The sequence below is a fragment of the Pelodiscus sinensis genome, chromosome 13 (assembly GCF_052426305.1).
Source record: "Pelodiscus sinensis isolate ZL-2025 chromosome 13, ASM5242630v1, whole genome shotgun sequence".
Lineage (NCBI taxonomy): Eukaryota > Metazoa > Chordata > Testudines > Trionychidae > Pelodiscus > Pelodiscus sinensis.
Window position 1 is genome coordinate 25,910,847 of NC_143064.1, and position 72,089 is coordinate 25,982,935.

The 72,089-nt window shown below is 42.3% G+C and overlaps 2 protein-coding genes and 1 long non-coding RNA gene across 7 annotated transcripts; 1 reads left to right on the top strand and 2 right to left on the bottom strand.

The window, feature by feature from the left end:
- Positions 1-2,115: 2,115 nt before the first annotated feature.
- ASB12 (ankyrin repeat and SOCS box containing 12) lies at positions 2,116-10,970 on the bottom strand. Of its 5 annotated transcripts, none has more exons than XM_006136153.5 (3): positions 10,685-10,970; positions 7,444-8,288; positions 2,116-2,337 (listed from the first exon to the last, which is right to left on the bottom strand). In XM_006136153.5, exons 2-3 carry the CDS (start codon positions 8,231-8,233, stop codon positions 2,204-2,206), a joined length of 924 nt encoding a protein of 307 aa, XP_006136215.1. In that variant the 5' UTR covers positions 8,234-8,288; positions 10,685-10,970; the 3' UTR covers positions 2,116-2,203. The 5 variants fall into 5 exon arrangements, with proteins under 5 accessions (XP_006136215.1, XP_006136217.1, XP_014435628.1 ...); XM_006136155.4 differs by having other exon boundaries at positions 10,610-10,970; XM_014580142.4 differs by having other exon boundaries at positions 10,709-10,969.
- LOC142831221 (uncharacterized) lies at positions 10,844-31,794 on the top strand. Its single transcript, XR_012906890.1, has 3 exons — positions 10,844-10,982; positions 15,018-15,064; positions 31,699-31,794. It is a non-coding gene; the product is annotated as an uncharacterized LOC142831221 (long non-coding RNA).
- MTMR8 (myotubularin related protein 8) lies at positions 18,961-56,945 on the bottom strand. The gene is made up of 14 exons (XM_006136152.5): positions 56,804-56,945; positions 46,656-46,778; positions 44,890-45,052; positions 42,019-42,176; positions 40,331-40,459; positions 38,497-38,631; positions 36,242-36,374; positions 34,349-34,458; positions 33,115-33,240; positions 31,020-31,069; positions 28,144-28,344; positions 27,587-27,715; positions 26,534-26,660; positions 18,961-24,771 (listed from the first exon to the last, which is right to left on the bottom strand). Exons 1-14 carry the CDS (start codon positions 56,825-56,827, stop codon positions 24,478-24,480), a joined length of 1,902 nt encoding a protein of 633 aa, XP_006136214.3. The 5' UTR covers positions 56,828-56,945; the 3' UTR covers positions 18,961-24,477.
- Positions 56,946-72,089: the final 15,144 nt, after the last annotated feature.

A 72,089-nucleotide genomic window follows, 5' to 3' on the forward strand; every position in this document is an offset into this window, starting at 1 on the left:
ATGGTGATTGATTTTTTCTTTGAGTGGCTGGCTGTAGCTTTTTAAACAAGAGACTAATTAATGGCAAACAAATACAAAGGTAGTGAATAGGAATACTGAATACATTTGTTCATGCACCAGTACCGTTGCTCACAGGCAAATCTGGGCAGTTGTATGAGCAGCAACCAGCATGTAAGCAAAACCCATTAGTGAACAAGAGAGACCTGAATAAGATGAAACCAAAGAGCTAGCTGGAGCTGGAGTGAATGTTCACAAATTCTTGTTTTGCTAACTTGAGACTCTCTAAGTTTAAGCCTGGACATTTTGTGTTATCAGCCAGAGTCATGTTCCAAGTGATATTGTGCCAAATTTCGGTTTACATATAGCACCAAGAGGGCTTCCTGTCTCTTCCAGTAACAATGAAATAGTATTTTACCAAACAGACCTGAATAGTTTAATCACAATAATAACATGAATTCTTGAAAACTGAAAATTCATATGCATACAACAGATCAGATGAATATTCTCTCCACTTAATCCTACCCAGAACTATATTTAAGGAGAAGATGAAATTATGTGTTTGAGTTAGATGTAGGAGGTGAGGAAGGCAGAGGAGACTGCATATGAAACAGAGTCTTTTGCCTCTAGCCCACCATTTAAAATCTAGCCCAGGACTGGAAGGTATTAGCAATTGATGGCTGTTCTGTGGGCTATTATTATTGTCCATACATTACTAAGCATATGCTCAGTGCTATTCAAGATACAGAAGACAACACAACTACAGCCCTATCTAGTATGATAATTGTTGTCCACGCCAGGTAATAACCAGCCTCATTTATCAGTCCCAGCAGAGGCCAAAGATTGAATACGTCATTTTCTGACCCCCTATGGGAATTGCTAAGGCCTTATCTTCACTCTGCAGACGATCGATGCTGCCATGATCGATCTTTTGGAATTCGATTTAGCAAGTCTAGTTAAGACTTCCCCACCAGTGGCCAGTACTCGTGCTCTTGTGTGGAGTAAGGGAAGCCAATGGGAGTATTTGCTCCCATCGGCCTCCCGCTGTGGGGAGTGCGCCAAACTTGGCTTAAAGGAAGCTGACTCCAGCTACGTATTCTACATAGCATACCTGAAGCCAAGCTTCTGGGTCTAGTGTAGACCTGGCCTAAAGCTACTTTTACACTACTGCAGAAAGCTGACTTAAGCTACACAACTCCAGCTAGCTACGTGAATAACGTAGCTGCAGTCGACGTACCTTAAGTCAAGTTACTATGAGGTCTGTGCCATGGAGGTTGGGGGTAGTCGACAGGAGAAACTCTCCAATCAACTTCCCTTACTCTTCTTGTCTGGGGTAGAGTAACATGGTCAACTGGAGAGCGATCTGTGGTCAATTTGGGAGACCCACAAAATCGTCTGCCATTGGTTTGATCTCAGTGCACTTATCCAGGCTGTAGCGTACATGTAGTCTGAGAATGAGGAACATTAGTGAGGAAGGGTATAAGAGTTTGCTTTGCATTGCTGTTTTCCATCCGCCTTGCCACAGTACTTTTTATAGAGAACTTAGAGGGCTCCAATCTCCAGATGTGACAAACAGTTCTAAAGTCACCCCTCCACACAATTTTGATGTAAATCACAAGTTTAGGTACAGCTCTTAATCCCAGCTCAGAAAGGCTGGTGTGCACTTTTATAGCTTTCCAGGAAAGAGATTAAAAAAAAAAACAAGACAAATGTTTTTAGACTTAAGCCACAACACAGGGTAAAACCCATCACTCTTTACCCTATTGTACCTCCTGTTCTTTCCCCCATAAAAGTAGGATGGAAAACCAGCTTTCCCTTTCAGCTTCTGACAACCATACAGACTTTTTTTGGATTTGAGTTAACTAATAAGATGAAAGAGGATTTGGTTATGAGAGTATAAAACCAAAATCATATAAAAAACTTAAACTAGATGTTTTTCTAAGAACATTCTCCAATCCTTTCAGTGCACTGCTAGGGGTAAATTCTTTTCCATCTTCGTGTACCTTTATTACCTTTTACCAGTTTTCTTTGGTTTGTTTTAATAAAAGCAAAGCTGCCTTTTGGAGACGTAATTTAAGCAAACACACACACAGTAATAACTGAATCATGGCTACCACATACTGCATAGTTGCTACTTCACAATGGCTTTTTATCCAGGTGGTCAACACGTTACATTTGTCTTCAAAATTGCTGCTCTGATCTTCCCTTAAGAATGATGCTTGAGGTAGTTCACTAGCACAGGTGGGATCTCCAGTTGATCTATGGCTTGTGCACTGTGGGTCATTTTCAGAAGTCTCCTGACAGCCAGCCTAGATTGAGACATCAAGGATTTTGGATGAGCTACATAAGAAGGGGGAAGGAGGAAAAAAGAAAAGATTGTAAATTTTCAGGACATTCAAAACTTTTCTACCTTAAGCAAAGCGAGCACCTAGAATGAGTCTCCCTCACAATACACTCCTCGTGAACTGTAATATACATGCTGCTTGGGGCTTTTCACCAGTGTCTGGCAACTGCAACATATTGAATGAATGAATAGCATTGTAGTGCCACCTGGCAGCCATATCAATGGGCACATCACTGAGGATATTACTGTTTCACAGTGTCACTCCTGAAAGAAGATGGGCTTGCACGGTTCATGTTACACAATGCAAACTGCCTGGCTCCGCGTTGTGAATTTTAATAACTAGAGCAGCGTTTCCCAAACTACGGGCCGCGGTCTGGTACCAGGCCACAGGAAAAAACTACTAGGCCTTAGCGTGGTTGCCAGGGTGTTCTGCGCTCCCGGAGTGCCCGTGTGGCGCCAGGTCCCCCAAGTCCTTGGCCGGCCTGGGCAGAATCTGCAGCCGGATGTTCCGGCTCCCAGCAGAGTCCTAGCTAGAGGAGGGTGGCGGAGGGAGGATGAGGGGAGAGCTGGCCACTGGAAACAGCACTGGATGGGGGAATCAGGGCAGGCCGGGGAGATTAGGGGGCTGGTGGAAGCAGGGCTGTCGGGGGGCACAAGGTTGGGGGTAGGGAGCTGGCTGGGGAAGATGGGGGGGGGGGAGAAGCGGGCCCCGGAAGCAGGGCTGGATGCGGGCAGCGGGGCTGGCCAAGGGAGATTGGGAGGAGAAGTGGGGGGAGAAATGGCTGTCCAGGAGGCGGGTGGGGGAAGTAGGGCTGGCCAGGGGTGCAGCGGGAGGAGCGGGGAGGTGGAGTGAATCGGCCGGCGGGGAGCGAGACTGACCTGGCCATATACAGGTCTCGGGGCGCTGCCCCCCTTCCCCTCCCCTGACAAAGCACAAGTTAGTCCAGCCCGGGGATTCTATTGTCCCTCCCCCCCCCACACACACCCCTTCGAGTAGTTGCGAACTGTCTGGCTGGCAGACACACTCATGCAGCCTGAGCACATTTACCAGCCAGGCAGTTCGAAACTACAAACTGATACATCTAGTAATAATAAAACTTACCTAATGAGAAAATACCAGACATGTTATATGTTTGGTATTTTCTCAGTTTGGTTTTTGTGTGTTTATATTTTTAGGCTGCAAAAAACAGTTCTGAAAAAAAAAGGGTTCCAACTAAAGTAAAAATTTGGGAAACCCTGGTCTAACCAGCTTTCTGTCTGTCTTACAGTCCATTTATCCAATCCAGATTCCTTAACTTGCTGGCAAGAATATTGTGGGTGACCATATCAAAAGCTTTGCTAAAATTGGCACTGGGGGTTTCAGGAGGACCAGAAACAACTTATTTGAATATTCATCATTCGATTAATGAATATTCAAATATGTAAATGACCATTACTGATCCTCCAAAAGTTCGTGAATGGATTTACTGGTCCCCGTGTCAAAAAGTTTGGGAAGCCCTGAACTAGAGCAATCTGCAAGCATCCGTGACAATGGCATTTTCCTCTACATGGGTAATATTCAATGCTGCTGGGATACAGCCTTTGGCTTCATTCTTTAATCTGTCCCCTTCATGCCTTCCCGGCCACACGGTCACATGCTCATTGGGGCCTCTGCCTGGCACTAAGGCACGGAACCTCCATGTCACTATGTAGACAGCAGGCAGCTTGTTCTGGAAACCATCTTCTTGTTGCAGCTTTTCTCCTTTCAGTTTATTCCTCGGTGGCAGGGGCATGGGACAAACTCCTTGCTGTGGCAGGGCTACTCAACATGTTAAATGATGAGCTTTGCAATGCAGGGTTTCACCTGTACTGACAATTTTAGGGCAGCCTCCCTCTAGTACAAGTGCAGTTGTAACCCACACTCTTAGTGTGGTTACTGAGCAATGCAAGCGGCACCTAGACCACAGCAACAGTTAAGAACAAGAGACCTCTACAGGAGGGGCTGCGAGCCAGCTGGCTTTTAGCTCAGAGGTTCCAGGTTCAAATGCGCCCAGTGGCGGTTACAAGCTCCTGGAGTTGAATCCAGTAGTTTGGGGTCAGACTTCATGAGCGAGCAAGCAAGCAGGGCAGGTGCTTTTGTAAGGCCTGTGTGGGCTGGAGGAAGCTAAGCCAGGAGCAGAGAACTGGCTGCTGTTCCTCACTCTGGAGCACTTTGCAGCAAGGTTTCTTTACCTCTGTTCACTTGAGAGCTAACTGACTAGTTAATCAGTGAGCTGGCTGCCTAGCAGTGACCATAGCAGAGGAAGAGTCTGCCTGGATTCCAACTGAGGATTCCCTACAAGCAAGTGGAGAGAGACTTTAGACTCAGCATACGGTGCAGATTTGATATCAGAGGCACAAACTGAGACGTTGGTGAACCAAATCTAAGTTCTTGGGACCTCTCAGTCTTTTCTTACTGTGTTTGTGTGGACTGAACTGTTCAAATTTCACTTTTAGTTTTCTCTTTACTTATGTTTATTGTAATTATAGATATTATTTGTGGGTTATAAAACAGCTGTGTTCTGTTGTAAGAATTAGATTATTTGTTTCTTCATAAAATTGTATAAAGTTATTTAATTAAATTCATTATTTTAGTTTCTTTTGGAACTTGAATGTAGGGAGGCTGACACGGGGCAATCCTTGCTTAAATTCCTTGCAGACTAAACTCAGGGTCTCCAGTACTGCTGCGGAAGTGGGGGTTTCTTTAGACACTGGAGAAGGGCAGTGAAGTCTAGCCCACCCACGGTTACACAGCTCTGCCGGACAAAAACAGCATTGGGAGAACCCAGCCACCAGGATTAGCACTGGTGTCACTTAACTTTACTGAGGGAATGGTAGGTTGGTAAAAATACCAGAGCCTGTCTACATGAGTACTCCCATGCTTGCTACCAATAGTGGAGCTGCACCAGTGGTAAATTCTGTTCAAAAGCACTTTGAGGAAAACATCTCACTTCCTCTTTTTTTGTGTCTGTCCATCTTCTGCCCCAACCCCGCTCTTTTGTCCCTCTCCTTCCACCTTCTCTTTCAGATTCTGGAAGACCAAAATACTAATTGTCCCTATTCATATTTCTACTCCTCTTGCTGCATTCACCATCTCTCTCCCCCACAAGATACTGACTCAGAAGTGGGCAATAACTGGGCTGTGGGCCAGATGCAGTTCATCAGGGTGAGTCCTTGGGGGTTCCTCTATTTACCTGTGATGCTCCCATTGATTGCGGATCACTGTTCATGGCCAATGGGATTTGCAGGAAGTGGCTTTTCAGTCTGCACTGCTTCCCACAGCTCCCATTGGCTAGGAACAGTGATTTGCAGCCACCAACAGCTGCTCTCGCTAGTACCGGTAGAGGTGCAGGTAAATAAAGAGGTGGCAACCTACCAGGGCCTAACCCGTTTTATTGCCCACCTCTGTATTAACTGATCCAATATCTGTACCAAACTGCTGAGATCACTGTACCTGTTCCCCACTTTGGCACCTGCCAATAACTGGAGGGGGAGGCGGGAGAAAGGAGACTCCTGATCATACTGACTTTCATCCTATTTTCTTCCCTCAAGATTCACCCTTACTCCTTGCTGCAACAATACTTTCTGTAGTCAGCTCAGTTAGGCTGTGGCAGTGGATATTTTAAGACCAAGCTAAATCCATGGAGGGGAAAGTAACCTTCCTCCTAGGTTCGATCCACCCTCTGAAGATTTGGTGGTGGGAGAAGAAAGGAATGGAGTTAAATAGCCTTCAATGGAGAGGAATCTTGTGGGAAAGTACTACAATCTCACTGGCTCTTATGTTAAAACTTGTGATGGTGAGGTGGAGTCCCACGTGATCCCAGCTATGTCCCCAATGACTTCCTCTCTAAAGTGTTCCAGCACATCTTAGAAGCTCTTGTGAAAAACAAGCAACATTGTTGTGTGTTATATCCAGAGGGGAAAGCAAGCTGGTACGACTTGGTAGGCCATACCAACAAGGAAGTGGCTAGATCTGATATGCTGTACCAGCTATTTATAGCGGGCAGTGCGTATCAAAAAGACACTGTATCACCCTCAACTGTACAGCAGCAGCTCCAGAGGAGAACAGGCCTGGGGAGGTGAGGCTGGGAGTGGAACAGCAGCCGGAAGAGCTGCCGGAGTTCTGCTACTTTCCTCACTGCCTCAGCAGGAAAGGAGCAGAGCCTCTAACACTCCTCACCTCACCTCCCACCCTATCCTCCAGCAGGGCTGCTGATGTTCCAGCTGGAGGAGAGGCACATCTGTAGAAGGGCAGGGCTGTGGTTTCTGCTCCATTCCCCACTTTCAGGGGCAGAGCGGGGAAAAGCAGAACTACTGGCAGCATTCCCACTGTTGTACTGCCTCTAGCCCTCTTTCCTCCCCCGTAATGTGGGATGGGGCAAGGAAGAGCATGGGGGCTTCAGACTGGGGTGCCTCCCACACTACGGTCACATAGCTAAGGTCACGTGCCTCCCCCCCACCCAGCTGGTGTGCCCTTCCTATACCAGGAAGAAAATAATTTTACTCTCACCCAGCAGGGCCAATGGTCTCACTAGGCCCCTGGGCAAGGTGGGATAGAGGCAGAGCCTCAGGCAGAAGGGATGGAGCTGGGAGTAGGCAGCCCTCAGCACCACCCAGAGAGCTCTGTGCCTCCCCCAGGCAACTCTCAGCGCTGCCTGACTGTGCTGTGTGGCCCTCCGGCATTGATTTAAAGGGCCTGGGGCACCAGGCCCTTTCGTATCACTGGGCCCCAGGGCAGTAGCTCTCTTTATGCCCCCATCAGTGGGCCTGCATTCACCCCTGATTTCACCTGACCGACTAATCAGCAGATAATAGATTTGGCATCAGTTCATTTTTTAACCACTTCTGAGGCAAAAAGTAGCAATTAATAGCAGCCAGCCACACCACCCAAAAGGCTAGGGCAGAACATAGAAAAAATTCTGTGCCCAACTAAAATGCCAAGGGGATGCAGACTAGCAAAAAGTCCTTATTCAAACTGATTTCAAGTTGCTTTTTTGGAAATCAGCCTACTATCCAAGTGCTGCACTATCAAAGCCATAAGGCTGGTGCGAGTTTCCAACTCTATGACAGAGAATACAAGTTACCTCTTTCTCTGATCAGCAGCGCCAATGCCTCACTATTTGGCGAGATCTTATCTCCTGCGATGTTTGGTAAGTACACATTGGCTCCAAAATCAATGAGTAGTTTTATGAATTCACTCCCACAACCATGTCGTAGGCAGATTTCAAGCACAGTCTTGGGCTGCTTGATTCGTGAGATCATTTTCTTATCAGTGCAGTTGTAATTGGGATCCGCTCCATAAAGCAGCAGCATTTTAAAAGACTCCAAGTGTCCGTAGACAGCTGAGAGATACAAAGGGCCTGAACAGGCTGCAGAATTGGCAGCCCACTCTGGGACTCTTGCTTTAACATTGACTTCTGCCCCATAGTCTAAGAGTTCTTGCAGAATGCTGACATCTCCATCTCTAGCGGCCGTGAGCAGCGGAGAACAGTTATTGTAGATGCTGCCAGAAGGACTAGCCCCTGCCTCCAATAGTGCTTTAACACAATCCAGATGGCCATTACTAACAGCGGTGAATAGTGGAGTTTGCGCCTTCACGTCTAGGCTGTCCACTTCTGCTCCATGGGCCAAGAGAACTTCCAAACTTCTCAGATGGCCCTTAGAAGCTGCTAGGCGCAATGGGGTCCCGGGTACACCCCAACCACTTCTGCTGTTAATAACTGATTTGTATCTGTCTTGGCACAAGAGTTCATCAAGAGTTTGAAAATCATCCTGGGACACTGCTTGCTTCAGCTCTTGTCTTTCTCCATTATCATCTTCATCTTCTCTTGGCTGGAGCATGGAGAAGATTTTGGTTATGTCCACTAGATTCATTTTTGGGTTGTCTCTTATGAACAATGCTCATCATGAGCTGTGTAAAGCATGAGATCTATGGAACAAGAAACAGGATTAGCAACTAATTCTAAAAAGAGACTCATTCTCCAATCTGGGGAAGCTCAAACTGAAATGGAGGAGCATAAGGACAAAATAATTGATTACCTGAGTCATTCCTTCCTCAGACAAAACACATTTATTCCAACACTGTTAGGAAAACCACACTCTTGAAGTTTTACGACAAAAATGATCTGAACCAATGCTCCAGAATGAGCCTGAGCCAAAAAGCCTCAATCTACCTGCATCCATCTAGGTGATTCAAAAAGCAACAATTACTGTGGCACCTACTACCAATTCCTATCCTGGTTTTGCATGGATTTTTTAAGGGTGAAGGAAGAGCATATAGGATTAGGCATGGAACTAGTCTTAGTCACAAGACTTGGCTTCCGTACCATCTTGTTGTAAGACTCTGGGGAGGACACTTAAGGCTAGAGTTTTGGATGAGTTCAGAATCCAACAAGTAAATGAGGCAGCTAGATTTGCAGAAGTGCTGGGAACTCGCCTGCCCCCATTTTTCTTAATGAGAGTTGGATGCTGAACACTTTTGAAAATCTGGCCTTTAAACTCACCGTGCCTCAGCAAATGCCATCTGTAAAATGGGAATAATGCTGCTTAGCCAACAGCTACTTTTGCAAAGTAATTAGAGGCCAAAATAATATTCTCAAGAAGGTAAAGGAGCTGGCAGTTTTACTGGCATTTACAAGTACAATGAACAACCAGCCTGGATGTATTTTTCTCTCTTGCAATTTTTGTGGTACCGCTATAAAAACTCCACCGGTCACTTTTGTAACAACTTTTTCTGCATATAAAAGCCACGGACAACATTAGAGGGTAACAAGCAGAGCAACTGCCCAAAGCCCTAATATCATAAACAGGGGGCATCAGGAAGCTAAGTTGCTCAGGCTTCTGGTTCGGCCCCAGATGGTGGGATTCAGGGCACCAGCCTTAAGCCCCATGCAACGGGGCTCCAGCAAGTCTAATACTCATCCCTGCTTGGCAGACCCCAAAACTTACTGGGGGGCCCTGAACCTCTGATTGAGAACTACGGTCTTACAGAGCAGGTTTTCCCTATCGCTGAGCAAGGCAGCAGAACCAAGCTGCATTTACATGTGTCTTACAAGGAGGGGAAATATCTGATGATTGCTTTTCTTACATAGAAGCTGTAATGGAATATGGAGGTTTGCCATATAGGATCAGTCCATTGATCCGATTAGTTTGGTATCTAGCCTCTGCCCTGGCCAATTCTTAATATTTCTGAGGAATGTGAAATCCCCCACAATGCACCTGATCAGCTGTGAAATGCTCTTGCTTAGGGAAGGGCAGAAGAAATTCTTCACACATTCCAATCCCAAAGCATCTAGAGTTTCCTCTAACAGAAACTGTGTCTGCCTGTTTCTTCTCCTAAATGACTGCTGCACATACTTCTATTAGGAGTTGAAATTCTCTATTTGTTAAGTGATAAGTTAGTTGCATAATGCGGCTAGTCTACTCCTGCAAACACGTCTCTGACAAAAATGAAACTAACACCTCAAGAATACACTTCATAATACAAAGCTAGTGAGTATCTACTTAAGCGTAAACAACTAGAGACTGGGGGGTGGGTTAGTGTCCCCTCCCCCCACCAAAAATAGGGATTGTATTAATAAAGGAAATGCTGAATTGGAATAGAAGTTCATTTATCTCACTTTATTGAAAGCAGACAGATTTCGTTATGATCCAAAACTATTCATTAAAATGGCATTCAGCAGCATTATTACTTTTAACTAAAGCTCCCATAAAAAATAGTCTGTGTCCCACTCTAAGGAAGTTCCCATGTACCATTCTATCTTAGCTGCAACCTTTTCTGAATTAGTTGAATTAGTTTTGTGGCAGTTTGCAACTACATGAATCTGTTGCATCCGTATCTTCTAATCTAAACTACTTCAGTACATTTCAAATAATTAATACAGCAATGAAGCCTTGGGATACTAGAAGAGTAACATAATATTTTACACAACTGATTTTTAAATATAGGATTTAATTTGAAAGGAATGCACAGCTGTACTTAAAGGAAAAGATACTGAAAACAAAGGAGAGCTATAATATTTATAAAACCAAATCAACATATTAGAACTGTGTACCAAAGCATCCATGCAGTAACCCTCTTGACAGTGTAAATACTGTAGTGAAAAACATATTTCATATAATTACTGATCAGAATAGTCAACAATGAGATCACCATCTATAGACTGAAGGAAAACATGCGCATGTTTGATCTTCAAATAAACAGTTTGGTCATAGTTAACAGACTGTAACACCAATAGTACATATACTTACACACTTAAAGCTGTGGTTACCAGGTTACATTAAAGTTGCCAAAGCTGCTTGGCCATCATTATGTTGCTGTCTTACCTCTGTGAGGTAGCCAATGCTCACCTAGTGCTGTGAAGCAGGCTCCTGTCCCATGGCTAATTCTCTTTCACCTTAAAGAGAGAGAGAGAGAGAGAGAGAGAGAGAGAGAATTTCCTCAGGAGGAGAAACCTCACCCAGGCATGGGGCACCAATTCTGCAGATCTGCAGCAACACAGGTCATCAGGCACACAGCTGAAATGCCAGTCGCAGGGATAAAGGCCAGGGCTGTCGGACTAATTTTAGCCCATAGGCGTTTTATCTTGCTACTTCCATTCTTGGAAAGTTCCCACTGAGAAGGGTAAATATAGAGGGATGGGATAGTGATGCTTTGGAGGGGGCTGGGGGATTGGGAGAAGTAAGGGGGGAACAATCAGGCAGATGCTGTGGGGTGTTGGAACCAGGATATGAGCAGACCAATCACACACATTTGTTTAAATGCACCCTCTCCACAGTCAGTCAATTTATGCAGACTTACCTGAGTATTTTCCTGCCCTGGATTGCAGCATCCTTACTGAGTTAAGTTACACCCACACTGGCAGTTTTTATGATCTAACTCTTGTTCTGTGCTTTGCTACCTACAAATAAAACAGATTTCTCAGCCACTAATCCCCTCTTTCCCCCACCAACTTTTGCACCTTCAGAGCAATGTGCCATTGATTTCCAAGCTTTCAATTTCTTTTATTGTTAACCTGTGGAGAGAGTGAGCCTGCCCTCATTTCTAAAAGGAAAATGCTGTGTATGTTTTCATAAGACTTTACTGAATGCAAGAATGGCCATACCAGATCAGGCCAAAGGTCCATTTAATCCTGTGTCCTGTCTTCTGACAGTGACCAATGCCAGGTGCCTCAGAGGAAATGAACAGAACAGGAAATCATCAAGTAATCCATCATCCCTGCCCATCCTGGCTAATAGCCATAGATGGACCTATCTTCCATGAATTTATCAAACTCTTTTTTGAATCCTGTTAAATTCTTGGACATCACAACATCTTCTGGCAAGGAGTTCCACAGGTTGTCTGTGCATTGTATGAAGAAATACTTCATTTTGTTTGTTTTAAACCAGCTACCTATTCATTTCATTTGGTGATCCCTAGTTCTTGTGTTATGGGAAGGTTTAAATAACTTTTCTTTGTTCACTTTTCCCACACCAGGCATGATTTTATAGACCTCAGTCATATCCCCCCCCTTAGTCATCTCTTTTACAAGTTGAAAAGTCCCAGTCTTATTAATTTCACCTCATATGGCCGGCTGTTCCAGACACCTGATCATTTTGGTTTCCATTTTCTGAACTTTTTCTAATACCAAAATATATTTTTTTGAGATGCAAAGATCACCTGCATGCAAGATTCAAGCTGTGGGCATATTGTGGATTGATATAGAGGCAATAAGATCTCCTCTGTCTTATTCTCTATCCCTTTTTAAATGATTCCTAACGTTGTTTGCTTTCTTGACTGCTATTGCATACTGAGTGGATGTTTTCATAGAACTATCCACAATGACTCCAAGATCTCTCTCTTGAATGGTGATAGTTAATTTAGTTTCCATTGTATTATATGTATAGTTGGGATTATGTTTTCCAATATTCATTATTTTGCACTTTATCAACATTAAAATTCATCTGTGATTGTGTTGTACAGTCACCCAGTTTTGTGGGATCTTTTTGAAACTCTTCACACACTGCTTTGGACTTAACTATCTTGAGTAGTTTAGTATCGTCTGCAAATTTTGCCACTTCACTGTTTACCCTTTTCTCCAGATAAGTTATGACGATGGCATTCAATCATATGGACCAGCATACACCCTCCTTTACAACCACCTCTTTGACATTACAAAATTAAACACCATGCAACAAGTCAAAAATCTCCTCCAGTATTTTGGTAGGGTAAACAAAATGAGGAGGATTAGCAGCCACATTTGGACTGACTTTTCAAAAGCTGTCAGCTGGTAGGAGTGTAATGTTATCTTAAGCAGTTCACTTTAAACCTTCTGGAGTGGGGGAGTAATAGTCTGACAGTCTGAAGCAGTGTTATCTGGTGCTATATCAAGAAATAAACTAAATTATCCAGGAGAAGGATCTCTAATACAAGAACTATATCAGGCACTTGGAGAGAAATTTTTTTTTTTTTTAGGGGGGTGGCACGAGTGGAGGGGTATAGTTACAATTAGTTTGTTCAATACTTTGAAAATTGTGAAGTGGTATGTAACACTAAGAATGAAATAAATGAAATTACATTTGAAACGCACTGAATAACTTTCAGTCTATTTGGAATTTCACTAACTGACACTATGATATAAAGCAGATTCTATTGGAGGAAAGGGCTAATTTCCTAAAGTCTGGGAATATTGTGAACAACATTGATTGGGAGGAAAAATATCAACAGAAAAATGTGAATTAAAATTGGGAGTTGTTTAAGAAGAGTTTATTAGATGGCCATGATTCCACATCAGGAAAGATGATAACTTGGGTTATAAAGATATCCTAGCTCAATGGTGAAAAAGAGACAGAAAATAGAAATAAAAAAGCGTCATAAATTGGAAGAATGGGAAATGGATAGTAATCAATACAAATATGAAGTTATGAAGTATAGAAAATTGACAAGGAAAGCTAGAGAGTGCGGAAAATATACAGCCGGCGGCACAATGGATGTTTAAGAGTTTAAGTCTATAAATAACTAAAGAACTCCAAGCAATGGTATAGATGGATAAAGATGATAAATGTTACTGATAAAAAGGCAGCAATGTTCAATATTCTATTCTTTATTTGAAATGAAGCAGGATGTTGTATTCATAGCACATTAAGATAATAAAGTACTTTCTAATTCACTAACAACTAAGGATGATGCTACTAGGATAAACATTTTTAAAATCAGCAGGCCAGGATAACATGCACCCAAGACTTCTAAAAAATTGGCTGAGGAAATCTCTGGCCCACTGATATTACATTTTAATAAATCTTGGAATACTGGAAGAATTCCAGAAGACTGGAAGAGTACTAATGAATCAGTATTCAAAAAAGGCAAGTGAAATGACCTGAGTGACTGAAGACACATTAGTCTGATATTGCTCTGGGACTAAATAATGAAAAAAGCTTATTTAAAACATTTAAATTGATAAATGTCAGTCAACACGGTTTTATGGAAACTAGTTTGTCAAACAAGACTGATTTCATTCACTGATATTACAGGTTTATTCAATAAAGATAACTGGGTAGATGTAATACATTTGGACGTTTGTAAGGTGTTTGACTTAGTACAACACAACATTCTGATTAAAATATTTACAACACTAAATCAATAAAACAAATCTTAAATAGATTCAGAACTGGCCAACTGACATCTCAAACAGTAGTATGCCTGGGGAATCATCACTGAACAGGAATGTTTCTAGTCGGGTTTTGCAGGAACTGCTACTAGGCCTCATACTGTTCACATTTCCATTAATGATCATGAGGAAAATATAAAAACTACAGATAAAATTTGCATATCACATTAGTTCATTTCTCAGCACAAAATAAGTGTTACGCTTGCTTTTACTGAAATTAAGTGGGAAACTAACACATCTTAGCAATTGTAGTCTTATTTTATACACTTCCCCATTTTCCCCTTGTCTGATATAAATTTCTCACAGTATCCTGCCTTTTTGGTGTTCGCCATAGATTGCAAGTATCTTGCACCAGGGGCTCTCCTTAATTACTATATAAAGCACTAGCAAATTTACCCGACCTTGCCTGGTAGTGCCAAAACACAGCACTACTCCACATTTTTCCATTTTATCTCTCTTCTGTAAGGTTTATGGAGAAGCAATCCTATTCCAGGTTCATTGTACTTTTCTGGCTCATCTTGGTTCAGTCTCTTTCACCTTAGTTATGTCAACTTCGAGCACTGTACTTGCTTTGGTGATTGTATCATTTCTGTTTGGTTTTATGAGTCGCAATCCCATTTCAACACATTCTGTTTTCTTGGCATGACCAAACACTTATGTTGCTTTAAGTTATGATAAGAGGAAGCTGTACCCCAAATTTGGTGGTCCTAGTTCTTACTATTTAGGAGTTCTTCATCGAATAGTCAGAAACTCTCTAAAATATGCAATCCCTATCATATTTAAATATTAAAGTATTTCAAGGGAGTGCTTGTGCCTATAGTTTGCACAAATATTCCATTTAAAGACTAGTTCTACTCTGAAGAATGGTAATATAAAATAGAACCTTTTTATACCACAGATCTGCCTGTCTTTAGTAACAAATAAATTTTATTGTTCTTTACTTGGCTCATCAGAGATTATACAATACAGCCATTGAAAAGTGAATAAAAATTGATTGTCTCTTGTATCAACAGAATTGTTGTTGCCTTGGGCTACCTCTACGCAAACCCACTGACCACAGGTAAGGATCTAATTTGGCCTGTAGAACATTTGTTACTGGTGATGACGGAAAGAAAAAACAAGTGTTAGTTTTCAATGCAAAAACCTAGGTTCTCAGAAAAACATTTGAACTTCTAAACTGAGTAGACTCAATAAAAAATTGAAACAGGATTTGTCAGTTTTAGAGAAGCATTGTTCAAAACAGAACTGAACTTTACTTGATGCTATGAACTCCTGATCAAGAAGTTTGTAACACTACCTTGCTCACTGATCCGGGAGGGCCCAAGCTGAGGATTCCATATTTCTCCTCCAAACAGCTGACAGCTTCACTAAGAACTCAATTCTGCTACTCCACCACATATGGAGTTGCATGAAAGTGTTTGAATGTATCTGCTTGAAAATTCCGTCACTACTCCAAGATCTGCCAGCTGAAAGATTTGTAGTTCAACCTTTAGCACAATATCACTGTCTTTTTATATAGTTATGTACTGCTACTGTCCAATTAATTAAATTGGAATCAACCACTGAATCTCTAAAAAAAATTACATTGCCAGTAAGAGGTGGACTATTAAAGGCTTTAGGACTATGAGAAGATCAGAGAAAGGCCGTGCCTACACTAAGAAATTATTTCAAAATTACTAAATTTGACTTGAACTCCCGATTTAACAAATTTGAACTTGCATGTCCTCACTACGATATTAGTCCAGGCTCCATTAATGTGGATGCGCTACTTCGGACTCAGAGCCCCATCAAGCACTCTGGGGAACTGCAGGAGGCTTCCTGGAGGCCAATTATTTTGAATTAGTGGTACCAGAGCATCCGTACTAATGTTATTTCAGGTTTACAAGTTCAGAATTAGTATTAGTTCTCATGAAAAGCAGGACTACAGAGTTTGAATTCCATGGCCCTTTATATAACAGGCTTAGTCGTGTGGACACACCACTTACTAATTTGAACTTGGGGGACAAGGTATTTTGGTGTAGACCAGGGCAAAGAGGATTAAACAAAACAGCTCACAAGATTTTAGGATACTTTATAGGCAAAAAAACTGTTTAATAGAACTAAGAAAATTTATTTAACAGAACGGCTTCCCACACAGGTAGTTTTATCTAACTTAGATTTAGTTAATGCGCTGTGTACTGACAGAAAATAGATTTCATTAAAAAAATAAATGTCAACTAAGTTTACTAATTGCTGAACTTCTGGTTAATGCAAGTTATCTTCAGGAGAAATCAACCCACCCTAAAAGCTGTTAGGAAAAAACAAAGCTTTGACAACATGCCTATGTCTAAAAAAATGCTATCTGCCCCCTCAAAGTTTAAGATAACATACAATGGTAAAGGAAAATTATTAATCACCCACACCAAAGAAATTGTCAAATAGACAATAAGCTTCCTGAAAAATAAATTACAGTCTTGTAGATTCAATTCAATACATCATAAGAAAAATCTCATGTAGGCAAATGAAAAACTTCAGTGACATTGTCAGGAATATTTAAGATCACTAAAATGAGAAAAATCTTAGAAGTCTGCAAGGATTTAGAATTTCCACCCGCCAGGAACATTTTTGCCTTAGGATACAGAAACAGAATTTGTACTTAAGTTCCTTCCATACAGCAGTTGATACTATTGATCAGGGGCTGGTTAACACCATGTGGCCTTCAGCACATTTCTGAGAGTCATCTATCTCTGGCTTTTTTCTTTAACCAGCATCTTTGACTGGGTGGCAGAACTGTATTGAGGCAATTCACACTCAGACTTGTGTTTCTCTGAGGCAGTACAATCTAGCTAGTGTCTAGAGATATGAATTCTTTTCCCAGGTCTGCTCTACTGTATGCCCTTGGACAAAACATTTCATTTCCATGCCTCAATTTCTCTATCTGTAAAATGGAGATAAAGTCACCTAACTTGGTAAAGTGCTTTGAGATCGAAGATGAAAAATATTACATAAAGCTACAGCCTAGATTTTTTTAAGGTATTTATTATATGTTGCTACACTCATTGAGATTTAAGATGAGTAATCCCTTTTGAAAATAAGGGTTATGTTCCTCGAGCAATTAGGTGTTGCAACTTCTTTAACAATCTGGACTAATTTTATTTCTCAGATTCTGATCCTGTTTTCCACATACATTTGGGGGGGCTATAATTGCATTCACTGATGTAACATTCATCAAGATTTTTTGATTAGCAAATTAACTGAATGTTCTACCTCATTTAATTTGTATCCATTTCAGTTAATATTGAATTAACTATTTGAAAACTGTCAAATAAATACAATTGAAAAAATTCTAAAGAGGGTAAGTTTTTAAATAGCATGAAAGAAAAAACCCACTTTCTGCAGGCCACGATTTATAAACACTGAATAAGACAAAATATGTTTGAGGCCAGCTATATTCTAAGGTTCCAATCTTCTACTTAAAAATTAAACTTGAAGTACGATCCCACAATACACACACTTTGCTGTTTAACTATGCCAATTGCTTGTTACTACAATATGTTCTTCTAATACCTGCCAAAAATTAACAAATTTTAATGTGTCTGCATTAATGTTTCCATGCTGGTGTGATTTTATTTATGTATGATCTTGTGGAAGTTTCATTGCTCAGATAATTAAAAAATATCTTAGACAAAACTCTGGAGGATGTTCTACAGAGAATAGTCCTGCATTGCCCCTGGCAGAATGCACATGTATGAAAGAAAATGGACTTAATGCTCTCATACCTCATTTTTATAATTCTTTTATAAATCTTATTTAGAATTCTTTAAGAAGTGCCGCTGAATTAAAGCAGCATCATTAGCTTCATCCAAAGCAGCTCACATAACTGCAGAGAGAATCTAAGAGAGGCACTGGCTATTATGCAGGATTCTCACAAGACCAGCAAGGAAAAAATTATGGGCTGGACACTTAGGACAAAAAAGCTGGGGAGTCATTTGTGTCATGGGAAGATTGTTTTGATGGAGGAAAAGAAATCATTCAAGTGTATTTCCTTCTAATATATAGAGGGGAAAACTGAGCAACACTGAGATAGCATGAAAATATGGACAGCACATATTGTGATGGTTAATAGTGCTTCCTTCATTAATATCATTCAGGAAGGATCAAACAGACCTCTATAGACATAGTGTAGTACAGCACCTTACTCTAGGGATGTAATAGTATAGTCGATTAACCGATAAGCAAAAGCTTATCTGTTAATGCTATAGACTACATGCATTCTGCTCCCTCCCCCCCACTCAGTACATTTTTTAGCAAGCTGGCCATCCACCCAGCTCAGTCCCAGCTTGCACCAGGTCCAGGACCTACCCCCGCTGAGGCTCTGCATTTAAAGTGTATTAGGAGCCAGGCAGACAGGCAGCCCGGCTCAGTTCTGGCTTGTGCCAGGTCCAGGAGCTCAGACCCTCCCGCCTCCAACCACCAAACAGGGGCTGCTGCCACTCTGTGCTGCTGCAGGCAGCCAGTCCACAAGGGCAGCTGGTTTTTAAACTGGCTCCTCTTGTGGAATAGCTCCTGCCTGGCATCCCATGCTGCTGCCTCTGATACACAGGCAGCAGTGTGGCGTGGTAGGGGGCTCCTTGAGTGGGGCCAGAGTGTACTGGTTGCCAGCCCCACTCCTAGGGACTATAGAATAGTAAAGTAACTGATAAGAATTCATGAGGTTAAACAGATTATTCAGTTAACTAATATTTAACATCCCTACTTTACTCTGCAAGTAAGTATCATGGACACTAATGGGGACGGCTTTAGAATAAGGTACTAGTTAGCACGAAAGGGAAAGACGACACCGTAGTTCAGGTAACTTTTGTGATTTCTAGCAGTCTCCATTGATTTGGAATTTTAAGATTAAAATTTTAACCCACAATAGGAACTCAAAAGCAAAAAAAACTTACCAATGAGAAATATATCACACCAACCTTTCCCTTAAAAATGCAAAGACTTTAATTTTATTTTTGTATGAAATACAAATAAAACTAATACAAATGAAATGTCTTGAGCCAGCCAAATGCATTTTGAGAAAAAGACAAAGTGCTTCTCTAGACATTGTACAAAATTTTTTTAGCAGCACATTGACTAAACTAAATTATACAGCACATGGGCTTTAATTTTTTATATTTTTATACAACTGTCCCTTAAAAAATACATTAAAGACAAAATAGCAACAAATTACAGAAATAGCAAAACATTTAACATTTTGAGCTGAACACTTTTGTTTTTTTAAGATAAGTTTTGACAATGACCAACTCATGGCTAGTATAAGAAAAAAGTATGTATTGTGCTCTGTTTACAGATGACTAGCTCCAGTGCTCCAAAGTATACCATTAATACACTGCTACAGTATATAGACACATATATACACATGAATGAATTCTATGAGAAGACATAGGCCAAACATTTTAACCTAGTCTCTCTGCATTGCGTGTACAGTTTGAAGACACCAATAGATGCAGCAGCACATGTGGTTTTAATACTTAACAAATCACATTGACAGCAATTGACGCTGAGCTGAGTACCATGAATGCTATAGATACTTAGGAAAACAAAGATTTTAAACACAACCCATTGTGAGAATTTGCTTAATTGCTTTAATCAAGTGATGTAGAAGGTATGTTTTGCTTGAATTAACAAGTACATTCAGAAAGGGCTTCCCTCATAGAAACCCACAGAGAATGGACCTGCATGTGATGGGAACAGAACATAAAGAACTATTGGTTTCAGACTGACTCAGTGACCTCACTGGAAACTAGAAGTGCTAAGCACCTCAGAGTATTGGGTCCAAAATGTATCTCCATCTGTGGCCTAGTGTCAGTTCAAATCCAAAAAAGCAATTTCATTATATAGGTTATTACACCAAACCTACTCAGCTACCTATGGATTTCATTAAGCATTGAGGGTAGCACACATGTCCAGGAGGCAGTCTGTACCTTGTGAAATTGGACCATTAAAAATGTCCAGCTACTACTAGCAGTCTTTCCCTACTCAGGCAGACTGCACAGGAAAACCAGAAAGCATTCCTATTTGCCATCAAATGCATAAGAAAAACATCTTCTAGTGGGAAGAGGCATTCACTAACAGCAAAAATATACTTCACTCAGACAATGCCATGGGAAACTGTATAAACCACGTTTCCTTTACCTGAAAAAGGGCCAACTAAAACTACAGCAACTGTGACTGAATTAAATATTCCCTTTTTTTCTGCCAAGCAGTGAAGAGAGCACCAATCTACTTCTATTTGCGCCATAGACAACAATTGCGAGACAAAGCATAATTTAAAGATTCCAGCATTATGAGACTAATTAAAATAATCTGAAGAAAGTGAAGAAAACAAAAGCCATATTGCACCTCTTCCACCTCAACCTCTAAAGCATGTTAGAGTATCAACAGCAACAGTTTCCTTTGGACATTTTACAACCAGATACCTACACACACTAACAATATTAGTTTGTAGCATAGGAAGAGACACAATATACAAATGGGCAATTATTAGAATTTCTCAAATGCAAAAGACCTCCAGTAGAGAAAACAGACATTTACACAAACAAGAAAACTCCCACACTGAATAGCACATTTTCCAGTTACAAAAGTCAGAACGGAAAGAGGCACGTAACATTGTCCTGTTTACAGCTCTAGATAAAAGAAATTTGACTCAATAACATGCAGGCTACTGGCTCTGGAAAGTAAGTTACACGAGAAAAAACTACTGTAAGATTTTATGATTTTCTGTTACCCTAGTAGAGGCCGTATAATCAAATCACTCAACACCTCATCAGCAGGCAGGACATTATCAACAGGACATAGGCTTTTTCTATAACAGTTCTGAAAGCCACAGTAAGAAGCCAATGCTAGTTGATACAAATCCAGAGGACATGCTGCAGTGCTTTAAAATTCTTATTTCTGAAACAAAAAATCCTCCTCCTTAATGAACAGCTTCTAACCAGCTGGTCTTCAAGTAGTCCAACAATTTTGTGTTATCCCTAAAAACTATGAAATTGTTCCCATGACTACTACTTTACAGCACTCTGATTAGCAGGACAGTACAAATGATTTGTGACGCACACTAATTGTACAAATATACACCTTAACAAGACAGACTTTGCTGTACAGTTTCCCTTTTAAATTGAGTTTTACAGCCATGCACAATTTTGTCGCTGAAATCAAAACCAAGATTAAATGTCAAGAACATTAGTACTATGTAGTACTATCCTACCAGTGCTGCATTCACATAATAGTCAAACAAAGAATACAAAGGATTTTCAGAGATGTCAAAATGTCAGATTGTTCTAATTATACAACGTAAATGTCACAATGTTTCTTTAAAAAAAAAATCGATGGGTGTTTTAGAAGATAAGGTACTGTATGAAAACTTTATAAAAACATTTTGCAAAGTGTTTTTGTACAAAGATCAATGTTATGTCAAAATCCAACACTAGTCAGTGGAAATATTAATACACACAGCACTGTACACAATTTTAATTAAAAGATCACATAGAAGAGTGTTGAAATTTAAAATAATTGGTCATGAAAAGTAACTACTGGTATCATTTACAATTTAAAAGTTCTCAATTTCAGGAAGGCCTATGTAGGGTTTAATACACCTCTATGACTGTTCAGAAAGGAGAGACAAGCTACATGTATTGGTCCTTTAAAGAAGGGTTCAACAGCAAAAAGTGCCAGTGTGAAATTCATCTTTTATGAAAAGCATTGTAGAGACAGAGGGAAAAGAAGTTCCCCTGAAAATACAATTTCCCACAGAAATCTAAAAAGCATTTTGAGCCACACATACACTTAGCTTTATTCTTAGTCTATTGGTCCAGAATTCTATCTCCTATTAACGTGAGACAACTATATTAGTATAGCAAGCATGAAAAAGAAGAGGTTAGCATACAGGCTTGTTCTGATATGAGTTGGGCAGAGTCCTTTTAGATGATTTCAGAGTGGATTTTCTTTTCTTAGATGTAAAATTCTTTGTCAGAGTGAATGCATTTAGAAGTGTTAAACTAACACCAAGTATTAAATGCATGATCGTTTAAATGATGCAATATTTCTGGTATATCATAAAACTTTATGTGCAAAAGAGTGGGAGCTTTTTGTCCCTAAAAGATCTTTTTACCCATCAGAATTCTGTATTTGATGTGCTTATTACAGATTTGGATACTATGCAATTATCTCCCTCATACCCTGAAAACAAAGATTTTATTTTTAAGTCAGACTAAAACCTGCTTGCTTTAAAAACTAAAAAAATCCACTAATGGAGAAAAGAAAAAAAGATTTAAAAGGCTTGTCCTCGCTGCCACTTTAGGCACTATACATTCTTCATCATTCACTTTTTTTTATTACATGTACTGTGATCAGACCCATAGAGGATCTTTTCTTGCCCAAATACTTCAAATGAGATACCGAGAGCAATACAGTTAGCATACAACCGGAACTAGCTTCCTTACCATTTACCTAGTTTTACTCCCCCAACTCCTCACACATTGATCAATCTGAACACTACAAATAGCCTGTTGTCAGTTTCACACAGAGTTATATACTCTACAACAAGGGCTGCTGGATTACTACAGGGGAACTACTTATTGAAATAATGTATTTTTTAAAACTTTGAAAACATTCCTATTTGAATTAGGAGTAATTAAATCTAAAACTGGGTTTTAAAACCAGATAGTTTCTAGTACACAATCTAAAACATGAACGAGAGAAAGCAGAAATATTTTCAGGACAACTGAATATACACAAGGAGCCATTTGAAACCTCAGAGATATTTTTCTTTTTGGTAATATATTTGCCCACAAAAATTCCATACTGATGGAACACCTGTTTCTTCTTTTTGGGTTTTTATTTGTGTGTTTTTACCCAATTTTCCCATCTGAATTTACTGAGATCCAAGGAAGTCAAGTACTTGGCAAACATTAAAGTGAGTCCATGACTCAGTCAGAATTATACTCAGGGAGATTTTCTCTTTCTCCTCCTTCCCAAACAAGATCATGTTTTTCACCTGTTTAACAAAAATCAAAAAGTCCATTGTCCTGAGAGGTGTTCCTTATGTTTTTTTAAAAGCTTTTTTAAAAAAGTTACCTGTCTGTATGCAAACTGCTGAAAGATATGCCAATAAGAATGGAGACTATGAGCAGTAGGATCATCCCTCTTTAGCTTTGGGAGTTGCTCCATGATATTTTGTGTATAATGGACTTGATCATAAAGAGATGTTGAGCATCTGCAACTTCTACTGAAACTTGAGGGAGAGGGAGAGGGAAAGGGAGAGGGAGTGAGTGTTTACAGGGAAACAAGCATGAATGTCTTCACTGGAAACAGAATGCAATGTCAGCAGAATTTGTATTAATGTTGTAAGATCAAAGATGACATTCTCTATTGACACTTAGGATTTGCAGTGAGGAGATCATTTTAGCCTTCCTTTTAAATAAAAAAGAATATTGTATTTCCTATGCAGCCTTGTTTCTAGGTTTGAAAAAACCTCATGTTTCTAGGCCAGAACTATAAGTTATCCCCTTGTTACAAGACCTATATTAGCCATCTGAAACAAGAAAAGTTCTGAGGTAAATTTAAACATTCCCCTCATTTCTGGTTTGTAACTTGGGGGATTTTAGGAGAAACACCACCACTGTCAAATTCAAATGCTACAGTGTGGTTTTGTGTGGCTCAAGAATATTAAGGTATTGTCAGACATGCTGAAGTAAAGAAAAGCTACTGACTCAGGTGACCATCTGAGATGCTAGGGAGGTTGTCAGCAGTGACACATACAAAACAGCTTTGAAAGCACTGGCCACAAAACAATGACATACTACAGCTGCATATTACACTAATACAAATTACATTGCCATTTTGGACATTAAAGATGGTCTCAATAAAAAAAGGCACAGTTCCTTACAAATGTGCATAGGAAAAGAAAATAATCAGCCTCTGCCACAGTGTAGGATTCCATGCACAGCATCATTAAACAGCTAAGAAAAAACCTTTTTAGCATATCCACATTTTAAGGTGAACTAAAATGGCGTTTACAACCTTTCATTGCCAAAATACAAATCACATCTCTCCTACTCCAGTTATAAATACTGTGTGGTTTTTAATCCTTACTATCCAAGTGATCAAAAGCATCTTTACACTCTGAAAACCCAGTAATGGAAGTTATCTTTAAAACCTGGTAGGAAAGACCACATTTTCACTGGGAAATGAGGCTTATACTTCAGTCATGATAGCCTTCTGGGTAGCTGTGCATGCACATTCATCTTTTGACCTGTAATCCAAACTGAAGGTAAAATCCTTTTTCTAGGTTGTTCACACATCTCAAAGAACAGCCCCTCCACACACACACAAATACTTGGCTGTACACGGTCGAGGTGGCTGTGTCCTCACAGGGCACAGATCTTGCATACCTTATTGCCACATTTGCATGGCTCACACTGAGTACACTATGAGAGCTAATCACTGGTCCTGCAGCTTTTCTTTTTTAGCATCTGATTCTATAACTTCCATGGTTCTGTTAAGGTCAGGAAGGTCATGATGATTAGCAAGGTCCTCTTTGTTCTTTTGGTCCTGATCAGGCATGATGTCAACTTCCTCCACTATGGCACCATTGGTTAACAGAGCAGGTGGTTCACTTTCATAATCCTGGGGAGTGTTCAACATCGGCGTTTTGGAAGACTCAACCGAGGCATTTATAATTTTAGATAAGGAGCAAACTTCATCTGGCAGGGGACCATCTAGGAAGGGCAACTTCTGTATCAGCAGAAAAGAATTAATGAACAAGATGAACAAAAGCTGAGACACTCTGACATCAAGGTCTTATTTGAACACATTAATAGTACTGAAAACACCCTCATCTACCAGTTGTGAACACTGGCTTGGGATGGGTAAAAGGCTGCTAGTGGGCTGGATTTGGCCTGCCAAGCCACTAGATCGGGCCCGCAGCAGACTCACCAGGACCCTTAGGCAGAGAGCAGCTCATATAGCTCTGGATGTCTGGGGAGCGAGGAGGGAGGCTTTGAACTCTGCCCCCATCCCTCAGCAAAATTTCTCAGCTCCCACTGACCAGTTTCTGGCCAACAGAGCTGAGAAATTTTGCTGGAGGCATGGGCAGCATGTGAAGCCTCCCTCTTTCCCCTCCCCACTATGCCCCGAGCAGACTCGTGTGGAGCAGCCATCCGACAGATTTCAGCACAGAGGCAAAGAGTGTGTTTCAGTTTCCTGCAGGGCTGCTGGCTGGGAGTAGCCTAGGTACTCTACCCCCTTTCTCCCTTCAACTACCTGCCCCAGGTCATCACCCAAACCTTCTGTACCCCTTTTCCCTTCTCCCAGGTCACAACCCCCTCCCAGATCCTGCACCTGCTTCTACACCCTTCCCTCAAATCAGAATCCTCTCCTGCACCCTTACCCCTTCCTGAATCCAGCAACCCAAACTCCTGCCCCAGCTCACAACCCCCTCCTTCATCCAAACTGCCTGTCAGACCCCACAGGACTCCTGCATCCCAGTCCTCTATCCCAATCTCTCTTCTGCACCCAGCCTCTCACCCAGATCCTAGAAGTGCAGCCCTTGACCACTTGCCAAAATCTTGGGAGCGGAACCTCACTCTGATTCTAGGTCAATGCTCCCCAAGACTTGCATGGCATGGGGGAGCAGAGCAAGCTGGGGCTAGACTGTTCCACTTGCTGCCACTGCAGTGAAGCAGAATGCAATGGGCTGGGAGATGGATGAGGAAGCGGAGCAGGCTGCTGCATCACTCTGCTTCCTACAGCTTTTGCCACCATGGTGTGTGCGCGGGGTGGGGGGCTATTCCTGTTGGCTCCAGTAATCCTCAGGCTGCCCTGAGCCCCATCCATAAGACTACTGAGGCAGCTGCTGTGGAGTCTCCCAAAGCTCTGGTACTAGCACCTTACATGAGTGCAGGAACTGGATTTGATAACCTCTTATGGTTCCTTCCAGTTGTATGTTACTCTTTAGAAAGCTATGGATCTTAAAGAATCCTAAGTGGAGTGCAGGATCTGGTCTAAGAGGTAAATATAACTGGACCATTTGGAAATAGTGACCATAATGTAATGAAATGTATTACATTATAATAATAATGTAAGGAATAAGGAAAAGTTCACACAAAATATTCCTACAATATAAGAACTAGGAGTCACCAAATAAAATTAATAGTTAGCAGATTTAAAAGAAAGAAAAGGAAGTTTTTCTTCACTCAGCGCACAGTCAACCTCTGGAACTCCTTGCCAGAGGATGTTGTGAAGGCTAGGACCTTAACAGAGTTCAAAAAAGAGCTAGATAGATTCATGGAGGTTAGGTCCATCAATGGCTATTAGCTAGGACAGGCAGGAATGGTATCCTTAGCCTCTGTTTTTTTGGAATTTGGAATTTTTTTGACAGAAGAGGGATCACATAAAGATTGCCTATTGTGGTCACTCCCTTGGGGGCACCACTATATCAGACATATTTGGCTTATATTACCATGCTATTGTGTACATTATCATGAGTAGGACTCACATTTTCCAGTTCAGTTGCATTGTCCTCCAACTTCATCTTCTGGCTCATGCAGCTGAGGAGATGGTCCAGCACACACTGCTTTGGATGCATTCCTTTGTCAAAGCGGTTATACATGCCACACCAGAACCTCAAGAACAGAAGGAAAGGTAATTAAAACATTTGTTATGCTGTGTTAGTTGTGAGAAGATTATTCTTTTTCCTGTTTAAAGAAGGTATTTTCCACTAGTTCAGGCTTCACATTTATTTAAAAATGAATATCCTAGATTTTATAAATCCTAAAATAGGAATAAACAAGTTTTCATGAAATTTAGAAGGGTTAAATGAAAAGTTCTGAGGATCTATATATTCTTTTCCAGGTCCAACATAGGTAGGGGATAGGGTACCAGACAAAGAGACCCACATTTGATCTGCAACGGGTTTGCACTATGAGCTTTGACAATTCAGTTCATGTATGTGCCTTTAACTTTTCCTATCTGCACCTTTGTTGCCAAAGTACCTTGACTCTGCAATCAGATGTAGCACTTAGTATTATACACTAATGACCCAGAAACCGGAAGTAAAATTGATCAATCCAGATGAAAAACAAGCATCATAAACAATAAATCCATTAATTTTTATAATAATTTCAGCAGCAACAACACACTTGTGTGTATCAGTAGCACTTTAACACAGGAAAATCACTGTTTTTTTAAAAAATAAAAGATGCACTAACAATAATTCTCTCTACGGAAAACTCTCCACACTGGAGTGACAAGGAATTTGGAAAATTACATTTTTTGTATTTTAAATTATTCTTATTTTTTCCAGTAACAGGGAGGAAACTAGTTGAAGAGCAAATAATACTTAAAATAATAGTACTTGCACTTATTCAGCAGTTACATGTAAATTTCAAACTGTTTTACCAGTTGGAAAGCATCACTATCCTCATTTTACAGATGAGGAAATGGAGTCATACAAAAGTTAAGTGACTCACCCAAGGTCACAAGATAAGGCATTTTAAGAACCACTTCCATTCCTGTGAAAAAAGCGTCCCTCCTTCAATAAGTGACTTACTGGAAACTGAAAGGGAGAGTGTTTGGCTTAAGCTCCTTGTAAGCTGTGAATCCCTTATACAGAGGATTCTTGAACTCCTGCTTCTTCTGTAATAGGAAAGGCCACAGGGAGTGGGTCTTCTCAAAGATCCTGTCAATTACAATAAAGACTAATCACTAACAGTTACAAATAGCATTAGTATAATTTTAGCTGCACTGTTCAGGATTTGAGTAGGGCTGCATAGAAGATATTTATCCTTTCTATCGTGCAATTAGCGTGCCTTACAAACACAGGCACAAGTGTCCAAGCCCTGAGGAGCTGATAATTTAAATCAGTCAATGGATGGAGTACAGGGAAGAGGGAAAAAATTGACACTTGCAAGTTACTGTGGAGTTGCTATTTAAAGCACAGAGCTTTGGGGATACATTCCTCTCTGTACATGAGATTAAGTCTTTCACACTGCAGAGAACATGCAAGAACTAAGAGAATTTATCCCTTAACCTATTATTACCTTTCCAATTACATTTTAAAAATCTGAAGAGACTTCCAGACCTTTTCCCTATGAACTGCCAACTCACTTTAGATCCTCCCGTTCCCTATGGCAAGTCCCAAGGAAGTTGCCAAACTGGCACGAGTAGACATGATCATGGATTTCGAGAAGAAAACACTCATTAAATTCAAATGCACAGGGAAACTGCTGCATGAGCTGCCAGACACATTCAGTGAATTGAGTGAAGACAGGAGATACTTCCTTTGGGTCACCATCCAGATGGCCGCACCTGGAGAGTTAGAAAGAAAGTTACAAGACTGCATCCTACAACAATCAACAATGAGAAGAGCTCTAACCATCATGTGACCTGATGATTTACTCTCTCTCAAAGAGAGGTGACCCCAGTAAGTCACTATGTATTCATATATGGTTTAGGTGCTGATTAGGGATGCAATAGTGTAGCTGATTAACTGATAAGTCAATACTTATTGGTTAATGCTATAGACTACACACATTTCCCCCCTCACCACCCGCTTACCAGTACATTTTTAGCAGGCGGGACAGCACACCAGCTCAGTCTTGGTTTGTACCGGGTCCAGGACCTACCCTCGCTGTGGTTCTGAATTGAAAGTATATTAGGAGCCAGGTGGGCAGGCAGCCCAGCTCAGTTCCAGCTCACACGGAGTCTGGGAGCTCAGACTGCCCCTTCCCAGATAGAAAGAGGCAGCAGTGCAGGGCAACAGGCAGCCAGTCCATGAGGGGAGCTGGTTTTTAAACTGGCTCCCCTTGTGGACCAGCTCCCCACTGGCACCCTGTGCTGCTGCCTCTGATACTGAGGCAGCAGTGTGGAGTGGCTGAGGGCTCATTGGGAGTGAAGGCAGAGTGCACTGGCTGCCAGCCCCTCTCCCAGGGACTACAGAATCATTGAATAACTTAAGAATTCATGAGGTTAATTGACTATTCAATTAACTGATATTTAACATCCCTAGTGCTGATACAGTTCTCTCTATATCAGTGGCAGCTGCCAAGGTAGTCAGTACTGAGGTTGAAAAGATCTGGGGCACACAGTACTGAGGCATTTGGTATGAGGGCAGCACAGTCCACCAATTTAGTGATATTACATGTCCTATCTTGGAGGCAGATATCAGGACATTGGAAGAATCTTGACAAATGAGTCTGTACTGTGAATCTCGATGGCTCATGTCCCAGTTTGCAAGATGGCAAGGATGGTGACCTGTGCACTGCGGCTCATCTCTGGAGTGGTAGTGGAAGACAAATGGGACCCTCCAGTACTGGTGATCCAACACTTCAGTTTGCAATCTTGGGTCACCAGGGGTACATTTACACAGCAGAATTATTTTGGAATAACATCCATTATTCTGAAATAACATTATGCGCTAACAAGAAGCCCATTATTTTGAATGTATTTTGAAATAACAGGCTTCTTACTACGACTTCCTGTAAACCTTGTACGAGGATTAAGGAAGTCAGGGGAATAGCAATTTATTTCAAAATAAGTGCTGTGTAGATAGTGCCAAATTTTGAAATAAGCTATTTCAAAATAAGCTACACAATTTGCATAGCTCAAATTACATAGCTTATTTAGAGGTACACACTACTGTGTAGACATACCCTAACCGAAAGACTGACCAGATGACTGAAGCTTGGCTGTGAAGGCCTTCTTGTTAGCAAAGGAAGGATTATTTTCCCTCTATATATCTATAAACAAAAGGCCCAGAACGAAGGAGGAATCAAAATAGTTTAGCAAAGTAGATAATTCTACTACAGCACTGAACATTCCACACTGCCAGGAAAGTCACACTACCTTAAAATCCACAGAAACAAGTAGTGATTTTTCAAGTTTGCTAGGGCAAATGAATTGTTCTATTTTCCCCAAGCTAATGCTGCTAGAGAGCAAACTGAACACATACAGGGAACAAAATTATAGCCAGTAGCCTTTCATTCCAAGTACAGTCTTTCATTCCATGAACAGCTAACCAAATTACAAAGGGGAAATTTGCCTTCCCATGAAGCATCAGGCACTAGAGGCAGAATAACTATCTGATCCTATGTTTCCAGGCAATGGAGAAATTTCACTGTTTCCTAAAAACTTGACAAAGTGTGCAAAAGGTAATTTATATGTTATGCTACACTTTCTTTATAATACTGGTAAAAGGCACATTCTGTTTCTGGCTTTAGAAAAAACAAAAGATTAAAACAGTCCTTCCCACAGAGGGAATAACTGTGTAGTTTGTTTGTTTGGGCTGCAGTTCATCTTTACTTAAGTCCTTCTAAGGTAACATTATGGGGATCTCTACATGGGGTTTTCCCAGTACAGTATGTCTTACTCCAAGAAAAAAAAATGTGACCACTATTAAACAGGATTATTTTCATATTGAGATAATCATTAAATGAAGTTCAGTTTAGTATAAAATCTCAGTTCTTAACCATTTAATAGCACAGAATAATCAGGCCATTTCTTTCTATTATTAGTTTGGACCAGGAAAATAGAGATTTACTATTTGTTAATTAAATTACTATGCAGTGCAAATGGACTACCAATTAGCGTTATATTTTTATAAACCCATGGAATGCAAGTCTTAAATTGCTTAGCACCAGATTTGTGGGCTGAAGTTAAAGCTGCACATACTCTGTAAACATTTGTTGGCATCTGACCCCAGCCCTAGTCAACACAGAAGCGTAAAAGTCCCTCCAAAATGTGAGCGCTTCACTTCGAGAATCAATGTAATATCAATCCATTGTACAGATGGAGAAATGGAAACAAGATTAAAGAATTTGCACAACATTTTGAAAATCAATGGAAGAATATAGAAAATATGCAAAAAAAACCCCGCCCTTAAGGGTTGATTAATTCTTATTCTAAATATATACACATTGCATTTTACCTTCAACAGTATTCCTTTGTTTAATCCCAAATATAATCTGAGTATAATCTACTTTTACCTGTGTGAAAACTTGTGGCCCATCGCAATCCATTCCTTTTCTATTAGAACCTTCAGTTTCAAAAAAATAAAGTAAATGAAAAACTATTAAGTTGCTTGGCAAAAGTGAAATGATGCCTTAATACTACACAATTTTTGTAGTTAGACTTAGTGGTTTGTCATACCCTGCGTATGTATTCAGAAAAGATTGATGAAAGTGATAATCTGATTTTTGGAATCTGAACTATGTTCCATCACCAGTATCATATAGTTGTTGGAACAGGAGGTTATTTTGAATCTTGATAGTCCTATGGGAATCTCGGTGTTGTCACATTACTGAACTTGGTTCTTAAATTAATAAAGCAAAATCACCAGCAAATACATTACTGCCCCCCAGGAGACAAATAAACCCTTTCAAAACATAACCGCACAGATCAGATGTCTTGACATTTTTGCCTGAGGTATGCGCTAAAACCATCACTGTTATTCTACTACACAGCCACTTCATTCTGAAGACACACAAAAATACTGTGATAATCAGTGCAGCAAAATAGAATTTAGAAAGTTCTCATTTTATTTTTGAGAACACATAAATGGAAATGTAAAGAGTATTCTATCAAATAGTACAGGCCTTAGATTCTGGTCTTAAAAATAGCTGGATTTTTTGGTTTACTTAATTGAGATGTTTCTATTTTACATAGGTATAACTGCAAAACCCTTTTCAAAGAAAATGTATGGGAGCATCTTAGGAAAGACATGTACAGCAATGCGCTGAATAAATGAATCAATGTCTTAAAGGAGTATCTTTTTAGACTGTATTACATAGTCAGTCCAAAAGTCATTATACAGGAATTTAAAGAACAGAAGATATCCCTAAACTCATATTCGGTATCTCTTTGGTGAATGCATCACTTTGTTTTAATGGCTTCAAGATCTTTCAGGTATTTATAATATTAATGTAGGAATGACTAGCATTTTATGATTCGTAAGGTACACTTTGGATATTACAAAAAGGAAAATATTTTCTTTCATATTATGTTAGCATCCAGTGGCCCTGATCAGAATCAGGTCCCATTGTCACTGCAATATTGTACCCTGTACCAGACTGGCCATACTGAGGTCTCAGGTTCTGATAGAAACTTTACAGTTATTTATTATTAGTAGTAGCGTAGCATCCAGGAACCCTACTTCTGGACCAGCACACCATTGCTAAAGCACTGTACGGACACAAAATTTTGTATCTGCGTCCTCAACTATACCTACAATGAGTTGCGGATTCCTGCGCATATCCACAAATTTGTAGGGTTCTAGATATAAAATTTGTATCTGCATCAAAAAAATGAGCTGCATATGTGGATACCTGTGGATTTGCAAGGTTCTACCCATCATACAGATAAAAGAAAGCTGCAGCACAATTTAGCAGCAAAAAAGTTAGCAATTGACCTGAGGAAATAATCTGTGTGGTGCAGCATAGTTGTATCTGTCCAGGAGAAGACAAACAAAAGTTGCAATGTTTTGCATTACTTTCAGTTTCTTTGCAAGGTTCTTAAGAGCAGCATCTCGTTTCTAATGGGTTTGTAAGAAATGCAGACGGACAGAGATGAAGCACACCATGTAAAAGTTACATTTTACAGTGACAATTTGGCACAAAAACCAAGGCAATTAATTTGTTAACAGCAAATAGGTAAAATTCATCCTGTGCAGAGGGCTTTAAAGATTAATGCATGGGTTTCATGCTGGCGTTTTGCACAAGGCAAATTTCATCCTAACAGTTTAATATAACGGATCTTAAACAAGCTTCCCTCCCATCCTCTTTACATCTTCACAGCCTATATTCGTGCACATCTTGCTGAGATGCCTCATTAGAGGTTCTCTAGTGGCTATGCAGGGATATAGAGATTTGATTCATAAATCATGTACTAAGTTTTTGTACTTAAGCTATTCAAAGCAATTATAACTTAATATATAAATAACTTTGCCTGTGTAGGTCACTGACAATAAAAACCATCTACTGCTGAAAATGATCTAAAGTGTTTAATGAGGGTTTGTTGACATTCTAAACCATTTTGCAAAGATACAAAGAATATTTTTAAAACCCAAAGTATTTCTGTTCTTACCATGAGTCCTTTAAATGTTCTATAAAATGGGTCTAAGAGGAGGCTAGCCAGTGAACAGACCTGAGCCGTACGATCCCACCCATCTGAGCAGTGGACTAAGACACTGGCTTTTTCGTCTTTCACTGCCTGCAGAAAAGAGAATAAAATGGAACAAAATTTAACAGCTTTCTAATTAAGATAGCTAAACACAATCCCTTTATCTCAAGTATGCTTTATCTTTAATAGAGTTACCAATAGGCACATTACAGAACAAATACAGATACATGGTTCAAATGTTTCTCATCTCTTAATAGTTTTCAATATAACTTTAAATGTTACGTGAGCGGGGGGGAAATGGGGGAGGAAAACAAACAGCAAGGAAAGATCGGAATGAGGAAAGACAGATTTCAGCAAAATGAACATGCAACTACTCAGGGTATTTCCAGAGACATATCATTCATATTTGTATTTGTTGCTGACTCACTTCTTGAGGGCATTATAGGGGAAGAAATCTCAAGGAAGGATGTAAATGAGAAAAGGATGAACTGGGGCTGGAAATTTTTCTAGGAGAATTAGGGGACAGAGGTAGATTATTGCCCCAACTTCCTCCCATATTTCTCTCTCCTTTTCTCTGTGCTAGCAACAGAAGACAAATATAAAATCATTTCTCTTAAAAAAAAAAATCAGGAAGAGAATTCACAATGGATCAACCCAAAGACGACAAAATATTTATACCAGGCAATTGATTTCTACCAGTCATTTCCTGCATTCCTTGTGTGGCTACTGAAGAATTGTTTGCTGCAGCAATTTGCTTCTTCTGATTGATCTGCAGCATAGTGATGGTCCTTACAATAGCCCATGGAAAAAGAGGGCTGTGGTAAAAGTTAAAAATTATACTGTCTCTGAAGCATATAGTGACAGATGACAAACCACACAAAGAAACCTTCAGAGCAGAACAATTTTTGATAACTAATGAAAATGTTAAGAAAGTTGTTTGCAATATTAATTATACATGAGAACACATAGGTGTCTTAACTATTCACATTGAAGAAAATAAAATTAATCAAGACAAAAGAATGGTAGGCAAAATTGCTCATTAGAATATACTAGATAGGTCGTTGGATAATTTCAGTTCATGTAGCAAGTCAATATATTACAGTCATATTAACATAGTCAAAGAGACAATTAGGTCAACACGAGAGTGTGCGTGTGTGCACACATGCGCACTTTAAATTTCTACTAAGGAAAATTATACCTTAGCAAGAAAGACACCAGCATCCATTACAGCTTTAATGTGCCGCAACCATCCTGAGTTCTCCAGGCCAGTAAGGAAGTCACTCATTGAAGGAGATTTTGCTTCACACACTGAAAACACAAAAGAATTAGCTGAGATGACCCAAATGAAATGCACAGTAAACATGTTTTTCCTATCCCTTCTTGTCCCTCAAAAAACGTTAATCCTCCTCCCTTGAATAATAGTGACAAAACTTGGTTGATCCTGAAAGCTAATGTTCTCTGAATATTGAAATACAAGAATCAATCTTCTCTTTTTAAAGAGATCACACAGTGTGGGTAATGCGTGTAAACACACAATTAAAATTCTTTAGTAGAAGGCACTAACATTTGAGCCCAGAGTATATTTTCCCTCCTCCTTTCACCACTATAATTAATATTCATATCACAAGAGCTCTCTCCAATCAAGGCAGGTGATTAAGGTATTATGTGTTTACTCAGCCCTTCATTATGGGACATCATCTCACATATTCAGACACCACCAGCACATAATCACTATAAGAAACTGATTAAATCATGGGGAGTTCTGATCTCTAACTTTGAAGAGGGCACAGATTATATATTGAAAAGCATATTAAAATAATTATAATTGTATAGTTCAATAGTTCCTCAGCACCTGTGAGAGAGACTATCCCATTGTCAAGGCCTTCTACCCAAGGAGATAAAATAGGAGTAAAACTAGCATTTAATCTGCCTTTTCACTATTTCAACATAAGCCAGTCTTTCAGCATGGGGTCCTCTAAAGCAGTACTTCTGCATATGCCAACCCCTCTATCCAGGTTAGTCTGATTTGTCTCCAAGGCCACTATGAAACCCTGGATCCTATCAGACCAGCTGGTATGGACATCAATTATTTGATTATTCCACAGTATTATACTGGCAACTAAATTAACTTAAATATTTTGAACAACAGTGTTTGTACCATGTTCCATGATATGAGGTAATGGGACAAAAGAGAAGGAATTATGGTATCAGCTTCACTATGTTCCCCAGCTTCTGCTAGCAGAAGGATATTAATACTACAGTGAATAAGTCAACAGGAAGAACTGTATCAATATCCTCACTCTTCTCTTTTATCACTTAGAGTCTGAGTTCCTTTTCAGTTTTACACCAGAGCAGTTCTACCAGCTTCAGTGGCATTGGTCCCAGTTTACACCAGTGTAAAGGAGAGGAGAATCAGGCCCCTAATTTCCACTGGCTCAGAGGAGTATCATCCCAAAACACACATAGCAGTAAAAGGCTCTGGGAATGTGCATGCACATTTAAGAACAAATTTGACTGAAGTTAAAAACAAATAAAAAAATAAAAACTAAGTAGTGCAAGTTAACTTTTAATGGAAAAAGGCCTGATCATCTTAATTGTTTTCATTTTTGTATGTGATTAAGAGATTTACTTTTATTACATACAATGTGCTTAATAATAGTTTCTATTTTAGATGCATGGTAAAACGGAACACAGTATCTCTTATCAGACCCTTTTTAAAAGTTTGCAGTATTTTTGCATTTGTGCCAGTTTCAGGATATTACAGACACAAGGTGGGCCTCTTTTATTAGGCTAACTTCTGTTGGAGAGAGAGATAAGATTTCAAGCTTACATAGAGCTCTTCTTTGAAAGCTTGTCTCTTTCACCAAGAAATTTGTAAAACACATTTTATATCAGCTAGAATGCTGTAGCACTAAGTCTTTTCTATAAGTCAATCACAAAACCAGGTATTTACTCTCTTAATTGGTTTTCCATTCTATGCCCCAAAGTGCACACGTAGTTGTGTACACAGGATTTGTCCATTGTGCAGTGAGAGTTATGTCAATAGAAGGCAACAAACAACACATGGACCAGTCAAAGGGAAGTACCATACCTTCCAAAAGTTTCTGCAAGCTGTTCCGCATTACGTGGATGTTTTCTATGCCAATGAATTTAAAGCGAATGTTGTCATAGTTATCTTCATTCTCATAACCCTTCCCAGCAGCTCGATTTGCCATAGCATTTAACTGTACAAATCAAGTGAAAAAATGCTTCAGGCAAGCCCGGTTTGCAAATGCTTTTAAGTTCACAAAAGCGTATGTGATGGTGAATGTTGTTATTTTTGCTCATGAATTGTTCCTAGCAGTTTTACTAAAATGATAGTGTGTGTACAGTCAATTAACCCTAGGAAAAGCCAAGGAAGAACCTGTATGCTGATTTCAAGCCGCCTAAGACAGGTAGCATTACAAGCTTGTTTACAACTGAGACTCATTTTCTCTTTTTATTTGAGAAGCTATTTTAAAAGAAAAAGATAAATGCAACAGTTACATATAAACATAGGTCTTTCATCTAGAAATATTCTTATAAAGCACCATAAATGTGCATAGTGCTACATAAACACTAAAAGGATTCCAAAGCATTTTAGACTGAACAAACTGTGTTCTTGTATCAATAAGTGCAGTCAAGTCAAAAATGGAAAATTATTGCATTTTGCTGATAAACAGCCGCAGTTCCAAGAAGAAATAAGAAGGGATGTGGATTACCCAGAATGGAACTGAGTCAGGCCCATATAAAAGTTACCATTAAATCTAGAATGGCCACAAGTGGAGAGGACTCCTGTTTTAACTCTCAATCCAAAAAAACATGGATTTTGGAAGTGTAGTAGTTTGCCTCCATGGAAAGTAATCAGGTAGAGAGATTCAGATACACAGCCCTAGCAGCACAGAGTGACAAGAAATCTAGGTTATTTCATTCTACTTAAATAAGCTAGACACTGACTGGTGAGAGGGAGAAATGTGTCTAATTATAATCTCCCTTGCCACCGAGTGGATTATCACTAAATGTCATTATTTTATAAAATACTGATGGAACAACTGTCAAAATACAAGCGAGAGCCACACAATTGCCAGATGAATGCATTTACTACAAACAAATGATTATGAAACAAACAGCATAACAAAATTAGCTCTAGGAAACGCCACCATACCTAGCAGTCAAAAACTTGCTGAAATATCCTCTATATTTACCTGGTGGTGACACCTAATTTGCACCCATTTTGTTCCAATAACCAGTCTAATATGGGTAAGGCCAATATCCTCGAACAGTAGGTGAGCTATTTCAGATGCAAACTGACCAGCAGTATATATTGGCCTTTTTTCTTTGATAGCTATATAGTGTACAGATCCCCATGTTCTAATTTCTTTGGGTCTAAAACTCTTAATGAATAGGCCCAGGCCTGCCAATGAGGGGAAGATGACAAAGGGGGCAACAGCCCTGAGGCCATTCAGCTGTGAGGACTACCTGGGAGGGTAACAGTGCACTCCAGGCAATGGGGAGGGCTGGCTACCCCCAGCCCTGACCCTTACCCCTGAAGCCCCACCTTTTCTGACAGTGCAGAGCTGGGCCCCCACAGCTTGATCAAATAAAAATGAATGGGAGAAGGTGAGATATTAGCACCAAGCACAGCAGCTGGATATTATAATTAAGGAATAGTGAGGTAGACACCAGTGTCATGAGGAAGGAAGGAGTGGCCTCTGACATCCCCCCACCATAAATTTAGCAGATGCACCGCACATGAGGGATGTTAAGAAGCAGGTATTTCACTAATCATGTAGTAGATAGAATTTTAACAACTACACAATTAATTGATAAGGGAACACGGCTCAATCTTGGCTCATGATGGGTATGGGAGATACATTTAAACTGCAGAGCCGCCACGAGGATAGTAAAAGCTGGGTGGACAGGCAGCCCGGTTCCTACTAAATTTAAATTGCAGGGCTGCAGCAGGGGTAAGTTCCGGACCTTGTGTGAGTTGGGACTGAGCTGGGCTTGCGGCTGGTCCAGCAGCCCCTGTCCACGTGGGCCCACCACAGGCAGAGGCTGCTTTGTGGCAGCCTCCCCATATCCTCCCACAAAGAGGCAGCAGCACAGGGCATGGGGGGCAGGCTGCCCTGCAGAGATGGTGCTGGGGGGAACTGGCTTTTAAGCTAGCTCCCTCCAGCACTGACACCTGCTCCCCCCACCCTTGCTGCCTCTGATACAGAGGTAGCAAGGGGGGGGATATGAGTAGCCAACTCGATTAATTGATAAGCCTAGTGTTGACATAAAACGCAAACTTTAGGAACTTCCATTAATCTCATTAAGTGATACCTTTGGTCTTGTGTCTACAACATACATGAATGGACTCCCCAAGTTGGCTTGTCTAATTGCCTGCAGCATCTGTTCATCTTCCAGACAACGAGCACTGAATCCAGAAAGAGGCTGGCTACAGCGACATATGGCAGCCTGAAACACACAATAGTTTACTGCAGAGAAGAGATCAAAACCAGGAATATTTATTGCTCTGAAAGACCCACTAAAATTTGATTGGGGTGCTTCTAAGCCTGGCCCTGTTTCACTGTAAAATTTCCATCAAGTGGACAAATTAGTAAAAAGGTCCAGCTCATAATTCTAATCTTCTTAAAAGCTTTGACAGTCTAAAGTGGGTAGTGCTTATACAAAGACAATTACCCACTTTCCTCTCAAAAGCATTCATCTTCTGCCTAATGGCTCCTATCTTTTGTAATAATTGGGCCTCCCAATTTACCCTAGTTGTGCACTCAATTTTAAAAGTATGCAAAAGTTCAAAAAATGTCAAAACAACATACATAAGCAAATGTAGAAGGAAACAAATACAAAAGGGAGATTAGACTAATTCAGTTATTCTAACAAAAAGGCCAAGTTGATATTATTCAGGGACTGTCTTGACATTATGCTTGCTAAAAAAAAGATGATGTGGAGCTGGAAGTTAATGAGCTAAACTTGAATGTCAGATATTAGGCCTAACTAATGAACAAAATAATGAAGGGTTGGGCTATTCATCTTATCACTCCATTTTTGGGTCCTTAAAATAAAGATTTTGTGGGGAAAGTACTAGAGAACCAAAACTGAAGAACAACAGATGGAAAGAATATAGGAGGCTACTGGTGTGAGCATCATCCTGGCTGCGCACTCACCGTTTTATTGGTCTCCAGGCCTTCACCATTCTGATAGGTGTTAGGATCAGAAACAGTCAGAAATAGAGAGACTCGGATAACACCACCATCCTACCAACTCCAGTGGAATCCCAGACACCACATGGGTGACAGTTACCTATCTTTAATACCATCTAACAACTATTGAGCACAGGGACTTTTCTTTCTAAATCTGGATGTCAACAAAAGCAACAGCATCTCCAGCCCATCTCAACTAACTTCCCCAAAAAGACAGTTACCGCTACCTTTCATTCCATCTAAGAGGAACACTAGGGTTTTTTTTTTTTTTCTTTTTAAACCTCCTTCCAGCTTCACGGAACATGGGATGTTGCTAAAATTAAAGCCCCATTTAATACTTCAAATTTCCATATGCTTTGTTTTGCCTTCTTCTCTGTATCTTTAAGAAAAGGTTAAAAGGATTTTTAATGATTTGTTCCAAGCTATTTCCTCCTGTTAAAAATTCAGAAAATTTAACTGAGTTAAGCTGCAATTTGTTAAAGATTGTCCACTATAACTTAGTTTACAATGCCAAAAAGGCATTTCTTACAATTGGTCAAAGTGAGATTTCAAAGAGGATGTTTGAAAGGATCATGCTTTTTTATGTGGATTTAGAGGACAACTTTTACCAAGTGATTCTTTAATGTGGGGAAAAGGAGAAAGTAACAAAAACTCACTCAACTTCTAACATTGTGTTTGCTTAGAAATTTATTCAAACCTATAGAACAGTAGTTGCACTTGTATACTGTATTGCCCATACAAGGATCTCAAGTGCTTTTAAAAACAATTCATCCTCAACTTCTTATGAAGTAGGTAATCGTTACCTATCTCTCTCAGATTATACCAGGTCAAACAGCAAGTTAGTGACAGAGAACTCCTAGCTTCTGTTCTAACAGCTTGATCACATTCTTTCCCTATATTAAAGCTTGATGGGCAGCAAGAAAAATGAGAAGAGCAGGAAGTGCATAACTAACATTGTTTTCTTTGTAAAGATAGGAAAGCACTGGGATCCGCCCTCTGCTTCTGAATTTTGAACTTCCAACCACAGTTGCTTTATTAGCAGCCTTTGGTACCACTATTTCTGGAGGGTATGTGTTGCAGACCTAGAATACAAACGGGGGCGGAGAGAGAGAATTCAAATATTAAATTATTTGCCAGCTTGATATTAAGATGCCTGAATACTCATTAAATGTATTACTTAGCTTTAATAAAGAGTAACCGTGGTTCAGCAGCTTGATATATAAACAAAATTACTCTATATTTCAGAAGAATGAAATAATACTGTTTTTCAGACATGAGACGCACTATCATTAATATGGATGCACAAAACATCAATTATACATTTTATAGATTAATTCCCACTTGTCTTTGAAGAAACAAGATAATAGCAAGGTACAGAATAGAAAGATTCATACTAACAACATGCATCTTCTAAGGGTTGTGGCTCATGCAGGACCAAAGACTAGAAGTGAAGAAATGGTTGTTCTTATGTTATATAAAACAAATGCACCCTCCAGAGTATGTACCCTGATAATTAATTTTAAGCACCTCAAAAATGTTAAAGCTTAGAGTCTTTTCAGTGTACATTTCAGACACAAACTATTCTCATAGCTTGGCTTTACTTAGATTTTTGTTGTTTTAAAATGCAAAACAGGGAAACCCTCAAGGAATTAAAAGTAAAAAAGACCCCAAATGAGTGAGAGTTACACTGAAGCCTAAGTTTCAAAAGTGACTAATGAGTTTGGGTGATTAACTTCAAATGGCAAGAGAGGCTTAATTTTCTGGAAACGCAGGAATCAAATTCTATTTCAGTTAGAAATCTGGACACCTTTCAGAGGTCTCATTAAGTTGAGCATCCAAAAACTGAAGCATGAGAAATTACTGGTCACTTCAGCAAATTTGGTGGGTATCCATTACATGGTTGCAGAAGTGTACAAACAATACAATTTAATATACTGTACTGCCACCTCTCTCAGATTTGACTGCTTTGTCTTTTAGATAGAAAAGCGATCTTTCCATGTACAATTTTCAGAGAAAGAGAGACACGTTTTAAAGTAGGTGTCTACATAAGTGATGCTTAAAATCTTTGTTTTGAGTAAAACTTTATGAAGTAATTGAGCTTCAAAGAAAGAGAGAAGCAGGCAACAGGCAATAGCAGCTCAGTAGGAGTGGAAGAATTGGGGATTTAGACCCCTTTTTTCTGAGACAGGATAAGAACCAAGCAGAGAATGAGCCAGTCATTTTACTGCTTTTATTCTTTTCCCTTTGTTCCCAAACAGAAAAGGCAGAGTGGTTCAACTGCTTTTTTCATGTTGCATACATACCCAAGTGGGTAGATATGGGGAAGGAGTTTGGGAAGGTTCACTTTTACTAAGGAAAGCTAAAGGAATCTTTAGCTGGTTTCCTGGTGAAGTTGTTTGATGCTTCTCTAGAAAGTGCCAGATATTCTTTACCCCAGTAGGATTGTGCAAATCAAGCAGACTCTGCAGCTCTCTGCTGTTTTATAGGATTACTATCTCTGGCTTCATTTCAATAAAATGGTGCTTTAGATAGACTGAGCACACTTCTCCAAAGGCATCAGTTATGGAGCAGTAGAAAGGCTGTTCCACATCATGAGTACAAATAAAAGGGTGTCAAGTGGCTACTGTGCACAATAAATTACCTCATAGTCTTTATTAGCATCTGTTATTTCCCAGTAGTCATTTGGAATTCCCATACGCTGATAATCTACTTTTAAATCAATCAGCTTCCATCCAATCTCCCGATTATCTTTAGACATTTTGGGGTTATAAGAAAATGCATAAAGTTCTTCAGATGTCACTGGGGAGAGGAAATTTAAAAATTAAGTTGAGAGAAAAAAATTAAAATACATGCAAAAGAAAGTGAAATGTTCAACACTCTCTCCTAAAGATTGTCCCTGGAATCAGGCACAAAGGGTAAATCACCACTCTGCAGTCTGATTACAACTAAATGGAAGTTAATAGCATCTTCTCTGGTTTTGGCATATCGTTATACCAAACATTTAAAGCAATCAGTAAATGACACCAGAGCAGCCCTGCCAGTGGTGGGGTGGGGGAAACCTTCCAGCCCAGTAGCAGGCAGGAGACCACTCACTTGTCTTTAACTGGTTAATCAGCTAAACAATATGTTTAACCGATTAGCCAATTAAATGGGATTTTACATCCCTAGTGGCATGTAGATGAAAAACCCTGTAAACTGCTTTATGACTTAAAAGGTCATCAGATTCTTCATCTCTGTTATTAACACTTTAGGTTAAAATGTGAAGTATCTATTTTAATTTTCACCACATCTGTTCACCTGTGGAACTTCATTCAGTTTGAAAGAGGTATCTAGCCTGCTTCTTGGGCATTAGAAAAATGCTGCTGTTCAAGGCATCCTGAGAGCACAGGTTTAATTTAAAAAAAAAAAGTAAAGAACATTTCTAATCACATTAAATGGCATATAGATATATAACAAAGTGCATAATGACAAAAATGAGTTCAATTCTTTTCAGGGTCAAGGACTGTACTTATCCAAAGCAATATGTCTGGGCCAAAATTGCATGTATAATGTTCAAATCAATTTTAGACTTAAAGCAATTTATTTCCTACTTACATTCTTTTAAGAATACATTGCTCTTTTCCAGTAATGCATGAAGGGTTAATCCATAAAAAGAAGAGAACAACAGAAACTGCAAGTTTCTGCGAACAGTTCATACAATACCATTCTTATCAACCTGCAGCTTCCCATTTCAATAATGTGCTCTCCTTCATACAGGAAAACTTGATAGATCTCGAGTATTACTGTCAGCCCAATAAGAGCTTCAGGATGACAAATGGTAATTCCTCTATTCCCTCTACACCACACCTTCAGTTTCTTTCCTTCTCTTAAAAAAATGCAAATCCTGTCAATAATTCACTCTGTTCATACTCAAGGCAGAAAGCTCTCCTGAGACAGACTGCGTCCTGCCAGAGTCTGATAAAGTACCCATCTCGCCAAACAGGTAACCCTCAATTGTCAAATAACAGCAAATAATGAATAATTATTTCCTCTGCCCAAACAGATGAAGCAGGAATACAAACAATCTTAAACTGACACAAGAGTAAACTGAGAATACATAAATAGGACAGTATAGTTACAGTATGTTACATATATAGCCACAGAGCAATAGAAACCAACTAATTTTTCATCTGCAGCAAGTCATAGATACTACATTTGTAACACTTTATAGCTATAGGAACAGTAATAGCCATTAACAGAGCCCCAGAAACTGCTGTATGATCATATGCCATATACTGTATTAGAATTAAAACTTTGCATATAATGAGACCGAATCACTTAGGAGATAAATGAGGGTGTGTATCATACTATATTCCTCTAAGTCATCAGTTCAAACTAACCAGAGGTCAAGCACTTTGCTGGAAAGTGCAGGGAAAGTCTGTACTGGACCTAAAAGGACTTCATTTCATCAGTTTGGCATCTTTCACCAGTACTAAAAAAGAGTATCAAAAGAGAGTTCTTCTGGGATAGCAGACTAGAAACATTTCAGAGGGTATCAATAATTAAGGACATAAGAAAACCATACTAGGTCAGACCAAAGATCCATCTAGCCCAAGTATCCTGTATTGCAACACTGACACAGGTAACCCAGAGGGAATGAACAGAACAGGTAAGTCATCATCAATTGATCCATCCCCTGTTGCCCATTCCCAGCTTCTGGCAATTCTGCTGTAACATTCTTCCAACCACTTCATTTACACAATAGTAAAAACTGCATTTACTTGCAAGATGCCAGCTCTCTTCTGAGGGCCAGAATTTTGTGCTACAACAGCATACTAAGCAAACAGCAGCTGTCAGGGGTGGAAATAGCTTAAGATTTCAAATCTTTCCTTCCTGTGCTGATTGAGGAAAGCCAACAGCCTGAAAACCAGGGTTTTCCCCACTGCCCAAATATACTTGTCAATTACTGTAATTTAGCAAATATACCCCGCACCAATATACCCCGCAGTTTTTTCTATTTGAGTAAAAAAAATCTTGTTTACCCCACGCACGAATATAACCTGCAGAGTATACAAGACTTCTCTGTGCCAGGGGTATATTTGCTGGGGATATATTTATGGTGAGGGGGGGGTGGAGGGAGGGATTAGCCACTCACTGCCCCAGGTTCCAGCACAGCCGCAGGAAGGGGCAGGGAAGAAGGAACCACCAGCCTCCAGGCGGGGGAGCACTCATCCGGTTCCTGCACTGCCGCAGGAAAGGGCAGGGGGATGAGTGCTCCCCCACCCCTTCCTGCTACTGCGCAGGTACCAGGGGGTGAGCGTTCCCCCACCCGAAGGCTGGCAGCTGCGCAGCCACAGAGAGAGGTGACGGAGAGCTCACCACCTGGTGAGTAAAAAAATTTCTGTATACCCCGCACCTGAGTATACCCCGTGGGGGAATGCGGGGTTTGTAAAAATGAATATAATCCATGGGTTATATTCGGTAAATTATGGTAGTTTCCTTTAGGTTTCCGGACAGACTCACTCCAGAATACCTGGCTGTGAAAGTTTAAGCAACGACGTGTACACTTCATGGCAATCCCGTTCATGTCCAATGACAAAATGTGCGACACGGAAGTTCTTGCAGTGAATAAGCAATGGGCATCCAGATGTGGTCAGAGGTAACTTCTCCACGGTAGCTATATGGTGATGTAGAATCTGAAAAACAGGAAGGGAAACTAAATCATTCTGCACTAGATGACCACAATGCAGATCTAAAAGTAGCCATCCTTCAGCAAAAAAACTTCAGGACCAGACTTCAAAGAGAAACTGCTGAGCTACAGTTCATCTTAAAGTTTGACACAATCAACACTGGATTAAACAAAGACTGTGAATGGCTTGCTAACTACAAAAGCAGCTTCTGCTCTCTTGGAATTCACACCTCCAGATCAGCTGCTAGAAGTGGGCCTTATCCTCCTTGATTGGATCCACCTCGTCATCTCCAGCCTGATCCTGGCCTGCATATTTATACCTGCCTCTGGAAATTTCCACTACATGCATCTGACGAAGTGGGTCTTTGCCCACGAAAGCTTATGCTCCTACACTTCAGTTAGTCTATAAGGTGCCACAGGACTCCTCGTCGCTTTTGCAGATTCAGACTAACACGGCTACCCCTCTGATACTTAATATCTTGTGTGTCATTTAAAAAAAAAGACTGAAAGTCAGTGACTATTATATCTGTTTTCATTTGGAGTAAGTTGCACAAGCAAACAAGAAACAAGTTCCTGGAGATTTAAAAGTTCTGCACATACACAGTGTAAGTCTGCTACATGACCAAATATGTACTGATAGCACTTTAGACTAACGAAACATGTCGATGGTATAATGAGCTTTCGTGGGCACAGCCCACTTCTTCAGATGAGAAGTAGGCTGTGCCCACAAAAGCTCATTATAGACTAACAAAACATGTAGATGGTATTATGAGCTTTTGTGGGCACAGCCTACTTCTCATCTGAAGAAGTGGGCTGTGCCCACTAAAGCTCATGATACCATCTACATGTTTTGTTAGTCTTTAAGGTGCTATCAGACCATTTGTTGTTTTTTTTTCTGTACAGACTAACTTGGCTACCCCCTGAAGCTTCCAAATATGTACTGTGGATTTGAATTTGACATATCTGTTCTACTTCAGCTTATCATAGGAGCCAACAAAATTGTCTCTTCACTTAACTTATTTTGGTAGAGGAACTGTGACTACTGTGTAACTAGTATAAATACGAGCGGTTAGTTTATACTACTACTTAAGTCAATGTAACTTATCATTCAGCTATGTGAAAACAACACTGAGCGACATTACTTTAACTCAGTGTAACTTGTGTCCACACCGAGCTATGTTGGCGACTGCCTGAATAGCTTCCACCCATGGTGGAGGTGGAATAACTATGCCGACAGAAGAGCACTCTCCCACTGACAGAGCACCTCTTCACCAGATAGTCTACAGCAATAAAGCTGTATCAATATAACTGCACTAGAGTAGTGCAGTAATGTAAACTTGCCCTCTGAGATGATGTTGCCTTCAACACTTCATTCATCCAAATGCTGTACATTCAGATACAATGGCCTAGCATATTGAATATGGGGGTGGCAGGCAAGCAAGCTGGGTTCTGTTCCTGAATCTAACACTATTTAAAGGATAAGAACTCTATTTTTGTAAGCTGCTTTTCTGTAAAGTGCTATAAAAATGTATTACCTTTGAATTAATGGAACCACAACTACCAGAATCAGGAATTTATATTTTTTACAAGTTCCATACTTTACAACCTACCCATGTTTCTTTTCGGATTTCAGCCGAAGAATCTACATAGATCAGATGGGTCGCTGTCAGGTATAAGGTTCCATTTGCTGGCTTCTTGTTGGTATAACGATCTAATAATTTGACATTTTCTACCTGAAATATGCAAAAAGGAAGAAAAGCAAGTCAACTTACAGCTTCAACAAAGTCTGTAATTTACATCTGAACAGGAGCACATATACATGTTCAATGCACAACTCTGAAAGGATGCTTTAAAAAAGAATGAAGAGTTAAGGTTTCTCCTGCAACACTAACTCAGCCACACTGCACATCTTGTATGTTTATTCTACTGATTAATAATGTATAGCCTAGAAAGAGATTCATCGCAAATTATTAGTTTTTGATAAGCAAGTAACATTTTAGTTCTCTGTTTACCAAACATTAGTTATTGGTGAAAGGCAGGCAAGGGAATTTTGCGCCTGAGCTGGTCATGAAAGTTTGCCATTTTGCAAGGTTGCAGAGATATTTTAAGGTTTAAGAAAACACAGGAAGGAAAAAATGCTGTATGTGTAACATGGCCAAGTTAACACTGTGGTAGAAACTGCCCTCAGGAATTTCCTATACTTCTGGATGCTTAATTTCTCAATTCTAACATTTCATTATTGTTGGTTTTGTACTTCATTTCACTGATGTAATTTCTTAAAGAGAAGGATAAAGTACTAGGTAACTGTCTATATAAAATAATAGTGTTCTTTAACTGTGCATACCCATTTTTGTAAGTCATACTAAAATAATCAGTAGAGCCCATAGAAAATTACAATGCTGTGAAAAAACATGAACTTATGTTCAAAGTTTAAAAATATTGAACTGATTTTCTTCAGGCTCACTGTCCTCATTGAAGAAGGACATAAATAGTTAAAATTATTTTGTTTTAGCAGATGAGCATAAATAGTGCAAAAAATCAGTTGAAATGCATACAGGTAGTATTTCTCTCTCTCATACATGCACATCCTTCATTCCACTAAAAACCAAAAGTAAAATGTCACCATTGGACTGAGATAAAGTATGGAATATTTCAGGCCAAAAAGAAATGTAAGAAAATTCTAAGGAACTGGAAGTGGAGGTTTAGAACACAAGCGTCATTTCAACATTATATATGTTTAAATTAGGGATATACAGGCAGTCCCTGGGTTACGTACAAGATAGGGACTGTAGGTTTGTTCTTAAGTTGAATCTGTATGTAAGTCGGAACTGGCCTCCAGATTCAGTCGCTGCTGAAACTGACCACCAGTTCTGACTTACATACAGATTCAACTTAAGAACCCCAAGTCAGCTGCTGCTGAAACTGATCAGCAGCTGATTCCAGGAAGCCCGGGGCAGAGCAACTGTGCCTCGGGCTTCCTGTAGTCAGCGCTGGTCAGTTTCAGCAACGGCTGACTTGGGGACATCTGGGGCAGAGCAGCTGGGGTGCTGCTGAGTTGCTCCAGTAGCACCGCTCCTCGGCGCTACTGGACCAACCCAGCAGCACCCCAGCTGCTCTGCCCCAGGAGTCCTGATTCAACCGCTGCTGAAACTGACCAGCAGCGGCTGAATCAGGACGCCTGGGGCAGAGCACTTGGGGTGCTGCCGGGTTGGTCCAGTAGTGCCCAGAGCGGCGCTGCGGGACCAACCGGCAGCGCTCCAGCTACTCTGCCCCAGGGTCCACAACAAAAGCCTGGTCTGCTGGGGGGGGGCACACTAGCTGCGCCCCCCCCAGCAGACCAGGGACACAGGGAGCAAAGCGGCAGCGGGGGGTGCCTCGCCTCTGAGGCTTTACTCTGGCGCCAGACCGCTTTGCTCCCGGTGCCCCTGGTTTGCTGGAGACAGTCCCCAACAGACCAGGGGCACTGCGAGCAAACCCGCAGCAGTGGCGGGTTCCCGCGCTTCTGAGGCTTTGCCAGAGCAAAGCCTCAGAAGCGCGGGACCCCACTGCTGCTGCGGGTTTGCTCCCGATGCCCCTGGTCTGCTGGAGACAGTCCCCAGCAGACCAGGGGCACCGGGAGCAGCTTTTCTCGCCCCGGAGCTCGAGGTGGCTGACCGCTGCCTGTGAGCTCCGGGGCGAGAAAGCCCCGTTCGTAAGTGCGGATCCGACATAAGTCGGATCCGCGTAAGTCAGGGACTGCCTGTAAAAGGATAATCAGTTAATCTGTAGGGGCTGGAGCAGCTCCCTGTCCGCCCCTAACAAGGGGCTATTCCAGCCCCATGGGGCACATTGGAGCAGCCCCCCTCCCTCCTGCCACACGTTACATGCTTGCTCCCCAGGAGTGGGGTTGGCAGGGGCTGACAGCCCTGCTCCCAGAAAGCTGGCTGCAGAGCCTTCAGCAAAGGCTCCCTGGGAGTGGGGCCAACAGTAGATATATACTGCAGAGCTTGCAGCACATGTAACCATGTAACCTCTAAAAATCATGGCGGTGACATTTTTAACAGCATTTTTACATTCCTAGTTTAAACATATAGCAATAAGCACCATAGATGTCCTTTATCAGTTTAATAAGGAATAGCTATATGGACATTAATATGCCTAGGACAAGAGTACTTAATTATCCCCATCAATACATACTAGACCTAGTATTTACAAGTTATATTCTATTACTAAAGAATAAAAAAATTGTTAACTTTACTGCAAGGGCCACAGCAACACATTAATAGCTGGCAGGATATGCTTAACAAGGAAATAACATGCTCTGGTAAGATTATCCACTATTTATTTTTGTTTTATTAAATTGTCTTCTGATTTCCACACACATACCGGCTTGGTTGAGCATTTGCACATTTTGGAATATGGCATAATATATAAAGGCCCTGTTTTATCTAGGGATGTTTAAGTGCAAATGACTGACGGTTTAACCACTTATCAGTTAGTTACACTCAATGAAATCTCCTCCCCAGGAAAGCTTCACTGCAGGCTCTGTAGTATAAAGCTTAGCTAGGCGTGGATAACTGTGAAATCACTGAGATTTTCAGCGGTTACACGGTTACCCTATTACACTATATTTAACATAGTTAATTTCAATCACTTCATATACCAGTTTTCTTAAAAAATTCCACTTGCAACAACCAGTTGCAGTGGGGAAGTGTCATGTCAGGAACTGAAAATAGATTACTTGATATAGCTGTTGTGTAACATATTAAACTTACTAGTGACATTTTAAACAAATGAGGATGTTCAAAAAGATGCATTCTTTAATGTTCATGAAGACACAAAACATTAATTGGAAGAAAATTATGTTTAAGCTTGAATCAATTCTTGCAACATATAGCAGGCTAATAGTAGTGCTAGTGAGGGGGAAATCTCGCTCCCCTGGGGTACAGAGCCCCCAGAAGGGTCCGAGGCCAGAGGTCAAATCAGTGAGGCAGGAGAGAAACCTAGAAGGAAAAACTTTATGATGCATGCATGCAGGCTGTCACTTCCAAGAGTGAAAGCAGCAGCAATGAGAGACAGATTCAGGTATCCTATATACAGAATGCTTAGACAGTTCAGTTGTTGATTGTTCTTCTTTAACATATCAAAGTCTCAGCAGAAGTACTCTGAGACTTCTGTTCACCCCAGGAGTGCTAGAAGTAAGTTTTTACAGTACACAAAGCCACATGAGAACTTGAGTGGAGGAGTCTACAAGGCAAACTGTGACAAAGATAAGGGTTTACATGACAAATTGTGACAGACTAGGAGTATCCATGAACTTGAGATAGGAGGCATTGTAAGGGTCTTGATTAGAGTTAATTTGATTTCTCTCTGTTACAGGGAGAGAGGTCTGGAAAACTTTTTAACCCTTACAGCAGTTTTCTTTTAGAGAGTTTTGATTTCCTGCACAGTCCCCCCTTTAGACACAATTGGAGTTATTTGATTTTTCTCCCACACTAGTCAAAAGTTATGCAACCAATAATGCCTTTTTATTTTTAGTGTCTTCTATTTTCGTTAAAACAAAAAAAAAAACTAATGAAAAATTGATGAAAATTAAAATGTTAACCTTGAACTTTAATTCCCACAAAAAATGTCTCTTGCCCATAGTTCTATTCACAATGATTACAACCAGAGGTGGGCAACCTGCAGCCCACTGGGGTACTACATGTGGCCTATGAGACATTTTTCCACTGTCCATGCACAGCATTGTCAGTCTTTTGATTTTCATCCATGTAGGTTTTCTTCCCCTGTTGAGATTACTACAGTGATATGTACTTAAAGTAAGGACACATGAAGTGAAGCATGTGCTAATTGCACACAACATTAAGAGAGCCATGCATCCAATCAAAGTACTGCTATGGTTCATTTGGCACAACCTGCAAAGTCTACGTAAGCAAGCACAGTTAGCAAAACTCCCGTTCCCAGGAGACCATATTGGTTTCAACAATCTTGCAGCCCACTGAGATGAAGGAGGGCCACTTATATGGCCCACTCCAGAGCCTAGGTTTCCCCTCATTGATTATAACATGGGAAACAGCAGTTCAAGTTCAACCACATCATCCCACCAATGTGACTCAACTTTCATCCTAGGCTTTGTCTACCACAGCAACACAACTGCGCCACTGTAAGGTCTCTATTTATCCCCTCTTTTCCATCAGAACAGAGCTCTTCTGACAGCAAAATCAAACCATCCCCAAAGAGCAGTGGTAGCTTTGTCCACACTGGCACTTTCCATCAGTAAAAGTTTTGTTGGTCAGGGATGCGGGTTTTTTCACATCCCTGCAGACAAATGTGCAAATGCAGACATAGCCTGAATGGACCACCTATAGAACTATAAAGCGTCAATTAGCACCAATCACTGAGGCTATGTGCATAGCATCAATTAGAACCTGTTTGACAGTTAAATGTAGTTCTCCTAGCTCACTGAATTGCTAGTTTTATACTGTCACCAACTTGAGTTCGATTTCAACAAGTGAACAACTACACAGTTGCCAATCCTCAAGTCATACTAACAGGAACAGTTTAAAAAAAAACCTGGCTTGTGGTCAGTAATGATCTAAATCAGATGTTTAAAAAAAACAACAAAAACCAATGTATTTCCCCTTCTTTTAAACATAAGCAAAATACTTCTAGGGATGTTTCATAAATCTTACCTTTAAAGAAGTTAAAAGGTAGCACATCACATACTTTAAAGAAGCCTGAGAAACTAATTGTTATCTTTTATTGATTCCCATATGCTAATTACCAAAGGAAGAGATGGCATGTTCAGTTTTCATTTAAAGCTATTTATTTTAAGCAAAATGTGAATAGTTTGTAAACAGTTAGAAAAGCTTGTCTCCTTTTCAGAATTCATAACAGCATACTAAGTGGAACAGATGAAGCCTTTTAAGCTACTGTAATTTCTCCAAGCTTTATCTAGATAGAAGAAATTGCCCAGCATAGCTCCCCTGTATGAATAACTCACTATTAGTGATTTTATTCTGGAAGAGTTAGCCCACATTATGATCAGAGTACAGGCAGTCCCCGGGTTACATGGATCCGACTTACATCGGATCCCTACTTACAAACGGGGTGAGGCAACCCCGCTCTAGCTGCTTCCCCCCAGCAGACCAGGGAGACACGGAGTAGCTTTTCTCAGCAGACACCTCAGCTTGAGAATAAAGGACTGAGGGAAGTGAGGTGTGGGAGAATAAAACTGAGCTCTGGAGAAATGTTTGGCTAGAGTTTCCCCTACAATATGTACCAGTTCCAACTTACATACAAATTCAACTAAAAAACAAACCTACAGTCCCTATCTTGTACATAACCCGGGGACTGCCTGTAATTATTTCAAAATAAAGTGTCCAAAAAGGGAGTTATTGCAGAATAGCTTAGGGTATGTCTACACTACAAAGTTAATTCGAACTAACAGACGTTAGTTCGAATTAACTTTGATAGGCGCTACATTAGCGCTCCGCTAGTTCGAACTTAATTCGAACTAGCGGAGCGCTTAGTTCGAACTAGGTAAACCTCATTGTACGAGGACTAAGCTTAGTTTGAACTTACTAGTTCGAATTAAGGGGTGTGTAGCCCCTTAATTCGAACTAGTGGGAGGCTAGCTCTCCCCAGCTTTCCCTGGTGGCCACTCTGGCCAGCACCAGGGAAACTCTATTGCTCCCCTCCCCGCCCCGGAACCCTTAAAGGGGCACGGGCTGGCTACGGTGCCTGTGCCAGGTGCAAGCCTGCCAGCACCCAGCTAGCAGACCCTGCACCTGGCACGGCTCAAGCCAGCCACCCGATGCCCTCCAGCCCTCCCCCTCTTCCCGGGACCAGGCTGGCGGCTCCTGGGAGCTTGCCCGGGACCGCAAGAGGCGGGCACCCGCCTGGGCTAGTGCGGACATCGTGGACCTCATCCACGACCTCCGCACTAGGCACAGGAAAGTGGCCGGCTAGGGCAGGAGAGCTGCCAGCCTGGCCACCCAGGAGCAGGTGTGCATGAAAATCAAGGTGGTCCACTGAGACCCCCGACCCTGAGCCCTGAGCTTACAATGGCCGTACTGGGTCAGACCAAAGGTCCATCTAGCCCAGTAGCCTGTCTGCCGACAGCGGCCAACCCTAGGGACCCTGGAGAGGATGGACCGAAGACGGTGACCAAGCCATTTGTCTCGTGCCATCCCTCTCCAGCCTTCCACAAACTTTGGGCAGAGACACTACTCCTACCCCCTGGCTAATACCACTTCATGGACCCAACCTCCATGACTTTATCTCACTTCTCTTTAAACTCTGTTTTAGTTGTAGCCTTCACAGCCGCCTGCAGCAAGGAGTTCCACAGGTTGACTCTGCTTTGTGAAGAACAACTTTCTGTTACTAGTTTGAAGCCTGCTACCCATTCCTTTCCTTTGGTGTCCTCTAGTCCTTCTATTATGGGAACTAATGAAGAACTTTTCTTGATGCACCCGCTCTACCCCACTCATGCTTTTATAGACCTCTATCCTATCCCCCCTTAGTCTCCTCTTTTCTAAACTGAAAAGTCCCAGTCTCTTTAGCCTCTCTTAATATGAGACCTCTTCCAAACCCCTCATCATTGTAGTTGTCCTCGCCTCTCCCACCCTCTCTCTTTCCCTCTCCCACCTCCTTTTCCCAGTCTCCCCAAGTTTTGTTCAATAAAGAGAGATTCTATTTTTGACCACATGTTTTCTTTATTTTGTACATCAGGAAGGGGGGGCAAGGGAAGGGTAAGTGGAAGGAGGTGAGGGAAGAATGGGGTACGAGCCCCCGATGGGGAGGACTGGGGTGGCTCTGCGGGCTTCTGGGGGTGGAAGCTCTCCTGCAGCCCCCCAATTGCCCCCTCTCTCCAGATGGCAGCCTGCGGCAAGTGCAGCCGGTCTGATGGCCGAGTGCTGTGTTGTGCCCAGTGTGGGCACTCAGTGCACTCCAAGCCAGGACTGCTTTGCAAGCGGGGCACCCCTGAGAACTGTCTGTCCGGGGTGGGGATCGGGTCCCTTTAAGCACAGCCCTCAGCTAGCCTGAGGCAGCAGCTCCACGCTTTAAGTCCTCATCTGATGCCCTGCCGGCACTGCTTCCGGCCATCCTTAACCCCGGTTTAGGGTCCACTTAATGTGGACATGCTAGTTCGAATTAGCAAAACACTAATTCGAACTAGTTTTTTAGTCTGGATCCGTTAGCTTAGTTCGAATTAACTAATTTAGTTAACTAAATTAGTTCGAATTAGCGCTGTAGTGTAGACATACCCTTAGTCTACAATAGATATGCTGGTCAATTTCCTTGTGTTGACAAGTTCTTCGGTTATATCTACACTCCCCACTATGTCCCCAAAACTTAGATCACTCAAGGATAACTCATAGCATGCACAGCACTATATTGGTGGGAAAGCATCTCCCTCCACATATCAGGGATAGATTAATTATGTCAACTGGAGAGCTCTCTGCCTTCAGCAGAGCAGCTCCGCGAGCAGTCTTATACCAGCACAACGGCATCAGTACTGCTCCACCACTGTACGCTCTCTAGTGTAGTCATAGCCCAAGTAACACAAGATTATCTGATCATAAGTACTGTTCATGAATATGAAAAACTGAAATTCTAAAGCAAATATCCATAATGGTCATAACAGTCTACAAAGCCACTAACATAACTTTTGATCTAATTACATGAATCCTACTAATATAAGCCCTCCAGATTGCAATTTAAGATCTGTTAACTCTTCATGTTATTTTATGCAATCATAGGACATCCATCAATTTAGTACTCAGGAACAATTTTAATCAGCAAACAAGAATTCACAGAATTAGAGGACATATACAGACATTTATATCATATTCAGAATACAGTCTATTATTTTTACTACAACATTAACAGGTGATCTTGGATGATTTCTGATAAAATAGAGAATTTTCACTGCTGCTGCTACCTATCAGCCACAACCCTGGTAAGAAAAATGGAGCATTTCAGAAACAGAAGTTTCAGAATCCCAAATCTGTACTCCAGGCGCAAAGATGGAAATAATCAGACCTGAGGAGGAGGAGGAGAAGAGAAATGGAAAAGCTGCCTTGGGGAGGCAGTCACCAAGAAGCTAGCTGGAGTGGGTGGAAATAGTTTAGCGTGTTTCAAGGACCAGAGAGTTTGAAGTAACAGTGAAAGATTTTAGGAAGCTAAGAAAGCATGAGAGGTTTTCAGGGACACGGAAGAAGCTGCAGAGGAAAGGATAGTTTTAGATATATTTGAAAAGTGGAGAGGGCACTAGGAAAGCCAGGAGGTGGGGAGCCTAAGGGGATGAAAGACACTGAAGAAGACTGGGAAGGTGGTAGGAGATAGGGAAGGAAGGGGAGAGGCAGAACAGAGGGGCACTTAGGAATCATAGGGGGTACTGAGGAAGCCAGGGCGGGAGATAGGAGCCAGGAGGAGCAGATGGGGATACTGAGGAAGCCGGGGTGGATATGGGTACTGAGAAAGCCAGAGTAGGAGGTAGGAGCCGGGGGGGGGGGGGGGGAGGGAGAGAGGGGCACCAGACGGGGTACTAAAGTAGCAGGGTGGGAGGTAGGAGCTGAGGGGCGGATAGGAATACTGAGAAAGCCGAGGTGGGAGACAAGGTGGCAGATAGGGATGCTGAGGAAGCCAGGGAGAGAGGTAGGAACTGCGGGGGGATGGGGTGGATATGGGTACTGAAGAAGCGAGGGAGGGAGGGAGGAGCCAGCAGGTATGTATCAGAGGTACTTAGGAAGCCGAGGTGGGAGACGGAGTGATGGATAGTGGTAACGAGGAAGCCAGGGCAGGAAGTGGGAGCCACGAGGGGTGGATATGGGGTACTGAGGAAGCCAGGGTGCGAGGTGGGAGCCAAGAGGGGCAGATTGGCTTCCTCAGTACCCCAAGTGGGAGGTAGGAGCTAGGGGGTGGATAGAGGGTACTGAGGAAGCCAAGGTGAGAGGCAGAAGCCGGGAGGGGAGAAAGGAGGGCAGATGGGGGTACTGAGGAAGGCAGGGCAGGAGTTAGGAGTTGGGGGGGGGGAGCAGATTGGCTTCCCCAGTACCTGGAGTGGGAGGTAGGAGCTAGGAGGCAGATGGGGGCACTAAGGAAGCAAGGGTGGGATGTAGAGCAGGGGGGCGGATAGGGGGAACTGAGGAAGACAGGGCAGAGGGTTGGAGCAGGGGGGCAGACTGGAGGCACTGAGGAAGCCAGGGCGGAGGGCTGGAGCAGGGGGCAGGAGCCGGGGGAGCCGGGGCGGGGGGCAGGCGCCGGGGGCAGGCGCCGGGGGGCGGGCACGGGGCTGGGGGGAAGCCAGGGCGGGGGTAGGAGCAGGGGGGCGGGCGGGGGTAGGAGCCAGGGCGGGGGCAGGAGCAGGGGGGCGGGCAGGGGGCGGAGAGAAGCCGGGGCGGGGGGCAGGAGAAGGGGGGGGCGGGCGGTGGTCGGGGGGGAAGCCGGGGCGGGGGGCGCTGGGGAAGCCGGGGCGGGGGCGGGGGCAGGAGCAGGGGGGGGCGGGCAGGGGGCGGGGGGAAGCCAGGGCGGGGGCGGGCGGACAGGGGGCGGGGGCAGGAGCAGGGGGGCGGGCAGGGGGCGCTGGGGAAGCCGGGGCGAGAGCGGGGGGAGTGTTCGGGGCCGTGGTGGAGGGAAGGAGGCGGGGGCGGGCGAGGGGGCGGGAGACAAGCTGCGCTAGGGAAGCCTGGGGGGCAGTTAGGGCTGACGGGGCCTGTCTCGGGCGAGTCCCCGGGAGCGGCGGGGACGCTGCCGCTGGAGCCGGCTGCCCTACCTTAGGGGTGGTGATGTGCTCCATGGCCCCTGCCCGAGCTCCCGCTTCCCTCACTCAGAATCCACCATGGGTCACAACCCAGCCTTCTCGGCCATCCGCACCGAGCAGGTCCCGCCCGCCCCCTCAACTATCGCGAGACTCCGCCGCGAATACGGTGAGACGCCCAGGCCGCCATGTTGGCCGAGGGCATCGTGCCCGCACAGGCACTGCGCCGCGTTCCGCCACAGGAGCCCAGAATGAGACTAGAGAGCACCCCAGGCCAGAGAGGTTTGAGTACAGAGCGAGCTGGGGCCGCAGTGGCCCATACACGGGGGGGTGTTATCCCAGCAAAATGATTTAAATGAAGAAAAACAAAACTTATTTGAATTAAGGACCCGAGCAATGTTATGTAAATCTTCTAAGTATACTTTATTTTAAAAATTGCTTTTATCAGTTTTTACATTTGTTTCCTTTTAAACTCATTGCATGTTGCCTTCTTGTTCTCTGAGATAATCAGATTTGATAGTGGAGAACAACTGTAATTACCATTCACCTAGTGTTGCCTTGATAATCAATATTCATGATACCTTGCAAATTCAAGGACAGTGAACTTTTCCCAGGTGTGTTCTTAGTGAGGCAAAATCACATTGAGTTGGCTGAGATGTTACTTCAGGGAGGATAACCTTGCCTACATTTCCTGAAATGGTTACATCAAGTGTGAAATTAGCAACCCTTCTGATATATGAGCTAGCTCAATTGAAATACTTAAAAACAAAACTTTTAGGTTATTCTTGTTGGATTTTGCTTTATTTTGGGGGAAGGGGTTGTGTGTGTGTTTGTTTTTTGCCTCTTTGGGAAGTGGGTAAAGGACCGAATTTTTCTTCTTCCTCATTGTTTTTGTTGTGCATAAATCTAAACATCCTGAGTCAGAGGTGATTTAATTAAGGAAGAAGTGCTGAAATACCATATAATTTTCCACTTTCTCTGACGAGAGTACAAGACCTTTTGAATAAAACAGATGGGAATCCCCACAGTTGTAATCTTCCTTATTTATCTGGCAACCTAGCTGTGAACGGTGCAGGTGAGGAAAGGTGAGTACATTGAATTTTCAACAAGGAAAAGACATTAAGCCAAATTAATCTCTGGTGTAATTTCCTTGGCTTCAGTGATGAATGTGAACCATTATCCCCGATCTCCTTTTGCTTCTTTGGGTTTTGAAAATGTTGTTGTAGATCAATCAACATTTATTTTTGCTGTCCACCATTCTGAGTTTTGCAGTGATATTTTTACCATTAATATGAATAATAAACATTTTAATGCCACTTAAATTTTGCAACTAGACTGGTCTCTATTGTGCTAGGCACTCAAAAACATACAATAAATGTTAGTGTCTGTCCCAAGAAGTTTACAATAAAAAAAAAAGAGACATTACAAGGGACTAAGACACAAGCAGACTTGGCTGAATAGCAGAGTTAATAGGTTACAAATATACAGAATGGGTGCGTCTAGACTGGCAAGATTTTGCGCAAAAGCTTGCTGCCTGTCTACAATGGCCACAAGAATTTGCACAAGAACACTGACATTCTAATGTAAGAAATCAGCACTTCTTGCACAAATACTTGGACGCTCCCGCTCAGGGATAAACCCTCTTGTGCAAGAATACTTGCGCAAGAGGGCCAATGTAGACAGGCACCTTAATTTCTTGCGCAAGAAAGCCCGATGGCTAAAATGGCCATCGGAGCTTTCTTGCACAAAAGTGCATCTATACTGGGTATGGATTCTTTTGCACAAAGGCACTTGCCAATATAAACACTCTCTTGTGCAAATACTTTTCACGGAAAAACTTTTCCGTGAAAAGTATTTGCGCTAAATCATGCCACTCTAGACGCAGCCATTGGGTGTATTTCTTAGTCAGACAGCAGCAGTTATCACAACTCATTACCTACCTATTCGCTATGAGATTGTTCCCCTTCTGAGCTGCACCAAAGAGTCATCTGTACATGCTTGTGCTTCACATGCTCCCCTACCCCACCCTCGTGTCCCGCCCAGACACCAAGTGGCAAGACCTCCTACCACCAGTAGAGGGTGGGGAGCCCCAGTGGACCAGTCTCTATTCTACCTTAGTTCCATGGCCCACCAGGGACATCATTTGGAGAATCCTCCATGGCTCTGTGAGCACAGGCATGTACATGGCATGGTTCCCCCCTGTTCCCGACACTTGCTCCTTCTGTGGTGACAGGGAGACTCTGACGCATGTCTACCTCGAGTGCACCAGGTTACCACCCCTCTTTCGTCTTCTCCAGAACCTCTTGTTGAAGTTCTGGCTGCACTTCTCCCCTCACTAATCTATGCACAACACATCCGTGGCCCCACAGAATCATGGGAGCGCCTGGTCAATATCCTCCTGGCTACCGCCAAGATGATAATGTATAAAACTAGGGAGCAGAGGTTGGCCGGAGAAAGGGCCTGCGACTGTGAGGCCTATTTCCGTTCCTGCATCCACTCACGCATCGGAGCAGAGTTCCACTATCTGGCGTCCGCTGGCGCTCTGGAGACCTTTGAGGGACAATGAACACTATCCGGGATTCTCTACTTGGTGTCCCCATCCAGTTCCCTTGTTTTAACCCTTTGACCCTCACACCCATCCCCATTTTATCTTTATTTGTCCCAAGTAATTATTTGACTTTCTAGGCTCAGTGGACCCTCCCTGTAGGCTGGGGGGAGGTCCTTTAGATGTGGGCAGGCCGTGAAAGCTTATGCCCAAATAAATATATCAGTCTTTAATGTGTCACAGGACTCTTCGTTGCTTTTGCAGATAGGTACTAACATAGCTACCCCTCTAAAGACAAAGTGATGGCTTTATGAATTCTGACTTGGAGCTTTTCCCCATTAGCATGTGGTGGCACAAGAGAAAACACAAAGGTCACAACAGTGACCATGGCTGACATCACTGGCAATACCAGATGAGGAGACAGAAATTACAGTGTTAATGTGTGAGATGACACAGAGCCTCACTGGTGACTTCACTAGTTTGCTAGAAAGCAGGGCTTTCTGGACTTTCAATGTGTCAATCAAACTCATTGCCGAGGTAAGACTGAGCTGTGTTTCATAAGATTCGAATCAGTGGGAATGTCTTCAAAAACCTTCGCATTAAATATATCATAGCATTAGCTTGGCTCACTAATGAGGAATAATGTGGATGCTGAGATGAATTGGAGGCATATCTATGAAAGAAATAGCAGGAGTTCCAGAGTGCCTGCCAGAAAAGTTATTTTTAGTGCAAGAATTACGCTTAGTGGAGGCCTCAGTATCTTCTGGTTCCAAGTGATGCCACTATGCTGTTGAAGTCCAGGGAGATATGCCACCTCAATATATACTGCACCTATGAAGGTCACAGTAGAGCAGAAATCATTTTTCAGTGTGTCTAAGGGCCCAGTGCTGCACAGACTTAAGTCAGTTGAAAAACTGGCTTCTGTGGGTGTTTTGCAAGGAGAAAGCTGTCATATCTACCCTAACTAGTTGAACCTCAGGTTCCAGTTTGATAATTACTATAACCCCTATTTTACAGATGGGGAAACGAGGACTCAGCAGCTTGGTCCAGGGCACAGAAAGAGTCAGTATCAGAACCATCATTAGAACTTCTTGATAGCCAGGCTTGTGCTCAGATCACAGCATCTTCAAACACAAATCCTTCCCTTCTCTCTTAAAATTTTATTCATGCTTTGTGCTGTGAAATCACCACTGCACACAATCTACATCCTAGGAAAGACCTGCAATTCTTTTAGTCTTCATATGGGACTGATATTTTCATATTAATCCTGCCCTTCATATAGATTGCCCTGATTATCAAGCCCTGCTAACTACAGGAGGTAAACTTGGAATTAATTTTGAGTATAGCTAGATTATTTGGTTAATCGAATAGTCAATGCAATTTGCATTGACTATTTGATTAGTTGATAAGAGCGCTTCCACCTTTGAAGTGTAGCAACAACCCCAGGGCTGTCGCTACACTTCCAGGGTGAAAGCATTGTGAAAAGCACAGGGCCAGCAGGGGACTCAAGTAGTCCCCCGTTGGACCTGAACTCCCCATGGCATTTCAAAGCGGCACTGCCACTTTGAAACACCGTGAGGAGCCGGCATCAGGCTCCACATGGTGCTGCCACTTTGAAGCACTCCCTTCTCTTCCCCCCCACTTGCTGCCTCTTTCTGATAGAGGAAGCAAGGTGGGGAGTGACTAGTCGACTAGTTGTTCACATCCCTAACTATAGCGTGCTACTTTCCAGTGAAATGCCTGTAACCTTATTTTCAAAGTAGATGCCCATACTTTGGGAATCTTATAAGCACAAGCTAAGCTTTGCTACATGAAATCACAGTACTGAAAGGGACTCCTAGAGATCAAGTCCAGTCAGTCCCCTGAACTCATGGCAGCACCAAGTACCATCCAGACCATCCCTGACTAGTGTTTATCTAACCTGTTCTTAAAAACCTTCAATAATGTAGATTCCACAGTCTTCCTAAGAAATGTATTCCAGTGCTTACCCACCCTGACAGTTAGGAAGTTTTTCCTGATGTCCATCCTAAATCACCTTTGCTGCAATTTAAGCCCATCGTTACTTTTCCTAGCATCAGAGGTTAAGCTGAATACATTTTCTCCCTCCTCCTGGTAACCTTTTAGGTATTTGAAAACTGTTATCATGTCCCCTCTCAGTCTTCACTTTTCCCGACTAAACAAACACAATTCTTTCAATCTTCCCTCATAGAGCGTGTTTTGTAGAACTTTAATAATTTGTGTTGATCTTCTCCGAACTTTTTCCAGTTTGTCCACATCTTTCCTGAAATGTGGCACCCAGAACTGGACAAAATAGAGCTAATCATCACAGAGTAGAAGTGAAAGAATTACTTCTCTGTCTTACATATGCTAGCCAAATGCCGCTTTATACAAAAGTCAGCCTTGGGGTAATTGGGCCAGTTACATGTTGTGCAGTAGGCACTCAGGAAGCATTTTATGATGCCGTATCTATGGTGTACAAAATAAGAGGGTAGTTTACTGACATCTGTATCTTCAGACTCCTGTAAAGTATGTCCAAGTAGCTGCTGACAAAAGGGGGCTGATTTAACACTAGTAGCAGAAGCAAGTTGCCAAAAATACTGACATCAAGATGATGTGCTTAGATGAGATTAAAGAAACAATTTCAGAGAAAATGTTCCAAGTGTTGAGGAGATGCTAGTTTTGCAAGTGGACAGCACATGGCAAAGACTGCTCTTGCTATGAAACACAATTCCCAAGCTAATCAATTCTGCCTGGCTGATCTTGGTATTGCAGCCATGTGCATTTCTGAAATGCCATTCTGAAAGACATTCCTTTCAGACATGAACCAAGTGCATGAAACGTGATCTGTGCTTACAATATGACACACTCTGTATTTAGGAGCCAACTTCATTACAGGTGCATTGCCAGTGAATTCTGTGGAATGGTAACAGGGATGAATTTGGCCTTAGATTTTTTTTCCACTTTAATGACCCTCAAGAAATAGCTGTCTTTTCAGGAGACTTAAGTGCCTTAGGGGACAAAGTAATCTGGATTTTCTCTCATATTTTAGGATGTTGATGTCACAGATATTTTCTTAAGTACCTTCCCAAAGGAGAACATTTTAAAAAGTAAGTAGCTTGATCCAGGAAATCTAAGTCCACCCAGGAGCATGAATGTACAGCTGAGCAGCACTAACAACTGTAAATGCTGCTGTGACCTCAGGGGTCCCTATTATTCTAAAGGGATCTTTGGTGAAAGCAAGTTTTAAAATTACATGAGCTTTAGTAGGTGCCAGAGCTCTGTTTTGATGAGGCTTTATATGATCTCAAGCAGCCCTTTACAAAAGAGACCCCTTGCTATTTCACTTCTGTGCATCCTCCCCGCAAAGCATTAAGTGAATCAGTCATGCGAGGAAACATTTGCAATGTTTTTCCCCATTTTTGCTGGTTTGCCACTTCCTTACTAAAAAATGACTATACATTGCAGTGGTTCCGAAGACCTTCCGCTGGATGATGGGACAGGCATTATGATTTTTATAAATTAAGTTTCGTGACATTAAGAATTGCCTTTGCCAAAACATGATGTGGGTTCGCTGGGTTGTAGGTCACTTTCCACAAATTTAATATGAAGCTACAAATCTAACACAGCACTTACTGCTTTTCTGAGATTTTATACCTAGAGCCAATTGATGAATGTGCTGTTTACACAGAGCCCCATGCAGCCCCTATTCTTGTCTTCAAAACTGGTTGCAAATGTGGACAAATGAGCAACAAGCAATCTGCACGAGCAGACCATCCCTCTATTAAAAGTAGCACAATCAAATAGGGAGGCTTCGGTATCCATGGTATTTTTACACTTCTTCGTTCCTTTTCTTCAAACTGATAATCTGCTAGACATGCTGTGATTGGGCTGTGGCACAGCACCTCCAACCTGCTCAGATTCAGAGGATTTACAGTGAAATAAAGCATTGCTTGCAGAGACTGAAAATCACTAAGGGGCTAACTGGTAGGAAAATGTTCAGATGAATGCATTTATTTATTTTTTAGTGGCTGTGGCTAGATATTTTTAATGGAAACAAAACAAAAGACATCAACAGCCACTCAGGTGTAATCTCCTGGTACTTGGTCCATTTCCAGCAGAGTTTAGGAAGTTAATAGATGAACACCCTGTTTGTGATATATTTTTATCCAGTTTGTTGCACTTAGAGCTAAGTGAATGCTTTCATAAAAGATAATTTATTCAGTGAAGTTTCTTCCCTTTTCCTATGAACATCTGTAAACAGACTATGATTTTCTTAGCTTCATGGGTTATTCAAAATGAATCCATGAAATTCTCAATAAAGGTAGTTAACTCTGTGTTTTGAAAATTAAAATTTGAGCTGGGTTTCTCAGTTGTGAATGGAAAGACCCTCAGAACAGTGATTCTGGATTAGAGCAATGATCCATTTAGCCCAGTATCCTTTCTGTGACAATGACCAGTGCCAGATGCTTCAGAGGGATTGAACAAAACAGGGAAATGATCGGGTGATGCACGTGCTGTCCTCAGGCATGCCAGTGGGGGGAGTCAAAGGGAACAGTTGCCCTGGGGCCTGGCAATTCAAAGAGCCCTGGGATTCCCAGCCACCACCACTGCTGCTCTTAGCACTGGTGTGGGGTGGCATGCTGCAGTCTGGGCAGTAACGAGGGCTGGCTGCCCCAGCCCTGCCCCTGCCTCTTCCACCCAAGGCCCTGCCCTTTCCAGAGGCACTGAGCCTCCCCAACCCCGACTTCTTACCCACAGAAGCTGTTGGCTTCCCCGCCTGTTCTCCAGTCCCAGCTTTTGGCAGTTGGAGGTTTAGGGATAATACACAGGACAGGGCTGTTCTTAGGCATATGCAGAATGCACAGCTGCACAGAGCATCATTCAATTTGGGACACCACTGTGCCCCAAATTAAGTAGTGCCCTATGCTTCATATGCCTAGGGCTGGCCAAGAACAGTGCCAGATCAAGCACCCCTAATCCTCCACCTCTCCAGACTCTACTCCACCTTTTGGCCCAGGCTGCCCAATCCCGTATTCCCCACTCTGCCTCCTGGATCTAGAGGCCCAACCCCTGGTCCCTTGGCCCCTGTTTCACATCCCAGCCCCAGTGGCCCAATCCCCAAGCCTACTGCTCTGGCTCCCAGCCCCAGTGGCCCAATCCCCTGGCCCCTGCTTTGTCTCCTGGCCCTGGCAACCTGAACCCTCAGTCCCCCAGTCTCCTACTCCACCTCCCAGCCCCTGTGGTTGAATCCACCAGCCTCCCGCCTCCTGCTGCGATCACCCTCTGGTTCTCATGGCCTCAGTCTCCTGGCTCTCTACTCCTTGTACCATCACTTGCAGCCCCAATCCCCCACTCCTTGCTTTGCCTCTTGGCCCAGAGTTCTGAAGAACTGCACCACTCCCCTTTCCACCTGTTCCTCCACCACCCTCCCTGCCCTTTTTCTGCCCCCACAGCTTCTGCCGCCGCAGCTCTGAGCACAGCCTCTCCCTCCCCCCCGCAGAACTTCTGCCCTCCTCCCTGGCACCAGTGCAGGAGCTCTGGCCACGTCGAGCACCATAACTCATAAGGACGGCCCCACATGTGTGTTCGGAGGCTTGCTCATATTAAATGAACTTATTGCAAACAATCAAGCTACTAAATCTCAGTTTTATGAACATTCATGGAATGGGAATGGAAAAGAAGTTTGAAGAAGGTCAGAACGTGTATATCTATGATTACAAACAAATTTTGGTGGAAAATGTTTTTCAACGGTTGCCCACATCTCAGTTCTCAAACCCTGCAGATTATAGTTTTTCCTTGAGGAGACTCATCTATCCTCTCTGGTCCCTATGGCTTTAGTTGGGGGTGGGGGGAAGGATGTGTGTTTGTGTGGTTTTCTTGAAATCCTTCCCTAAAGGAGCTCTGCTGTCATTCATCTCCGAATGAATTTCCTGTGAGTTAAGAGATTATTTTTATTCCTTTTAGCACTGCCATTAATTGCATTAAGGTAGCTAAAGGCTGAATATGACTCACAATTTAAAGTTACATCTGAAAATGGAGAGGTAGCACTTAGGGGTAAAGAAGTCTTCAGAGCCATTTTACAGAAGTGGATAAAGGAGATTGTGTTGCATTGGACCTAGAATTGATTTGACAGATCACCATTCATGATTTGTCTCTAGCATAAATGACCATCTAACTAATGAAAAGAGGTATGGTGTTTAAGAAACAGGATGTAGTACACAGAGAGACTGCCTCAAATACAATAGAGGGGTTTGCCCACAAAAGCTCCTGATACTACATACATATATATATGGGTATGTCTGCAACTGGAGTTGCAAATGAAGCCCAGGATTTAAATATCCCGGGCTTTATTTGCATGGTCCCCTCTGGCCGTTTGATGGGGCAGCCCCGCCCCGCACTCAAGCCCAGGGAAACCACCTGGTGCCGGGGGCGGACTAGGCCGTGAGGCCGTATTTCCCCTACTGCAGGGTCAGTGAACTTTGGGACTAGGCCATATTTCCCCTAAAAGCAGGCATCACGCTTCGGGCCGAGGCCCAAGCGGGTTGGATGATGTGCCGGATGAGGGCGGCAAACCCGGTCGAGGGGGGCCCCCCAATAGGCCGCCTTTTTTAAATCCCCCTTAGTTCGAACGAACTGCCCACGGCTACACATGGCAATTCAAAGTTAATCCGAACTAAGTACTTAGTTCGGATTAACTTTAAACTGCCTCCTGTAGCAGCAGGCAGTTCGTTCGAACTAAGGGGGATTTTAAAATGGCGGTGCCCGGGAACATGCAAATGAAGCCCAGGATATTTGAATCCTGAGCTTCATTTGCAAGTTCGAATGCCTACATTAGCCACTCTAGTTCGAACTAGGGTGGCAGTGTAGACATACCCTATGGCTACCTCTACACTGGGATGATTTTCCGGAAATGCTTTTAACGGAAAAGTTTTCCGTTAAAAGCATTTTCGGAAAAGTGCATCTAGATTGGCAGGACGCTTTTCCACAAAAGCACTTTTTGTGGCCAATATAGACACGCTTTTGCACAAAAAAGCCCCGATCGCCATTTTAGCCATCGGGCTTTTTTGTGCAAAACAGCACTGTGCTGTCTACACTTGCCCTCTTGTGCAAATGATTTGCACAAGAGGGCTTTTGCCTGAACGGGAGTAGCACAGTATTTCCGCAAGAACACTGACGATCTTACATGAGATCGTCAGTGTTCTTGTGGAAATTCAAGCGTCCAGTGTAGACAGCTGGCAAGTTTTTCCGCAAAGGAGATGATTTTGCGGAAACTTGCCAGTCTAGACACAGCCTATGTGTGTGTCTCTAAGGTGTTATAGGACTACTTGTTTTTTTTTTAAAGTTTTCCACTTGTAAACCGTTAATTTCAGTAAACAAAACTGTGAGATTATAGAGTTTGTCAACCAGTGGCAGTTTTGTTATTAACTTTATTTTTCATTGAATGAATATGGAGTTGTATATATTCCAAAAGCAAGACTCAATCCACAATGTCAAAGGATGGATTATCTGCTTCTCAGCAAGCTACTGAAATTTATCAACGTGAATTCTGGTGAGAGTTTAAGGAAGCTATTGAAAACATGCCAAAGATCGTGCTGTATAGTGAAGAGGGGAGGGTGTTGAAATACAGTATTACATTAGAACATGGGCAGCATTTGGAGAACTGAATAAGAGACTGTTTGGCGAACATACAGAAGAGGATATAATTCAGGACTGCAGCCAAACACTAGCTTTGTGTGTCTGCATACAGAATTTCCTCTAGGGTGTTGCCCTGCCACATTCAGGAAGTTGTTCATTCTTTTTCTGTAATGAAGCTTAAATTCCAAAGTGGCTTACAGAGGTTATATCTTCTCTAGTGGGAGTGTTATCAGACACCCAGACCTCATCCCAAAATGAACTAGAGGACTGTTGGAGATGGCAGCTTGTTAAAGACTAAATCACAGGGGGTTTCTCTCATGCCTGTGAAGCTACTATTGAACTCTTAGCCCTGATCCACGCTAGGGAGTTATTTTGAAATAACCCCCCTTATTTCAAAATAATAAGTGGAGCATTCACACTACCAAGCCTGTTATTTCGAAATAACCGGCTGTTTATTTCAAAATCTGAACTCCTGCTTTCCTTGGGGAATACGTTTATTTTGAAATCGTTATTTTGAGAGTTATTTCAACTTTAGTTATTTTGAAATAATTACCTACTGTAGACATGCCCTTATATACTAGAGGCCAGCCCAGGGCTAGGCAAAATACAGCCCGGGGGCCGAATTCAGCCCGCCAAGCCACCAGATCTGGCCCATGGAGCACCCTGTCAGGATCCTCAGGCAGCAGCTGCCTTGGTTAAAAGTGCAGTCCCTGTGTTTCTCTGCTTTGCAGGGAGGGGGCAAACTTCGTGTGATCTCCCTGCCCCCAGCCCAATCCTCGACTCTCATTGGCCAGAAACAACTGGCCAATAAGAACGGACCTCGGCCACTCTCTCAGCTCCTATTGGCTGGAAAAAGTCAGCCAATCGGAACTGAGAGCTTGGCCTCGGAGATGGGGTTTGAGCAAGCCTCTTCCCCCAACCCAGAGATGAGAGTCACAACCTGTATTTTCAAGTGGTCTGGGGCTGCTGTGGGCAGGGAGCTCAACCTGCCTTGGGGGTGCTGCAGGCTGGGAGATGCTTAGGTAAGCACCTCCCAGCAAGAGCCTGCCTCTGGCACCTCTGCCCCTCCCATATCCCAACTCCCTCCCTCTGGTCACCAGCCTCTGCACTCCCCTGCCCCAGATCACAACACCCTCCTTCACCCAAACACCCACTCAGACCCCACATCTCCTGCATGTCAGTCTGTGCACCCTTTTGTACCTAGCCTCCATGTTTGATCCTGCACTCGCTCCACAGAAAAGTGTGGCCCTTGACCACTTACCAAAATCTTGGAGTGGCCTCCCACCAAAAATTATTGCCCACCCCAGGTCCAGCCCCTTCCTCTCTCTATGTCATGTAATCTGTGAACCTGGTTTTGTGTACTACAGTAGTTACACTTGTAGCCATCTGTACTCACATCACATTTTAGGCTACAGTTAATCTATTTTTTCCCTTCAAGTGGCTACATAATTCTCTCTCTCCTTTTTTTAAAAAAGTGATTATTTCATTGTCAAATCGTGTGTTTGTCCAGAGAGCCTTATCAAGTAGAATCATTCCATTGCTAAAAAAGATAGCTTAGGGCCCAAAGATAAACAATTGTGGGTTATGTATCATCGTGGGTGTGCTGTATGCTCAGAACACACTGAGGCTACGTCTACACTGCTGTTTTTTTACAGCAGAAGATATGCAAATTACACTCATTTGCATATCTTCTGCCAATCCATTTTGCGGAAGAGGTTTTGCTGCTAAAAAGCAAGCCATTTGTCGGGAAAAAACCCTTTTGCACAAGATCCCTTAGTCCTCAAAAAATGAGGTTTATAGGATCTTGCACAAAAGGGTTTTTTTCTGACAAATGGCCCCGTCTACATGGGGCTTTTTAGCGGCAAAACCTTTTCCACAAAAAGGATCGGCAGAAGAGATGCAAATGAGAGCATGATTTGCATATCTTCTGCCACAAAAAAAGACACTGTAGACATAGCCTGAGTGACGTAACATGCTATGCTGTGTACTCAAGATATGAAAGTGACATAAAACAGTGATGTTGGAGCCCGGTAGGTGTGTAGCACCAGGCAGCTGTGCATATAGGGGCCCAGTTCTACTGAAGACATGGTGAAATCCAAAGGAAGCAGAATCAGAATTATTCTTGTTTAATCTTGCATCTCACAGAACATTCAGCAGAATTGCTCTCTCAGGGAGGTCTCTAGACTTTATGAAGTCAATCACCAGAATGCCACAGTGATCCTATTCTTACATTCAACACTTCATAAAGCTACCATAAAATCGTGAGTATAATGCACACTTTTTTCCCCGGTTTTTAAGGGTTAAAGCTGGGATGCACATTATACATAGGGGCTACGTCTACACTGGCCATAATTTCCGGAAAAGGGATGCAAATCAGGTAAGTCAGGATAGGGAAATCCGCGGGGTATTTAAATATCCCCTGCAGATTTAAATAAACATGTCCGCCTCTTTTTTTCCGGCTTGGGGAAAAGTTGGAAAAAAAGCGTCTAGACTGGCGCGATCCCCCGGAATAAAGCCCTTTTCCGGAGGATCTCTTATTCCTACCTCTCTTATTCCTACCTGAGGTAGGAATAAGAGATCCTCCGGAAAAGGGCTTTATTCTGGAGGATCGCGCCAGTCTAGACGCTTTTTTTCCGGCTTTTCCCCAAGCTGGAAAAAAAACGGCGGACATGTTTATTTAAATCCACGGGGGATATTTAAATCCCCCATGGATTTCCCTATCCTGACTTACCTGATTTGCATCCCTTTTCCGGAAATTGTGGCCAGTGTAGACGTAGCCAAGAGGTCATCTGTAAAGTTTTTTAATTCACTCTCCCCACCAGGCTCCTGGACAAGGCGCAGCACACGGGCAGCTGGGCAGGGGGCCCCCACGGCAGGTGGATCTCAGCCAGGCTCCCGGACAAGGCGAGGAGTGCCCTGGCTCGCTGCCTGCCCGGTCTCAGCGTGGACAGCTGGGCAGGGGGGCAAGGGGCCCCGCGGCAGGCACAGCTCCCCAGTGCTGCACACACATTTCCCGGGGAAGCCTGCAGGTGGGAGCGGCCCCTTCCTTCCTATATATACACCGTAAAATTGCGAGAATAATGGGGGTGTGCATTATAGATAAGAGTACAGTTTATTCCAGGATTCTGACATTTAAAAGGTAGGTGCGCATTATGCATAGGTGCGCATTATACTCGAGATTTTATGGGACATGGTCAGATGTACTCCCACAAGGCGCAGAACCTCTGTGAACCTTTATGTCCTCCCATTGAGGAATGCTGCAGGGGCCAAAACTGCCCTCAGAATAATTTAGGCAGGGCAGGGGGCTGCTTTAAGCTACAATAGTCTCCCCAGTGCTGCCTGTGGCTTGCAGCATACCCAAATGATGGTACTGGCAGGCACTACAACCTCATTGCTTACACACTTCCTCATGCCCCTGACAAATCCCTATACCAGGTCTCTCAGGGGCCAGCCATAAGACCCAGCTCAATGCTTGCACCAAAGAAAACCCCTATGTTCCCTCAGATCACTGCAGAAACAGGGGTTAGAGTCCCCTCCGCACAGGAGCACTGACAGCCTTCGCAGGCACCTGGGCCAGGTGTGGGGGAGCTCAGCTCTGCCCTCCCAGAAGGGGTGAGGCCTTGGGCAGAAGAGGTGGGAGCCCCAGCTCTCAGAGCCACCCTGGGTGCATCTACACTTGCACCCTTAGCTCGAAATAGGCTATGCAATTTGAGCTATGCAAATTGTGCAGCTTATTTTGAGTTAGTTTCAAAATAGAGAGATATTCTGAAACATCCCTAAATCCTCATGGAACGAGGTTTTCAGAGACATCAGAATAGCACGCCCATTATTTCTAAAGCTATTCCAAAATAACGGGCACACTGCCAAGACACCAGAAGTATCTCAAAATAGTGCCACTGATTGGACGCACCGCCAGAGTGCATGGTGTGGTACTGATTTAAGGCAGTGATTTAAAGGACCCGGGGCAGCTGCCCTCTTTGCCCCACCCTGTCTGCAGTCAGTACCAACACTCCCCACAGATACAGACCCAGGTTCAAGAAAGGGTCTAAAGTGACAGCATGATGGATAGAGATGTTCTAATCGAACCACAAGGTGCAAGATGATGGGTAGTGTCTAAGTAGCATCACAGGGTGGTAACCTGACAACGTCAGAGAGTGGCAAGCTGACACATCAGGAGTGGTGTGTAACTTGTTTGTACCTTTATATAAAGAGGTATCTTGGAGGGGCAGACTATGTTCAGCCGAGGGGGCAGTGGGACCTCCCACTGACTGAGCTGAGTCCATTGTCATAGGCACAAATGCATAGTGGTAGGGATTAGTCGATAAGCGGGGAAACCACAGAGCTGCAGCAGGGTTAGCTCCCAGCCCTGGAAGCTAACCCCACTGCGACTCTGCCTTTTAAATGTATTAAGAGCCATCAGCCTCTTAATACATTTAAAAGGCTTCAGCACAATGGAGGGGGGGGGAGCAGGCGTGAGCTGGAGCAGCTGATTCCCGGCTTATGGCCAGTCCCCTCCCCCCCCCCCCCCCCCCCGCTGTACTTCTGCTTTTTAAATGTATTAAGAGCTGCTAGATTAGTCTTGGGGAATCCAATCCAGTGCTCAAATCTCTCTCCAGCCTTTCAAATGTAAGTGATGCTAATGTATTATTCCCATTTTACAGAGAGGAACACTGATGCACACAAAGGATAAGTGAATAACACAACTTGACCGCACAGCTAAATAGCAGGGGAAGATGCAACAGAAATCAGGAGACTTTAGATTTACTTCACAGAGCTAACTTATCTTCTTTACTGATAAAATTCTAAGAGAACCCGAGCCTGAACTAAATCTATGCAGCTTGGCTCGGTAGATGATTTACTACATCTATGAATTGGCTGTCTCATGTCTTTCACCATTTCTATGTGCTCTCAATAAATTTATCCAAGATTTTTTTTTTTGGTAAAGCTAGGAAATCCTAACAATCAATTGTTGGAGACCTTTAATAACCCAGAAATTAAAAATAAAATGTTATAGTTACCCCCAGAACAGACAGGCATTGGACACTCAGCTATTACTAAGTGGCTTGGAATAATGGAAAACAGGATTTTATGGGATTCAGATGGAACAAGAGACTGTGCAAA

Coding starts and splice junctions, on each gene's coding strand:
- ASB12 (XM_006136153.5), bottom strand. CDS start 8,233: ATGAATCTAGTGGACATAACCAAAATCTTCTCCATGCTCCAGCCAAGA. Junction 2,338..7,443: donor GCTGCTGATCAGAGAAAGAG/GTAACTTGTATT, acceptor CTTCTTATGTAG/CTCATCCAAAATCCTTGATG.
- MTMR8 (XM_006136152.5), bottom strand. CDS start 56,827: ATGGAGCACATCACCACCCCTAAG. Junction 40,460..42,018: donor ATGCTAATAAAGACTATGAG/GTAATTTATTGT, acceptor TTTGTATTCTAG/GTCTGCAACACATACCCTCC. Junction 38,632..40,330: donor ATCTTTACAAAGAAAACAAT/GTTAGTTATGCA, acceptor TGTGTGTTTCAG/GCTGCCATATGTCGCTGTAG.